Source organism: Battus philenor, unplaced genomic scaffold, assembly GCF_028537555.1.
Source record: "Battus philenor isolate CCGP_79_NKW_IND1 unplaced genomic scaffold, ilBatPhil1.0.hap1 SCAF_8, whole genome shotgun sequence".
NCBI classification, from domain to species: domain Eukaryota; kingdom Metazoa; phylum Arthropoda; class Insecta; order Lepidoptera; family Papilionidae; genus Battus; species Battus philenor.
Window position 1 is genome coordinate 10,658,853 of NW_027181748.1, and position 67,196 is coordinate 10,726,048.

Sequence of the window (67,196 nt, forward strand, 5' to 3'; positions counted from 1 at the left end):
ATGGGTACCTATATCCAATTTTCTAGTGAATCCTAATAGATGTGCTTATTTAATACTAGCTGTGCACCGCCCGCTTCGCGAACATAATTAATGTCTCTTACACCTCTTTGCGGGATATCGTAAAATCTCTCAACTCTACATAGCGAAACGAATATTTCTAAATGTTAAATTCACAGACCATCGTAGAAGAGGCTTCAAGAAGCATTGGAAACGTGACATTTAATTTGAAAAATCTTAGTGAATGTTTATGAATGGCAAAGTAGCTTTGCGATTTTTTTACAAACATAGATCCGTCTATGGAACGAAATCTTGTTTTTAAGAGGCAAATTGCTAATAAGGCTAATCTAAATTGAAGAAGCTTTTAAAAACAAAAAAGAGAATATTACAAAATTCGTCAAACCATTGTTTAAGCTTTATATATTTGTGTTTTTATTTTGTAACCTAGGGACGTATTCCATATACATTACCATTCCGTATTCATGGTTTCTATATTGGCGGTATATTTATGGAACATGTATCCCGCGAATAAAGAGCTTTAGTTATGTATAGATTTACAACTTCTAATATTTTACATTTTTGAAATTAAAACGTATTATTGTAAAAAAATATTTTTTATAAAGTAGGATGCAAATAGGAAGATATTTATTACTTATAAATGCCCTTTTTTGTAGTTAAAACATGATTAATTTAAAGAATCAGTTACGTTTAGTTTGTTCACTAAGTATCAAACGTGCTGTTATTGTCATACACTTGGGGACTTTTTGTGAGTCATTTATTTTGGTGTAGTCAGTACTTCCCCGACAGTCTTGCGTCATCTTGTTAAACTGGGATAACAACAGAAAACTGAGAATTTTGCCGAATATTTGGGAAACTATACAAAAAAAATCTATCGGGTATTTAAAATGTTCTCGTCAAATCATCTACCTATGTTTTTGACAATCGCACGAGAAAATTGTAAAGATAATATTTCAAATTAAAAAAAAACTTTTATAGAGTGAATAGCAACAAGATATAGAACTTACGTTTCCAACTATAACTAGCTCGATTCTATAAGTCAAGAGTGGATAGATTCTTTATAAGCAAGCACGTAATATCGTAGACTTGGTCATCATTACTTATATATATATATATATATATATATATATATATATATATAGAGAGAGAGAGAGAGATCTTAGCGTATAATCGACAAAAACATTTAGCACGTACAGTATATTTTAATTGATATAAAATTGTGTTGTATATTATTTGATTGGTGAGAACCTAATTGCTATTTTGCTGTATACAAGAGGCTTGTCTTCTATTGAGACATCTTTTTTGTGTATAGTTTTGTATAAAGTACTTATAAATAGTTAAGTGGTAATCGCTGGTTTGTGAAGGATTTATTTTCTGTTTTTAAAATGTTATCTAAGTGTAGTACTTTTGACCAACTTACATTGTTAATCACGGGTACTTCCACACAAAAATGTAATAAGTATCGGTCTTGATTAAAATTTTTATACGTACGTCAGAATTCTGCGGAATTTCTACGTGATGCAGATATTTAGGAAATAAGTTTATACTGTGGCAACACTTGAAACATATTTGTAAGACATTTGTGAAAAAATGTCCACATTCATAACATTCAATTTTAAAGATTAACCACAATTAACCGTTGTATTATTTTTGTATTTCACAAGATTATATTTATGTTTCTTGAGTGTAATTAACCTTTTGTAAATAAATATCTTCGAGAAATATTTAGTTGTGCTAAATTCTGTTGTGATCCAGGAAAATTGTGTTAAATATTTATAGTGCATTTATTATATTGACAAAATGTCCGCAAGTGATCCTGACACCAGTGAATCTTCCAATCTAGAACCACCTTTTTCGCAATCAGATTCGCCATATAGTTCACCATCTCAACAAGTTCCGCAGTTGGCTAACTTCTTAACTGTGCTATCGTGTGCTGATACTTTATCTATTAACAATGGCGGTAAGTTTATTATTGTTTAACAGAAATTCTGCAGTATAAACTTAATTTCGTCTTAAAATTAAAAATCATATGCTACGCATTTACAAGTTTTTGGAAGTTATATCAGAATTTAGGAAATAATGCGAAAGTTCTATATCTTGAAGTATAATGAATACTGCGTATTCAGTATATATTTTTATCTAGCTTGTCACCTCTTAGGCATAAGGTGATAAGTTGTTTTCCCAACTTTTGTTATTCGTAATATTACTATAAATTCGCATCAGAGATACTTCACAAACCTACAGTGTTTTGTATTTTTTAACTTTTAATCACTTGTTTAATTCTCTAGTTGTGTCCCATTAAGTATATATACACAAACTGCTGTGCACTTCGTTTCCCTTCAACCTGCAAATTTCAAAGTCATATATATAAGAATTTTTTTTACAAGTTTTATTACAGCACAAAATGGACAAATAAAAAAATCGCCACTCGTGAACATGATTTGGTGTTTCAAATTTAAAATTCTTAAGATGTTTTAGGTATAATCGTTTTGTTTTATTTACTACATAATGGTATTGATTGTCTGGAACTGATGAACTAAACCCAACAGATGATCATCATCATCTTGTAAGCTGGTAGATGCCCATGCAAGGTGTAGGCCTATTCCAAAAATTACCACAAACACAAGTCTTGCACTGTCTGCATCCAATAACTTTTCTTACTATGTTGCTGGTCTACTTAGTAGAGCAAATAATTTATACCTCACAGACAATATTGACATATTTAAAAAGAATAGTAAAGTTTTTTTTTTAAATCTCTTTATGCTTTATCAGATACTGGTGGTATTAGTTCTGGTAGTTGAAAGATAAGGCAATTCTTTGTGGATTTTAAATAGTGGTATAACTAGCACAAGATAAAATGTTCAATAATTGTACCGTAAATGAATATTATCATCATTTCTGTCATAGCACATCCACTGCTGGATATAGGCTTTTGCCATAGATTTCCAATAAGTCCAGGTGGAAGCAGTTTGGGAATAGTATATTTTATCTTTAGTAGTAAAAGTAAATTAAGAACTTTGAGTTTTAACTTTAGTAATTTTGATTGTAGGAAAACAACCTTATCTACGAATAGTTGAACAACCACAGAATCATTTTAGATTTCGATACAGAAGTGAAATGCTTGGAACTCATGGTTGTTTATTGGGGAAGAATTCTGGTTCAAACAAAACAAAAACCCATCCAGCTGTTGAGGTGATTAATTACAATACTTAATTTGGTGTTAGATATTCATTTAACTGTATTATAAAATTATCATATATCCTATATATCACTTGTGTAAGTCAGGAAAAATATGCCAGATGAGTCTAATTTGGTAAAACCTAGAAAATAATTGCACTCCTCCATTGCATCCTTCAATGTAAAATGTGTGTCTAAAAGGTTTCCAACTCCACCCTGACTCAAGAACTCAAAGACCCCTTTTTATTTTTAATGTTAAATTATGTTTCAAAATATTGTTTATATATTTACATACTTTATTTTTTATTTTTAGCAATACTTATAATTAGTGATTTTTACCTAATATTAATTTATTTGACAATGAACAAAATTGATGGCAAAAGTATGTCCATATATACATATATAAAGTACATACTTTAAAACAAAAAAACTTTACAAAATGGACTGTTGTCACAGTTCCACAGCAAATCCCATCTCCAGATTTTTTTTTACCTTGACAATTTAGCCCATGTTAAATCATATATATGCATTAAATATAAAGATAAGTTGAACTAAGCCCAAAAGACTTGTAAACTCAACCATTATTCTTTTTTTTATATATCATTTTCAATGCTTATTTATTGTCTTAAATCATCATCAGTCAAAACTTGTGCATGCTAATTGTCTTATTGTATTTTTAGAAAGTGTAATAATGATTATTCCTGCTTAACATTAGTCATTTGTGCTAGTGGTTTTTTTCTAAACCACACCAAAAACACATTTAGTGTAGGTTGTTCATGGGAAAACTAATTTCATATCCAAGTGTTTGAAATTGACCACTTTGGGAATCCCAGATATTTATCATATAGAGTGTTAGTATGCTTTGGTGATATACTTAGTCTGGCCCTAAATAGTGTTATAATTAAAAATTAACAAAATATCATTTTTGAATTTGGAATCTATCATTTTTATAAATGTTCATTGCACTTTCTTGTTTTTGAAATATTAAAATGGAGTGGAGTGATAAAGAGAACCAAATCGCTGATTCATGATTGCATTACATGTAACATAAGGTATGTCATACAATTTTAAAAAATCCTCCATATGCATGGTATTAGTCAAATGTTTGTGTACTGAACTGTTGAAAGGTACTATAAAACCTCTATTTGTGACAAAAAAAGATTTGGCCGTCTACAAAGTGTATGTATAAAGTGACTAAAGCAGTAAGAGAAAGAATATGAAGAACCATGTCTCATATATTAAAAGATGACTCAGGACTTGCATGCTCCTTTTTATAAAAAAAGAGCCATTTTGTCACTAATTGAGACTTGACTCATTTGGAACTTAAATTTGTTTGAGATGACAATGACAAACACATGTTTGACAAATGTTATAGACAGTTGTGCCTTCCTAATGCCCAGGAGTTTTAAATAACTATTTCACCTTACTTTTTTTATCACAGTAGTATTATATATGTTATGCAATGAATAGACTGAAAAATGTCAGAGCTTATGTTTTGATTCTAAGAAACTTAAGTAGTGGATCAACTGTTAACTTTTTTGCATATAGCAACAAGGAAGTTGTTCCATTTACATTGTATATTATATCAATGAACAAGAAAAGGGATATTGAATGATTAGCATGCAAAATATAGGATGTTATCAATGTAAAGATAGCAATGTTATAAAAACAAACAAATGTATATTAACACAAGTAGTAATATTTTCTCTTTTCACTTTCCATTTTTGATGTTCAGCAGAAATAATTGTATAAATGTAAAATATGTTTTTCTTGCCAGAAAATAATTTTATGATAATTTGTAGTTAGTGAATTATTCCGGGCAAGCACGAATTAGATGCAGATTAGCACAGCATAACAATTCAGATGAACATCCACACAAGTTGCTGGAAGATGACCAAGACAGAGATGTCAGTGCAAAGGTTCCAGAGCATGGCAGCTATAAAGTTGGGTTGGTAAATTTTAAACTGATTTAAAACTACATGCATGCCTTTCAGGGCACAGACCTATTTGAAAGTGATATACCATCATCACAGTAAAGTTAATCGGAGATCCACTGCTGAATGTAGCTGTACTCTGTAGATTTCCAATAAGAGTGGCATGAAGTTGCCAGCATCCAGCATCTTCCGATGAACTTAAGATTGTTTGTCCACTTTGTAAGTAGACATCAAAAGCTACACTCGACGGTCCATTGTCACTATTTCAAAATTTAAGGTCCCAGTGGACATGTGTTATGCATGCTATGTGATCTGGCCACTGCCACTTAAACTAGCTACTCCACTGGGATATTTAGGTTATTTCATTTGTTTATGGATCGTTTCATTTCTGATTCGATGTCATAGAGACATCCAGAACATAGCCTATTCCATGGCCCGGTGAGCAATCGTGAGATTGCCAATGAGACCTGAAGTGAGAAATCAGTCACTTATAACAAGTCGGTTGTAGATTTTTTTTTAAATCATTCAGGGATTTTAGATAGTGAAAATGGATCGGTGCATAGCTGAAATTCAAAATCATGCTCAGTCTCTAGTAATCATAACATATTAATGGCTTAAAAATTGTTACTATTCCTAGTATTGTTATAGTTAAATTGTTGTGAAAATTAGGTGTTTTTGCAATACATTAATTATATTACACAATTATTGATGCATATTGCGGCTTATCAAACCCTTATCCTCATAGAATAGTTTTTGTTGGCTTTACTTGTTATATATTAATATTCTTTATATTTTTATTACGTTAGATTCCCAGGAATGGGTATCATACACACGGCGAAGAAGGATGTCCCGCAACTATTGTTTAAAAAGTATGAAAGTAAAATGAAAAATGCTTCGGACTACGAGAGAGCGGTAAGACCAGTATCAGTAAAATTGCTCAACATTTAACAAATGTTGCAAATATTTTAATAAAAAACAATGAACTGACTTTGGAGTGTAAGAATTTTTACATTTATCATTTTAACAACTTTAGTCCGATATCATTATCAGACTTGGTATTTGATAAACAATCTTATTTGATAGTCCTTTAACACCTTTTCACTCATTAGTTATTAGTTATAACTTATTTCTGTTTTAATATTATTGTAGAAATATGCTTAAACATATTTTAAAATAGTTCATAAATAACGCTAGATTAGGTTAAGGTCACTTGTATAATTTTTACAATTCAATTACATGTGAGATTGTGCATCAATATTAAAAGTTATAAAAATTATAGACTGGTTAACACAACATCCTGAGTTTTATCGTCCGCACGCAAAAACGGATGTGACAGCTATTAAACATGCATTATTATAAGTTTGAATGATATAATCCTGTACTTCATATTTTATGTTTTATTTGATTAGCATGCGAATAGGGAGTAAGATTTAAAAAAGTTATAACAATTTTAATAGGGCAAACCAAACCTAATTAAATGTACTATTAAATTACGAAAAAATTAAATCATCCAACTGATAGTGAAAGCCCTAACCTTTTAGTCCATCGATAACGCAGGTTTTTCCAATCCTAATTTTTACAAAGTTTTTATGCTCACCGCCATGACACGTTAGATATTGTCTTCTATAATAGTCATGTCATCCGATGGACGCCCACTGCAAGGCATTGGCCTCTCAAGTGGCTTCCCAGGATCTTAACTATATCGTCGGTCCACTTTAAGGGACCTACCTTTACCATTCAATTTGGAATACATACTACTAACTCGTCTCTGCAATGGTAGGAATCTAAATGTTTTCTAATAAGACTACCTAAGGATTGTCGTATGCCTGTCTATGACATAATGATACACGTTTTTCATGTTACATTTTTACACAATACAGCCTTTTTAAAATATGGTGCCTAGTTTCAGCCTATGCACATGCTGACTGTTGTTAAAGAAATATTTTTTTTAATAAAAATATAGCTTGTATTTACTTGTTGCCATTCTCCTTGAGATATACGATACTGAGACCTGCATACGGTTTTATTGTAAAACATTCATGTTTGAGTATTACACTTTACCAGTACGATTTTAGCACCTTTTTTGTGTCTAATATTAAATGTAAATAGTTTTTACCTTGAATTGGTATTTAAGAAGTTAAGCGTTATATATAGTTATTAGTTATATAGTTAAAACTAAACCTTGGGTGTTAACGAGACAAATTATAATACGTTGTAATATTTTTATATCCAGACCATTGTATGCCACTACATATCATCTTCATGACAATTAAAATACGAATATATATTTACGTTTTTTTTACAAATAATTCTGAAAATAAAAGGCCAATAACATAGGTTGTTGAAATAGTAGTATATAGCGGCCCGAGCCTAGGTTCGCCTGGGAGTCCTTGAGCTTCGTTTCCTTAAAAGAGGCTGGCCCTCCGTTTACTGCCTGCGAATACATCTGCGGATCCTACAAATGCAATTTGGGCAGCTTTCTTACTTGACATCAAGATAATCGCTTCATAGATTTCGTCATTTGTTCAAATTTTGTTTTACATAAGGTTATTAAATTGCAAAAATAATTCGAAAATTTAAACCTCTACAATTTATTACAAATAGGTAGAGTCTAATAGCTGGAACATGAGGAATGGCGGCGTCTTGTTATCGCAAGTTGGTTGAAACCACTACTGTTTTGATTAGTTTGCATTAGTTGGCTTTAGGTTGTGCACATGGCCAGTGGTCTGGGAGCGTTCGTGTACCACACTCCGTTCGACACTTTGATCCTGTTAACAAAATAATATTTCAATAGTGTTGCATTAAGCGATGTTCTTCTGTGGCGAATGCGGTATGTTGTTAATTACTTCTTTATGCTTTTAGCTTCGATCGCACTGCGAAAATATTGCAAAAAACATTAATCTGAACATTGTCCGGCTTAGATTCAGTGCACACGATATTTTGACAGACAAGGAGATTTGCCCACCGATTTTCTCCGAACCCATACACAATATGAGTGAGTATTTTGGAAGGAATTCTGTTTTTTTTATGGAAATTATGCTTACGCAAGTGGAATCGTTATGGATTGTTGTAGAATACAGACACTCATTGTAATATAAAGGTTCCATCCCAAATCGCTACAATGACCGGTCTTGCACTGTATCCAGCGACTTGTATGGGCCCAACGCCTGTGGATACACCGCAACGCCTCATAGTAATGTAAACAAATCGACAGGAATTCAAACGTATATAGTATATACTTTTTGTAGTCTTATAAGTACTTGTAGTTGTAAACAAGATTGGGCGTGGTTTTGTGTCACAAATAAAAGTAAATTAGCCGCAAATTTTTAGAGAGTATTCGTTAATAAAAATTCTAAACTTATAACCCATGTCTTCAATCGCCATAGATAAAAAGTGATCACTCTGAAGAATGTTATAAGAATTTAATTTTTCTATTCAAAGTCTGCAGAGGCAAATAGTGATTAATTTTAATATTAAAAACCCAACTTTTGAAAATCCTCTTCCTATATTAGCACTATTTCGTTTATTATATTTGAAGCCATTGATTTTTGTTTAGGGTGTACCCTACATTAACTGGCAGAAAATGACCTGCAGATTCACCCGTTAAAAGATTTTATAGATGATACATAATCAACCAAATGTATAGATATGTAGGAGCTTATGATTTTATTACTTCCTTTAAGTCGCCCACTCAAACGTATGTATCATGTACAAATGTAAACAATGCTTAACTTAATGGGCAAAAAACAAATTAGTGTTCATAGAAAAAAATGTTTCTGTTTTTAATAGTATACATTGTAATAAACAATAATAATAGTTTAACAATATTAATAGTTCTGTAATCTTAATTTACTTGAGTTATATAAATAGTTTACTTTTAATTAGTGTTTTTAATACTTGTTATTATAATTTCAGAAAGCGCTGCGACTAATGATTTAAAAATTTGTCGAATGAGCAAATGCATCGGTCGACCGAAAGGAGGCGACGATGTGTTCATATTCGTCGAGAAAGTTAATAAAAGTATGTATTTTTTATATTTGCTTATTTGCAGTTTTATACAAAACTGTTTATTTACGACTAAAAAGCTCTCTGAAAGATGTTATATCAAAGAAATTGGTATTCTAAAGATTGTTTATCGATACGTGCTTAATAAATTTGACTTTAAAATGTTTTAAATGAAATTTAATTTAATCAAATTATCAACGTCATTTAAGATGTAGGGGACGTCCATTGCTAGACACTGGCTTCTGAAACGTCGGTCGTCATCCGGTGTCGATTTTTTCTTTCACAATTCGATTGTTGATATTATATATATATGTTTTTTTATGGCCCCCGCTATTGGGGGCCTCTCCTACCCCTAACTTTTTGGGATTAGAGACTTTATTGTTCAATAATTTTTTTTTCAGCCTTTTCTTTATTTATCGCTCTTTTTCACGAGTCACAATATCTTTCATTCTTTACTTTTGTCCTTCACAATATCTTTCGTTTTGCTCTTTTATACCTTCTTTCTTTCCTCGCCTTTTTTCCATCATCTTCTTACTCTTAGGTGGCTAGGTACATTTTATTTATTTTTATTCTTTAATTTAACTTTCATGTAATTTATCTTTATTTACACTTTTTTTTTACTTTCTTAATATATATATGTGTGTTGGTGTTACTGATATACATGGTTCAATGTGTACCTCTTTATATTTAAATGTCACACTTGTTTATACCTCTACCATTGATCGGCAAAGACCTTTCAACTCGCCTATAGTTTGATTGACGATAATTTTTATGGTTACTTAATGTTTCGCTTTTTATTTTTATTTACATGTTTGTTTACTTATGTATTATTTACGGCATTTTACATCAGGCTAAATTCCTATCCTCACTTTTACTCATTATTCTTATTACCTCGTAGTCAGCCTGCAGCCCACTGTAAGACATAGTCCTCCTTCAAAGATATATATGGCGGGATATACCGTAATCGCCACGCTCGGCAGGCGGGGTGGCGATCGCTATTCGATGTTACGGATCGCAATATATCCTATATAATTAATGCACAGTGTTATTATATAAGATTGAATCCCGGGAACGGAACCTACGATCGAAGTCAGCTCTCTACCGCTGAGCTACCCCTTTTTATTATCCATCTTAACTTAATTACATTTTTGAATTGTAACTTATTTACTAAACTTACGTTATTTAGTCCTCGTTATGTATGCGTGTCTTGTATAGGTGACGAAAGACGTCCGCGTAACGTCTACTTGAAATGTTTGAAAGTACCCATTTTTTGTGTCGGATGAATTCCGCCACTAAGGGGTTATAGTTAGTCGAAAAACAAACTTAACGATTGCCAGGAACTGTCCTAAAGCGTACTTCCAAACCACTTGTCACAAGAGCTCTTGTTAAGGTTATAAAAAAATTGTTTGTTATATTGCAGTCCCTATTTTTGAATTGTGTTGATGCATCTACCAGCTTATGGCCGTCATTCGAGAACCTTTTGGCCCATGATTAATTTCTGATACCGGAGGGTAGAATAAATTGTTTTTTTTTTTTTTTTCAGAAAATATTCAAGTTCGTTTTTATGAGCTTTCGGAGAGTGGGGAAGAATGTTGGTCGGCAAACGCCCGCTTCGATCATACCGATGTTCATCATCAATATGGTATCGTGTTCAGGTATGTATATCTTTAAAACTTAAAGTACAATCTTGATTTATATTACATTTATTAATAGAATGATCGGTAAGATAACTAAGTTAGTAAATTTTTAAATTTTCAGAACTCCTCCTTATCCAAATCAACAAATAGCATCGGACGTTAAAGTGCTCGTTGAGCTTCTTCGACCGTCAGACGGACGCACCAGCGAGCCTAGGGAATTTACGTACAAAGCAGAGTACGTCAACTCTATGGCAAAGAAACGAAAGGCCAATTCTTCTTATTCATCTCTCAACAGCAATTCTGGAGGTAACTTTCATAAAGTTCATTTTTTTAATTACTAAACTGCTGTCTAAATTTACGTATTTTTTAAGAATTTACACAAAAAGTACATAAGAGGATTTTTTTATAAATTTTATTCATAAAAAATTTCTGCAAGTGTAATTTATTGTATGTTTTCTTATTTTAGGTTCAATAAATAGCCTAAGCGATTTGCCAGTACCTTTACAAATCATGCATGTAAGTATTACATTATATAAATTGCTTCACCCACAGACTTCCGCCAATATAAATATATAATACACAATGATTTCTCACAGTAATTAATTTTGTATTAGGTTCATTGTAAGGCTTAATCCCAGCACGCCTTATGGTTTATATTGATGTATAATGTTTCATAGTGATAGGTGTTTCAATTTACTTTGTAGTTTGTGTGGCATATGTTGTTTTAACTATTTATTATTTTTCCTTACGTAAGAAAGAACCTCTTGCGTTAACGAAAATATTAAATAAAATACTGCCTCACTGCTTGTGCTTAGCAATTCACTTTCTATTTATTTTTAAATAATTTATATGATATAAAAAAAAAACATAAATTAGGGCCACAGAAGTATACTATATATATTCGATAATGTGAATAGATTACATTCTAAACCGAATTTAAACTATATTATTTACGCATGTTGCATAAATAATACAGTTTAACAATAACCTATTTTTGAATAATTTTTCAGCATAAAAACGAACTCTTATCAGACGACGAAGTCATGAAGGACCTCAGTTCATTCAGTATACCTGTAAGTATTTGATAAATAAATTAGTTAAAAAGCTATTTTTATTGTGTACAGAATTATAAACACAGCAGATGGCTTACTGGAGATCAAAACGCAAGCTAAGCAGGATGACATGCATTTCTTAAACCTCTGTTTATCAGTCTGGAAGATCGTGTAAATATCCGACTACCTGTTCGAGAACAAGTTAACAATAGGGATCGGATAATGATTTGTTTTAGTTCTAATTTAGACTCGGGAGGAATCACCTCGCAATAATAGTTCTAACTTAGACTCTGAAGGAATCACTCCCCCACTAATAGAATTCTAATTTAGGCTCGGAGGAAATCGCTCCTCACTAATAGAGTTTTAACTTGAAATCGGGGGAATTGCTTCTCATTATTAATAAAGTTTTCACATAAACTCGGAAGGAATTTTTTTTTTAATAGATTTCTTACTTATATTCGGGGGGAACCGCTCGCGAAGACTCCGCTTCCTGAAGACATTGGAAGGTTCCGTAGCTCTCTGACCGTGAGAAGAATACATCCAGAAGCTGGCCTAGGGCTCAAATCTTGTATCTGCTGCAAGGCCGATTTTTTCCTTTTGTTGTTTTTCTATTGGAAAGCGACCGATCAATAACTTCTTTATAGTAAACAATAATTAATTTTAATGTTAAGTATGTCTATTTTATCGTTCTTGAAAGCTCTAATTTTCCGAAGAATTTCCCGAAGGGGTTTTCCATACAATAAATGACGGACTATAAACTTTATACATTCACCATTTTAAAACTCTTACATGTATAACCAAACACCTTTTCTATAATAATGCTTATAGGTACCTCAGCCTGTAGCGCCTGCATCGAATGATTTACTGATGGCGGAAGCTATACTTTACAATGAGTCTGCATGCACGCCCAACCAAAATATTGGCCAGCATTTCAATATGAATCTAATGCTGGGGCAGCCGAGTATTCCGGAACCTCCGGTGTTGCATTTCAACTCATCGGAAATCGAACGCTTGCTCAAACATAATTCCAATATTTCTATAGAGGAGAAAAAGCAGTTCTGTGAAGCCGATTGGACAGGTAAGCAGGTCTTTTTGTAATTTTGATTTAGAATTTATAGTAGTGTCAGGCGCGATAAAATAGATTGGGGAATTCAGAACGTGAATAGAAATTCGCCGCAGATCGTTGGTCTTTTTAACGTTAATTCATCATCATATCAGCCGATGGACGCCCACTGCAAGGCTACTATGACCGGCCTTACGCTGCCCGCGTCCAGCGATTTATTTCTATCGTGACTATGTCGTCGGTCCACCTAGTGGACGGCCTAACTAATTGGCGTCTACCGGCTTGTGGTCGCCAGTTGAGGAGTTCGACGCCCACGGCCGTCAGTTGCACGAGCGATGCGCCCCGCCTACCGCCACCAACGAGTTATTCTTAGCTATGTCGGTGATCGTGGTTCGTCTGGGTTATTTTAATTTCTGTCTCAACCATTACTCTCTCGGTGACCTTGAGCCTGCTTTTAACGCCCGGCACAAAATTAATTAAAATCGATTCATGTGTGAACATTTTCTTTTAACCCTTGGTTTGGTGCCCGTCTGTCGTGAACGATTTTAAAAATGATAAATGTAATATTATTTTTTATGATCCTATGGCGTGCAGTACACCCGGAGCAAACGATTTTGAACTGTATTTAAGGTGATTCGACATTATGTAGCCTATTTTATTTCGGGCAGATGTAGCCCGCACGCACCCGGGGAGTTACAGATATGTCCATAGATTGCTGATAAATTAATAAGTCGTAGCTACCAATGGTGAAGAGTTTAAAGATTTGTTACCAATAAATAGCTTAAAGTCGTTACTTCGAGATATAAGATCCTCCGGTTTTTTCGTTAGTTAATTTCAATAACTAACAAAATTTAGAGCTGCTTTAATTATATTATTATTATTTTACTAAAAAATATTTAATCAATATAATAAAGCATTATTTTCTTACTCCAATGTTTCAAATGTTAAATACAATATATACTGTCATGTATCAAACTTATAAAGCACTTATTACCAGAAACATGAGCAACGAAAAATTAGTGTTGAATATTTTTTATTTTATTTTCAGAATACTTCAAATCATATGGAGACAGCGTAACAGATGGGGTAATATTATGATTAATATGTCACTAACATTACTCATTATTCAGATCTCACTATGATAAGTACAGTAAAGTAATGAATATATTATATCCATTTAGTTGCCATATTAAAAGTTTATTAGTAAATAAAGTAGTATTTCATGTAGTGTTTAAGTTTTTAACCTCGAGTCATTCCATTAAGTGATGTTAAACATACTATGGCTGCGTTTCTAGTGGAAATGGAAAAAATTGAATAGAGTATAAAAATAGCTTTGTTATGTCCTAAAGAATGTTTTGTAGTACAATCAGCGATGAAAATAACATTTATTTGATTATTTGTATTTGATTTAATGAAACAATTGTATTTCACTCAATTGATAACATTTCTTTTTTAAAAAAAGTTAATGTTCAAAATACTTCTATTAGACACAACATTTATTTTGAAGGTAATTTTGTTTTAATTTGTGATTACATTTTGTTATATGTGTACATTTATTTTAGTGAGTGTTGTGTTTTTACAAATGTAAATAATTTATTTAGTTGTTTTCCAAATTGTTTATCAAAACTATAACTAAATTATAATCGTCGAATAGTGTTAATGACGAATTTTTAAACGCACTTTTATAGAAAAATTGTAAGAAATAGAAATGTCCAAGTAATAATTTTTATATTTTTTTATTATTGTTTCCTTATGATAAATAGCATCTCAGTACCCGTGTTGCTAGGTTTTTCGATTTAATTGAAACACTGGTTACATTTAACAAGATCATTGTAACAAAGCACCAAATCATCATGTTGCCCTTGTGTAAGTCTGTACTTAACACTTTCGTGCAATTACAGTTTAACTAGGAAGTGTTGTTAAAACCAAAATCTTAAATTCTTCATTCTTTTGTTCAAGTCAACAGTGTCTGATGAATGGAATTGAATATTAAAGTATTTTGTATGTTTAGGTATAAAATTAAGGTTAACTAGATTTGTAGTAGTTCCGTATCTTTATCTTTTAAATATTGTTTTTGTTGATATTTATGATCAAAAAATCAGAAAAGTAGGTTTATTGGTTTGATCTTTTAATTTGTTATGATGTTCCTTTATACATATATAAATAAAGAGAAGATAATTTTAGTTCCTTAGCCATTTAGGCATATCTGCTTTAAAATCTAATAATATGTGATATTTGAAAGTACCTTAGTTTATAAAGAATCTTAAGGCAGGGTTTTGATATATTTTCATTGTTTTTAAGGCAGTAAATTTTGTTTTAATTTTATATTTCTTTGTGTATTGTTTGAGTAATAATGTTTCTTTAAACAATTTATTAACATAATCATGATAAATCTGACGATCTCTATTTTCATTCTTAAAAGGTTTTCTTTAAAGAAATTTTTACTATATTTTAATAAACATCCGTATAATCGAATCTTTTTCTTTTATTAAATACCTTTTGTTAATATTTTTATTTTATTCTTTGCTTTGTTATGATTTTTTTTTTAAATTCTGTATATGCCAATTCAGAATAGTTAGCCTGGTAAAGGTTGCAGAAATGTAAAACTTGAAGAAAAAAATTATGTGGTAAACTGGTTTCTACATAAAAGAAACATGTTAAACAAATTTTAAACAGTAAGGATATTTTCTACACGTATATTTTGTAGTTATTGTATAAATGGTATTTTATATTTATTATTTACTTGGCTTTATTACGATTTTGTAGATTATATTAATTTCGTCAAAAATTTAGTTTAGTGTTAAGTGCTTTTTTTAAAAAAGTATTAATAAGCTAAAGCAGAGACAGGCTTTTCTACCTGTTTATGTTAAACTCAATTAAATTACTTTTCAATGAATTTTTTAAATTAATTTTGGCTGTCAAAAAATCGCATGCGGCCCACAATAGTTTGCCGGTCCCCTGATTGGTACCCCTTGGGATTATGTCAGCTTTCCAATTATTAAAGTTATAGCATTGTTATTAAATGCTTTGAAATAATGTAGTATTAGTTTAGTTTCAAATTAATATTCATCATGAAATTTCCAACAATAAAATATACGAAGTATTCATAAGACTAATTATAGTTTTATATTAAGTTAGATTTTGTTTTTTCTAGATGTCCGGTATGGAATTTATAAGATTGGTGCCTGACTCCGCCCGCCCACGCGTAAGTCATTTTTAACCTTCAAACATATAGCGTATTACATTTATTGCAAGGGACACGTCACTTTGGTGTTTTTGAAAAAAAAAACGACCAGTACATGAATTGTGCGTTAATTTTTTTATTCTACCAGTCTCTCATGAACTTGATGAAGTTCGACCTTTTTGATGTAGGTGTTTTTTTCGTTGTTGCTGAAGAGTAAACCTCGGTGAAACGTTCCAGTCTCTCTCTCTCTCTCTCTTCAGCTCTTTATAAATTCTTCTCGTTCTTACTCTGCTTTCTTGTGATTTTTCTTTCGAGCGGCGCTCTTTTTTGGGCATCTAGTCCCATGTATTAATAACTAATTTTGGTGGCCTCTCTAATTTTGAGAAGCGTCTTTAGGGATTAATGTATCGCGATCGGATAAAGCGTAGTTTAGGTCAAGGGAAATTGCTGGATGCGTTCAGCACAAGAGCAGCGATCTTTGGAGGAGGTCTGTGCCATGCAGTGGGCGTCTATTGACTGATATGATGATGATGATTCTTTGATGCTGTTTGCGTTAAGAGTTTATATGAACCTTAATTAAACTAATTTTTGTAATGTTTCGTTTTAATTTTTTTTTTGTATAAAGTTTCTAAATATCTATGTTTAGTTCATAAAATATAATAATGGTCACAAGTGTTCTTAATTTGCAGACTAAAGAAAACGTGCACGAGCCGAAACCAAGTCCCATCTCCAGCGAAGAGGACCACGTTAAAACGAACATTATCAATAAAAAGAACCACGAGTATACCGCTTTCTATTCGACAAAAGACGGTATTGAAGTCAAACAGGTATCCATAAATAAAATATTACAAAGGTTTTTTTTTCGAAATGCATAAAAAATAATGCAATTTTTACATTGTATATTTGTTACACCGACCATGATACCGTTCAATCAGCTTAATATCTATAAATTTGTACGATAATTAAATTAATGTTATATTTTTACAAACAGATCGTGAAGGAGTTATGTGAAATGATTAAAAATAAAACTGTTCACAAAAAGCAAGTTGTTAAGAGTAAACTGGAGCGTCTCTTCGAAATGCGACTTTCTAATGGAGATACGTAAGTTTATTTTACCTTGTGTAAAAAAAAAGTTAAAATTATACACGGTTTAGAGATTTTAGACTAGTAATCACAGATCGGCAAGTTTAAGACACCCATCCACATAGTGGAGAGATGAAGAAGGTCGTCGGAAGACGCTGGATGCAGGCCACTTCCAACCGGTCTTGTTAGAAATCTATGGAGAAGGCTGACATCCAGCAGTGGGCGTCTAGTTATAAATGATGATAAAGCTATAATTCGAAAGTATTGCTGAAATAATTTCCACTTTACCAACTAACAATAATGGACGAGTTCTTTTATAGATTATGATAATATAGGTGACCGGACGTCCGCACTGTATGAGAAGTAACAAAAACACATTCACATAGTTTGTAATGGATCATAGCTAATATTATTTTTAATTATTCATAATAAGGTAACAATTGTAAGCAATTATAAATTCTAGGTCTAATTTATTCTCTAGGTCTAATTTATTCTCAGAATAATAATTTCCCAAATACAGTGTGTGAGATATATTTAACAACATAAACAGGACTTTAGGTGAACGTCCTACATTGTGTTTGCTGGTTCGTGTTCTACACTCTAAAATCTTAAACCCCCGCGGACATATTCTGCGCGCTAAATAGCCAGCTCACTGCTATTTCAACTCATCAATTTGCGGGACTATCATGTTACTTGCGTTCGCTTTAATCACCTCATCCTTCATTTGATCTCTGTAATGAAATTCCTCTCCATGGCTCGTAGAACGACTGTGAAATTGTTAATTAAGCCCATAATGAGATACTGCGTTTCTGCGCCTTTGGTAGCTTCGTTACTAAGGAACTAAGAAATGCTTTTGACTCCTATAGTACAACCATTTTAGATAATAATAAATTGACAATGAGTATGCCATACTCGATTATCTACTGGATAAACGAAACCATTGTACCTACCTTCAAAGTATTTAATGTATTTTGACAGATTCTTGCACATGGTGTTGACTTGCAACCAAACCAGTTTGGAGTACATTGTGAAGCTAATCCATAGTATGAAACTTACGCACTTACTGAACAAGACTAACAACCAGGCGCAATCGATACTGCACCTCGCTGTTATTCACGACCAGCCCAAGCTCGTCACTTTCCTCGTTTCTAAAGGTAATTAATAAATAATTTTCTTTTCATTACATTTTTAATATTTGAAAAAAAAAAAATTAATGAATTAATTTAATTTAAAATAAAAAATTGGAATTTCAAAGCGAAATACAATTGTGTAGAGATACGTAAGTATTGTTTAATATTTAAATTAAAACGTAGCACCAAAAATAAGGCTTATAAATGCCATTGAATTACACAATTACTAACTACATCTCATATCAACATTTCAAAAATAAATAGGGGTATAGATAGTGTAATACCCCATGTATTAAGTTCTTTTATCGCACTGACCACGTTTCTAAATTTAAAAATTTTAGCAAACTGCAATCAAATATATATTTGAAATATCTGCAAAAAAAAACAATAAAGAAATTATATCTCAATGAAATTATCTATTGAAAACGTCTAAATGAAAGTGGAAAACATTTGTATTTGTTACAACGTTTTAATAATTCGTTCCTATTTGTTGTCAGCAGTCTAAAAGACGTTTTGAAAGAAATATGAAACAATAATATTTTTAAAGTGTAAACGAAAATAAAAAGATAACTGCCGTGAACTTATCTAGAGTCACAAATAATCCTTTGAGAGTCTCATATCGTTCGCTTGCTGTAAGTTTCTATAATACCTACTGTGACAAGTGTACTTTTATTCCTGATTTTCAACATGTAATTCCACTAATTTAAAGTTTTCGTAATTTGACTATTTGTGATTATGAAATTAAATTATGTTTATTAAGTTTAAAATGTAAGTTAATGTTGCAGCACCAAGAGTTTTTAATTGTGATAATTAAGTAAAAAATATCCAGTTCCGCTGCTTCCTTTTTACTATTTTTAGACACAGCACTCGCATCCATCTATTTGTTGTGTATATTTCTATCTGAATGTTGCTATGTAGCATTTTTAGCATTGATAAATACAACTAATATAAAGTAGTTGTTTCCTAGAGAAGAGTAAAATAGATAGTGTATTATTAAGCTTTAGTGCCACTTAACATTGTCAGGGATGGTAATAAAGAACATTAAAAAGATGTGGAACATGATATTTTTCTATTGGAACTATTTTGAAATACAAGAGAGAAGTACATAAAAAAGTCTATAACATTCTAACAGAATTAAACTATTTTATTTATGTGTCAAAATATAGCAAACTTGTTGTCCCTCACCTAATTTGTGAACTTAATGAATGTCCCCTCAATCATCCTTGTATGTGAAATTTTATGTTTCATTCTTAACTGACCTCTACGGCGCGAAATGATGAGATGATAATGATAATGGTTTTATAAATATCTATCAAGAGATATAAGAGGGGAAAATGATACTAAGTTAAATCATTTTTATATTGTTAAAAAATTGCAAAATCTTTAAAAAAATATTTATGAAGAATATATTAATTCATTGTTTAAAAGGCATAGAATAATAAAAAAGTGTTTTTGCTATATCAATACAGACAAGATGTATAGAATAATATTGATATATATTTTATATTCGTTTTCAGGCTGTAATCCAATGATTGAAGACAATGAAGGCAATAATGCAATACATTATGCTGTTATCTGCCAGATATGTTTGGTCCCGTTGCTAGAAGCTATCAAAACCTATGATGTCAACTTCGATATTAACGCTTATAATAATGGTATGTCTTAAATTATGAAACATGTAAAGGTACATATAGCATGTATATACATCAATATATTCCGCCTGGTTTGAAGTTATAAAAATTTTCTGAACCACTCTTTATTTTTGACGATGTTCGGAAACGATGTCGTCGTTGTTTTAGCCCGTGGACGCCCACTGCAAGGCATAGGTCTCTTCCAAGGTTGGCAAGTTGATTGGCGATCGCATTACGTTGTATTACAGTACGCAGAGTATGCTGCTACCAATCCTTTAGAAACTTGCTAGCGTTGGCAATCCTATATAATTAATGTGAAAATAATGAATTTAAGACTATATCTCATGGAAAGATGGATATTATAAACTTTGGGGGAAGAGATGTTGTTCCCAACAAATCAATAGAAGTAAGGAATTAACAATAACACGCGGTTACATGGAAGTTCTAAAACAAACTATATAGTTTGCTTAAAAATAGGACTTTATCTCCAAATTGTTTGGAAGTAAACCAACATTTAAGACTACTTTTTATGTGTGGGAGCATATAGAATAGCATGATGAGCGATTTTTATAAATAAGTTAAGCTATAGGTTATTATATAATTTTATTGTTAAGTATTCAATATTTTTGTTATGATATTTACGTCAAAAATTTAATATTATTTTTTGAATACTAAGGAAATATATATCCCACTTAAGTTATAAAATTTAATATGCCACAAATCGTAACATCTACAACTAAATAGACTTTATTAAATATCGTTATAATTTGGTTAGAAACTCAAATCTTTTTTACACGATTTTCAAATAACGCGGTTCATTAATAAGAATAAATACACGATTTTTTCATTCTAGCACTAATTTCTAATTTGACAAAGCTTAGAGAAACACATCTATTCAACAAAAAAAAAAATATCTGGAGAATTACGAAGTTCTTTAAACCAACTGTTATGATATACTCTTACATATGTAGATAGCATTTTTGCTCCAGTCCAAAACAAACTCGTATTTTTATTTACACCATTTCTTTTTGTAAACAACAATTAATCGTTTTTGTGTCACAAATTACTTATGTAATATGGATTTGTTTATTTCTTCTTTGGTACGGTTTTTTAGGAAAATATTTAGTTTTTTTCATTCTTCGCGATTTTTTGGAAATTATGAATTTATCCCCAAATGTATAAGGAATGCAATGTGTCATTTTTATTTTTTTTTCTAAGGAACGTAAATACCGTGTATAAAAATAGTTGGGCGTGTTAACAAAATCGTCCCTTAAAATACGCACTTCGGGCAGCCACACAGCTTGCCCGCCTCTTTATCCGGCGCTGTTAAGGAAAACAAGCGCATGATTAAAGACGGTAGTACATGTGTAAAATTGTAAACAGACAAACATACGGCGCTGCACTTGGCCGCTATATACGGATCGGAAGAGAGCACGCGCATACTGTTGTCAAACGGCGCGTCGCTGCAGGCACGGGATAGCGAGGGCCGCACCGCGTTGCATCTCGCTGCCTACGACGACTGCGCTCCCGTCGTGCGTGCCATCGTCGATGTTGCGGAACTGGTAACCGTCACTCTCGTAATCTTACAATAACAGATATTGCCCTGACGACTGGCAAATTCGAAGTGGTAGTGGACAGGCTATACCCGGAGAATAGATTCTCACTGAGGTTTTCTGGAATGGAGACTATGGTTTATTGTGCTATTTTTATATGTATGTTTAAAAAAAACTTTGTTTAAAAATTTGTATTGTTGTTGATTTCTAGAGCGATATCGATGCTGTAGATGGTCGCGGCAACACTGCACTACAGATCGTTTGCGGCCGGGCCATGGAACAAAACTCTGTTGAAATTGTAAAATTGCTTTTAGACAAAAATGTAAGTTACTGTAGTTTTTCATTAATTTAATAAAATATATTTTATTTATTCGGTAGGAATATTTCTTAGTGTAGTAGATAAGATAAGGCGTATTTTTTAGTCGCTCCCGCTATCCACTATCTATTGCAAATTTTTGGGACGTTTTATCAACCTTTTATTAATTATTTACATATATTTTTTTATTTTTAGGCTCTTATATCATTAATTTAAGATCTATCATTGCTCTTCTTTCATTCTACAATTTTCTATCATTCCTTTCCATACTAATTTCCCTTCATTCGTCACCTCACTTCCTTCGCCTCGTTCCTCAAATATCAAAGCTCTGGTTTATCACATTTGTTTACTTAGTTTATACTTATTTACTATTTTACATTATTATTATTTTGTTTTTCTAACATTTGATTCTATTACTTGTAAGCTAAGCTAAGGTGTTGGTGTAGAGCGGGCGTTCATTACGTTTGGGAAACGGGCGGGAGACAGTTACTACTCACACAGGCTTGTCTATGAAGAGCAATGATAAATTAGAAGAAACAACGTACAACATTTAGCAAAAGAAATAAACACTTGCTCATTATACTTTTCTGTGGGCTCCATAACACCTGGGTATGCTTTTACAATAAACACCAAAATAAATTATTATTAGAGTACATCAGAATTATCATGCGATAAATTTAACATTTTCAGTAAATTAATAACACCATCTCTTGCGTTGTGACAGTTTAGGGATGACTTGCTCTAGCCACTGTATTAGAGATATTTGTAAGTGATTATAATGAAACAAGACTGTGTTTGTCTGCTCGGTAAGGACGCTTCTGGTATCCTCGAAGCATTATTGACTTGAAGCATTTCATTAGAATACATAGTCTTTTTAGAATAATATATTACCTAAAATGAAAAAGATAAATTGAAAACATGTTCCATCTTTCTAGTGGTACAATCCTTTTATATCATTACTTTATAGACGAGGTTTCTTTTATTAATATCATAATATCAAAGGAGAAGAGCGTCTCCCCCACACACACACACTCACTTTCTCTTGCACTCGCTTTGTAACTCTCTCTTGCTGTCGCTCGCTCTCCCTCTGTATCACTTGCATTTCGTATAATATATAATAAACGTTGACCATAGTGTTCAGCATAAATAATGTTATTATTAATCATATCAGGCAAGTCCCTACAAGCATGAGGGCAACAATCAACCATCTTGGAGGTTGGCACGTGATAAACCGGAACTATACCAAATTATTCAGAAATACTTGACACCACAAATGCTATGCGAGGATGAAATAAAATCAGAGCCTGAAGACGAAATGGAATCCGCAGATGAGGGCGAAGGAGTAAGTACATTTTCAATTATTATTGATTGTTATGATGATTACAAGTCAGATAATCATTACAAGTGCGTTCTCCTTTCGTTATGTAACAAGATAATAAATATGTTATCAACATTGATACAACATATTTGTACATGTACACAACTAAAAAAAATAGGGTATGTCCATATTGACTTCCAACGCTCTATGAGAAACTGGTTAAACCAAAATTTCTAAAATTAAATCTCTTAATTCCTCATTGATAAATAATATATTTCTTTAATGAGTATATACAAACATAATTCAAAACATAATAAAAATAAAACGTAAAAGGGCATATTATCAATAAACGAATATTTAAATGATATAAATCCTTGGCAATGATATCGCTTGCTTATTTTGTTTTCATTTAAGAAATATCTGAATATTAGAAAACATTTATACACCAATATTGTTAAAGTTTTGGTTTAAAGATGTGATATTATGAACTTTTGTTACTGCTTCTTCTACACAACAATAACACCTTGCGAAGCAAAATCAAAAATAAAATAGATTTAAATAAACTGGTGATAAGTCCCGTTAAAAATTCTATTTTTTTTTATCTTCAATAATTATGTCATTCATCAACGTTGAGACACCCAATGCGATGCCCCTATTAACGATTATCTTACGTTAAAAGCGCTACGCAATTCACTACTAGCAACACCTATAGGAGCCCTTCCAATTAACAGTGTTTTGATTTATAGAAATTGCTTTTGTTCGATGGATAGGGATTGTTTAACAAAACACAATTATTTGCGAAAGTTTACATTTAAGCTATATAAAATAGTTTGGACAAATAAAAAGTATATGCTATGAATAATACTAAATCAGAGTTATAAAAGAATTGCTTGCTCCCTTAGCTAAAAACAAAATAAAGATATATTTGACTAACTTTAGGAAGTGTGCAACTATCTCTTTTGAATAAAATAAACTAACGGAATACGCGTATTCAATATGATAGATATACATATCAAAGATCGAAAAAACTTACTGGCGAATTATACTTAATTCTTTATTTAATACATTCGTCGATTATGTTCCTTTAAGATTGAAATTTACATATAACGCACATTATAAGACAACACACGCTTCCCCAGAGTAGATTTTACTCTTTTTTAATTTGTTATACAGGGTAGAGGGTCGTGTAAAAGTTTAGTCAAGAGTGAATGTACATCTTATTTTTCAGTAAAAAGCTTTTAAACTTTCACATCTATTTTTAATCACCATGAGTGATCACTCTGAAATTAGTTTATAAAGTCTGCAGAGACAGTAAACAACAATTAATTTTAATATGTAGGTATCTGTATTTTGAAAATGATTTTTCTTACTTTATTTATCATTATTATTTCTGAACCCATTCTTTTTGAGGTATAGTGAGTGCCATACTTTAATAGAAAACGAGCTATATACTTATAAAACTTTACACCTTATATCTAATTAGCCTTTGGAAGTAGGGCTTTGTACATAAACTGAACGAATTGTATGAATGATATATTTGTTATATATATTAATTTAATTATTATACATTATATATTATCATAAATGTTATTTTGTTTCAGGAAGCACACGATAGGTCTTTGGAGCAGTTAAGTTTATTTTTGGAGGAGGTGTCAAAAGTGTTGGATAACACGGGCGCCTGGCGAGAATTGGCGGAGCGGTTGAACCGAGACTCGCTTCTTTCCTGGTATTCCGCGTCCAAGAGTCCCACACGAACTCTACTTACACACTTAAAGGTGAACTTATTTGTGGTTACAACATATTTATTAATTTTTAAGTAATTCAGTCATTTTAATAAAAAAAATAATATCAATTGTTAAAAGATGCTCCTCATAAGAAGGCCCATGGTCACACAGAGCTCAATGGAGAAGGCTCTGCTAGGTATTAAAGTCACTGATGTAACTACGATATATTCGTCTGAAGTGGCAGTGGTCGATGTGACGTGTGTACGACCGGGCCGTTATGTTCAAAAAGCCTAGCCACGCCGCGCCCCGTGGTGGACCGACGACATGGTTAAGGTAGCAGGAAGTCGTTGAAAGCGCAAGACCGGTTATCGTGACGGTCTTTAGGAGAGTGCTATGCCTAGCATAGGGCTTCTATCAGCTGACAACAACAATTTCAATATTAACTTATATGTGCTATTTATCGGGCTTCTATACTTAAATTTATACAAATAAAACATGCTTACAAATATTAGCCATCACAGAGTTTGGGCTGAGTTATATTGGACTAAAACAAACTAAAATCTTCTCACATGATTTAGCAATCGCTTTTATGCTAATCTCCAGTTTCATAAGCATGGGGCGCTCACAGTAGACGGGGAAATAAATCATTATACTGTTTGTTTAATATAATTCCTAGAAGAAGTTAGCTTAAATTATACTTAGATGCAACCTCACATTCCTTTAAAAAGCCATAGAGGAAGCTATGTTGAGGGTTTTTCTATGAGATCGTATCTGGAAAGAGATCCATAGATAAACAAAAGTAACTGACATAGCTCGGTGGATTGGCACTTCAACTAATGGCAGCGGGCAGGCCACAAAGCGCGAAGAACAGGTGGTAGATGGGAAGTTTACATTCTAGAGTGGAGATCAAATATGTTTGGCAAGTGCAGCGTAATACATCCACCAACCTTGTTAAGGCATTCAGAAGTTGCTGGATGCAGACTGCATCCAACTAGTCTTGTTGGCAATCTATAGGGGAGACCTATGTCCAATGCAATCGATGTACCATGGCTGAAATAATGATGATGAAGGCACTGCCTACATGAAACTTGAATCATGATAATTGAAAGACGTCTAGAAACAGAGTAAAAGGCGTCAAATGGATGCACGAATCATCATAGGATGTCTGGATTCCATTCATAATTCTCTGTTTGATTGGTCAATTATCCAGAGTTCAGTTGGAGATAGAGAAACAGAAGGTCTAAGGTATTCAGCAAACATAGTAATAAAGTAGAAGCAGAAAAAAAGGTGTTGTTTTTATTCCTTAAAGGTTTACTTACTGCAATAATTTAAAAAATAAAACACAAAAACTAGTCTAACAGCAATTCCAATCGAGACCTCGATATTAGTTTTAGTATCACTTTTTAATCAAAGTATTTTTTTCAGGAGTGTGATGATGACATAACTCCAAAATCGCTAGCTCTCCTACTGGAAGATATGGGACAGAAAGAGGCTGCAAATATAATTAGACGCTATATTAGTTGATGAACTGGCCTGACCAAATATTGTATATTTACATTCATTTTATACGTTTTGACGTGCTATAATGCTATTAGCGTTTCATTTGTAAGTTTTTATATTAATGGTTATAAGATGTAATTGTTGTTGGGTCATTTTAGTTAATAACCTCTTTATTACAGTTTTAAGTATTGAAACTTGTCCATATATATATATATATATATATACATATATTTATATATATATATATATGTATGTATAAATATGTATATGTATATATATATATATATATATATATGAAAGCAATAAGCTTATTCTTAAGTACATTCTGAGAACAACGCTCTACTTGCATCATAATAAAAAAAAAGAAACAAATTCTATAATTTAGAATGTATGAAAAAAATAAAAATTTTGATTATATTGATAAGTCTAAAAGATCGAGTTTCAGAAGTCACCTGTTTTCTCTTCTAATTAAAAAATAACTTTTTCTTCACTCTTGAAATTGCCCATATTTTATTTGTTGTAATATAATATATAATACAACAATGATATATGCCGCGGGTACTTTGACATAGGCAATACGGCAATGCTGATCAAGAATAAAAAATAAAACCATTTAATGCCTTATTAGATGTAATGCAAAATGCAAAATGCTTAACAAAGGGGATGTTGAGTTGTAGTAGTTTGTAGTTAAGGTCTTATACAGAGTTTGCAGCGCTAAGTTAAGAGAGGGTGTGAGGGAATTTAACTCGAAGCACAGGATTTATTTGAAATAAATATATTAGCGCTACTGTGAATATACGCAATGTAAGAAAAACATAATATATTTAAGATAAAATTCTACGTAATATTAACTAATGTTCACTATGGCCTTACTTTTATTTTTGGCAAATATTTGTGCCAACTGTGAAAAACAAGATTGTAGTAATGAAAAACCATATCAAATTACCGTGTAACTTTGCGAATGTGAATTTATGTACAGTATCTTACATCCTATTTCTCAAAATATGTTGACGCAATATTAAAAAATAAGAATATTTGATTTTGGAATGTCCAGATGATTTGATTTGTGCAAATGCTTTTTTTAGTTATTTAACAATCTACATTTTCCAAGTTTACGTTTTTGTTTATTTGATGTTTTAATTAATTTAAAATTTCTACAATGATTTGGTACTATAATAGTACAATAATATGGGTATTTATATTTACAATATCACTATAATTATCTGTTGAAATATTTGCATGCATTTACTGACTTTATATACAAATGAGATCATATAATGTATTTTTATTTCAATTTTTAATTTGGTACAATGTAAAATTGTATATTACATTAGCTATAAAGTAAAATCGTTTACCTTCAATTAAATTTTCCAAGTATATGTAGAAGATTTATGAACTAAAACATTAAAATTTGTTGGGTGATAATGAAAGAATCAAAAAATTTGTATTTACACATGTACTTTAAGAATTAAAGTATATTATTTGTTTACCATATTAGTGGATATGATATAGAATGTTTGCGTAAAATTATCTTTTTTATTGTATAGACTTTATCGATGACTAGGTGGTATAACAGTGTTTCCCAATGTGGGGCAATTTGATTGTTAATGCGGGTAGTTCGGACAGTGGTCAATGGACTTGATAAGAGTTTAACCCACATGAAGTGTTAGTGAAACACTGATTTATAAAATCATGAACATGATCTCATATGTTAACTAATAACAACATTGTTCAAAATTTTATGTATAACCTCTTGTTAAATAGAACAGACTTTATAAACAAAAACATAAACATTTTCTCCATAAATATTAATAATTATTTAATTTGCGACAAGCTTTTTACGGTCTTCAGTTTAGTTAAATAATTATTATTTATTGAATAATCAATTACATTTAGATTTAATAATTAAGTCATATCTTAAGTTTTTTTCTTGATTGAAATGACTACTACCTTGATGGTTTCCAATTGTAATTTTATGTTAAAAGTACACATAGAGTAAGAAATAATAAAATGATACGTTTTTAAAGTGGTTTTTCTTTTCATTATAAAGTTCATTTCATGTGAATATGAAAAGCCGAATGGCAATAGCCAAAAATGATGCACATTTGCAAGCATTAAAAGTTTAATATTTTATAATAATATTCGTTAATAACCCCAAAGCATTAATTAATTAGTTTTGAGAAAAAAAATAAACATTTGAATTTTTAGAATTAAAATAATGCCGGGTGTTATAAGATAAAATTTGTTAGAAACGAGTAAAAAAACGTGATTCGAAAACTTACAATACAATAAATAAAATAAGCTACTTAATTATCCACACTATACGGAAACCTTTATCAGAAGTAAGAAACAAAAATAATAATTTTCTATATTGCGCAAATTTCAACAAATACAGGAAACTTGTAAGGTGTTAATTAAATTTGTACCAATATGACACAGTTGCTATTAACCTTTTGGGATGGTAAAGCCAAAAGTGTACAACTGCATACTGTAGGTGTCATTATAACCTAAATCATGTAACATTCGTTACTAATAATCTTTGCTATTATAGCTATTAAAAATAAACTTTATTTGCAACTATAATCTTCTGGACTTTTAAGATTACACGTGTGTTATTAATGGCAGTACACGATGGTAGTCCAATATCTAAAGGCCACGAAATCTCTAACTACTCTGTGTTTAAAATTAAATGTGGATCTTATTTCATTATGTACATATTTGTAGAGACATATGATGAGTAACGTAATTTCTGATCATTTAACCTTACTTTAATAATATTACGTGTTTTACGTGAAAAAGTTAGACCCGTATTTTGAGATCTGTAATAAATATGATATATTAATTGTATGATAATTCGTAAAGCGCTCATTATCCTCTTGTGAATTTGATTAATACGTAAACCAGCCAGTTAAAAATTTTTAGAGGCTAGTTTTTAGTTCACCGAATTTCTAACTTTAAGTATTTAAAATAGTAACGTTTATTTTACGCAAATTGCATTTTATATCAAGGGTTAACAATTATTAACGTAAAAAAATACTGCCTACGGGTTATTGTCATAATTACAAATTATATCGAAAAAGAACAAACGTTTGTGTGGAACGTGGAAATATTGTTCCAACATGTTTTTGTACCTTATTTTAAACGACTAAAATAAATAGATCATTAAAATAACTAAAATTCGATATTTACAGGTAGATAATAAACTACAGTATTAATGGGCATATTTCAAGTCCATTTGTATCACCGATATCTCAAAAAATGATTGATTTGTTATGATACACGTCATTTTTTTACTCCAAAAATAGTCCCTTTCTCAAGCTAACATGAGCATCTAATATATTTTTTCTCTTCATTTTAATGTATTGACAGTCATACATTATTTTTGTTAAACAAATTACTTTTTAAAAGTTATTAATGTAATATTAGTACAAAATGAATTAATAATTAATTGTAAAATAGATTTTTATGATATCTTTCTTAAACATAACTGCTTTATATGGCCCTTGGCCTTATGTCAAGGCATTTTTCAAATGAAATTTTTGACAATTGATTGATAATAGACATTTTTAGGTTATGTTGATTATGATTTTGCTAATTTGAACTCTATGAGAATATAAATATTATTTGCGTTAATGTAATAGTAGCCAAGTTTTATAGTGTCTAAAATTATAGCAAGTGCGTATGTTAGCAGTCATATTGTTAGCTTTAACTATAAGAATATGTAGTATTTGACAAATGATATTAACTGAAAAGAGATAATTTAGAATTTTAACAATGTTTTTGGGGACTGTAATACTATCTAACATACCTAAAAGAAATATAATATCAATTGCACATTTGTCTTCGAAGCCTACTGCGTCTGAAGTTCTTACCGCCTATCTCACCCATTGTAAAGAACCGCCGTGGACGTCTTATTTTGTGAAGGTATTAACGTAAAGAAAAAAATATGTGTAATCAGATTTATTACAGTATTTATGACAGTAAAATATAATTTCTTTTCAGTATAGTAGTGTAAAAGATGACCAATTTGGCATGTCTAATTTTAATTGGAAAGTTGGTAAATCTAACTATCAGATTTTACGAACAGGATGTTTTCCATATATAAAGTACCATTGTTCTCGAAAAGAAGCAGAGGACTTAAAATCTTCTGACAGCTTTATGAGGATCATTAAAATTGCAAATTTTGGTAAAATATGCTTTTTACAAGTTTGTTCATTTCATATAAAGTGATACAGCAATCATATCATTAAATTTTCTACATAACCAGTATAAAAATTCTTCGTTTAGCCCACAGACGCCCTCCGCAAGGCCTATGCCTTGTCTTATAAATATATGTGGTAATTATTGTATATTTATGGGGAAATATACAATAATCGCCACATGTGGCATTGGCATTCTCAGTGTGGTATTATGGTACATAGATGATTCTGTGGAAACTTGTGAGCAGTGCAATCACAATGATGCATATACTGTGAACTATATATATATATATATATATATATATATTTATAAACTATTCTGGAAATCAAACCCACAACCTATAATTTCATGTCTCACTCTTTACTGCTGGGCTACCATTGTTTACTGAAATATTTAGCAGTTATTATTTTTGTCCTTAAGTGATTTATAATTTTTCCAGGGTATGTATACAAATTTGCAGGTCTTAATTCCATTCTATCCCACTGTTCCTCTGTCAACTTATGTGTTAACAAGTAATATCTTATGTCTTGTTTTGTCACAACATGCTGGTTTCCACAACCATGCAACATTGGATCATTTTGTATGAAATATAAAAATATCTCAATATTTTTATTTGCAACTGATGAAGAAACCATTTTCATAAAAAAAACTGTATAGAATTATTTTAAATTCATATATATTTCAGCTAACTTTTATAGACAATGTTTTTTTTAAATTTGAATATACCATCATAAAGTTTTCACTTTATGATTGAAAAAAATAAAATAGAGTATTTCACAGCTCAATGAATAAAACCGATTTTTTCTATAAACCGTGTAGATAATAAATGGCGCAGGTGGTAACAAAATGTAAATAATACGATAATATCCAGTGAAGAAACTGAAATCACACCTACAATGCATTGCTGTTGGGCAACTTAAAAAAATTAACCAATGAAAGTAACCTAATGTAATTCAGATGAGACTTGATGTAATGTTTAATAAAGTAAAGCATAAAGCCCATATGCTTGATTCCATTTCATCAGTATTACAAATTATATATGTATTAATAAGAACCCTATTGTAATTTATCTTTAAGGCTAAATATTTTTTAGGTGTTCCTTGTCTTCTCTATGGCATTGCAGCTAAAATGTTAATAAGACATTCTGAGGTGGTTCACACTAGTAAAGGGCCTGTCACAATATATTTCTTGCTTCCAGAACATAAAGGTTCACACCATTGATGTAATAAACGACATGTATATAAGATAGTAGTATATTTGAAACTTGAATAATGTAATTAAAATTAATTCTCATTTCTTGTTGTTCTTTTTTCAAAACTTAACACTAACAAGTTATAAGATCTCTTTGTTGTCTATTTATGTGGCTAGCAGTATTATGTACAGATTATAATAATGATGATATATTAACAACGCCCACATCTATATATGAACATAGCTATAAAATGTACATGAATATATATAAAAAAGTTATTAAAAGTAAAACACCTAATGAAAAATAAAAAAATGTTTTTAAATTAACGTGACTATGAACGTGTCCGCGAGCATGAGGTTGCGTGTGTGCGCATGTGTGTGCAAAACAAGAAATGTGTAATGGTGTTGAAACCGTTGTACCACACCTTAGGAAAGCGCGACGCGGAGGGAGGAGGGGGTCAAAGAAAAAAAAATCACGAGCGCCGTCGCTGCGAGCGTTGACGGCGGACTGTTGGAACGGAGCGCCGATACTTCCCCATCGCCGATTTTATTTACGTTATTTATTACGTTACAGTTTAATAAAGTAATAATGTTTACAATATAGAAAGGGATTCTTTCTACTTCTCGAACCTTGTCCATGACCTTTCTCGAAAGCAACCTTCCGCAAAGGTTTTCGCTTCCGTACAAGTATTGTCGTGGGCAAATATTTCATCTCATGTTATCACAACTTAAAAAAAGAGTTACACAATTCGTTGGCATAAATAGAACCCTTTGCACTAGAGCGGTGAAATCAATGTAAGCACGTTGTCTAAAGCGCTAAAATCAAATTCGTTCGAACTCGAGCTAATGCGATCTTCCTTCATATTTTTAGGGCTCAAATACTTCCGATTGCTAGGGTTGCTGTGAAGACTGTTTCAACCGAATTCTACACTTAATTGAAGTGAATGAAAGTATTTCGGAGAAAGTTATGGCACATGATAAATAATAAGATCGAATTATAAAAGGCCATAGCGTCGTAGCAGTGCTAATCAGCCGAGCCCTGTATCGGCGCCGCTCGAGTTGAGACTTCAAATCGGCCAGAAACCGAATCGGCGCCGCTCGACTGCAAAGGGTTAAAAGGCAGGACTGAGCACAGTGCCTTGCGAATCACCACATAGGATGACTTATCTTCACTTCTAAAGCAACTTTCGACGAACACGTTGAGTGCGAACATATAGATATTCTTTGTAGGCACCTCAAACATCAGCTTGGCTTAATTTGCTGAAGTGAAAAAGTAGGGAACAAAAACAAAGGTTTTCCTTAAATCTAGTGAGATAAATGATTTAAGAGATACATCAATATTCTTTGTGATGATTTCGGTATCATTAAGTATCCTTAGTAGATTTATTACTTCTAAAACCCCATTGTTGTTAGTAATAAATGTTACAATTATTAGAAAATAAAAAATACTTTTTATAATAAATTTTCATTATTTTATTGAACTATACACGAACTTAGCAAAAAATCAGGTGTTTTTGGAACTAACTGATTAAAATTCGACGTCACATACGCAAGTGCGTTTTTGTTTTACTAAAGATTGCTGCGGTGTATATTTAACGGTAATCCATTATTCATATTGTCGCAAAATATTGAAATAAGAATACGAAGTGCTTAATATCTGAAATGAAATGTTACTAATTTTGAAATAATTGTAGAAAAACGGTTTTTATTAGGTTTTATGAATTATGTAAATATGGTGATAAGTGAACACACAAGGCACTGAAATCATAACTACGATCTTAGGACGTAATCATTTGTGTAAGACTACATCTAGTTTTATTATAATCGTGATGAGGAATAAACCTAGTCTTTATGGACGTCATCCTTTAATTATACCCTTAAAAGTACTGCAAGCAAGAACCTTTATTAGCTTAAAAAAGCAATGTAGTAACATATTGCTGCTGAGTAACATTGTCTTTGTTTAAAATACTTATTTTTAATGGTATAGTATCAAATTTAAAAAATTAAAATGGTCTGTAAAAACAGAAACAGTGAATTGTATTTTTAATTCTGGACCTTTGAATTTTTTTACTCGAACCATCAAGGAACTACCATAAAAATCTCAATTACATCTCAGTTAAATTCAACGTATAGTATATTTCATACATTAATTACAATATAACAACAAGTTTTAACACTTTGTTTTTAGAATAAATTTCTAGGATAACTGTAGGAGGCATGTTATTACCTAGTCTACTAAATGTGGAGTAATGTAGGTACGTTCTACATTAGGAACAGATGTCGGTGTCATTATGGCCGAAAAGTACTGCAGTCCCCGTACCTGGCTGCACTCGATTGCTAGTTCGACGCAGGCTAGCGTAACGCGAACATTACCTTATCATAATTGCCGCGTAACTCTTTGTGTTATTTGTAAAATAGTTATCTTATTATAAATGTTTATTTACAATGTCGACCTGGTGTTTTATTTATTTAAATTGTCGTGAGAAGATTACACAATCCATTTACCGAAGAAAATGTTTCCAACTCCAATTTGGGTAGACCCGTGAATTGAATGTTGACAGGCTGCTGCGCTCTTAAGATCAGTATTATGATATCTGATCTTAACAATCGCCCCAAAGGTTTCTCATGCCATCCACAGCTCCAACAAGCCTCACCTACTGCAAAAGCCTACAGAACATTTTATAATATCAATTGTCTATCTATTTATCGTATTCCATTTAAAAATTAGTTTTACATGTATGAATTCTACTTTACATTAATACATATTTAAATTATACAAATATGCAAAAAATTAAAAAAAAAAAAAAACAATGTTTTTTTTAACGTTTCGAAGAATGATGTGGCCATAATAACACATGTGCACATAACGATTGCGGAAAGAAAAGAGTATCATTCAAAGGCCCACGGCAGTCTCGTTTGTCTATTGTAAAACCGCTAATTGCTTACACATTTCCTCCATTTTGTTGTCATGTTGTATTATAATTTTAATTTAATAATGTGAGACTATAAATGTAAATATTTTTCTCAAAAACCATTTACCTGATTCCTTAATAAAGTACCCAAAAAGCATGGTATCCAAAGTTGTATACAAGTAGCAAGTAATAGTAATATAAAGAGAAAATGAATTTTTCCACGGTCCAAATACTGTAAAATTTAAAAACAAATTCTTTTTTAACCGAAATATTTGATTTTAATGTGTCGTAATTATAACATATACATTAAATTTTTTAAAATATCATCGATCATAGAGTTTTCTTTTACTTACTTCGGCTATTTGGTAAGCCATTAAACAAATTGCAACCGAACTTAGCGAAACTTGAAAAACTAGCGGCGGACCGTAAACAGATGAAATATTTTTTACAGATCTGCAATAAAATGTAAAGTTTACTTTGATTCATCAATAGGAATGATAAAATATTAGTTTGACAAAAAATAAATGCAGCTACATGATTTGATTGTTTGTCTGATTTTTTACTACTTACTGCAATTTTTTTAAGGTTATTTGATTTCATACGTAACTTGTGATATTTTATTTTTGCTTACCTAAACAAAGAGATATGCCAAGTAACGATTCTCTTCATTCTTTGATTAAGCGTGTGTTGAACTGCGATACGTCTTATGTTATTTCGAGAAAGCTGTATAACTGTTTCGTCGAGTCCATCGAATATCACTTCAAAGTCCAGGATAGTCATACTCATCAGATAATAGTAATGAAGCAAAGTGTGAAACATAACGTATACGTACACTGAAAACAAAAAAAATGCTTTTATTTTCTTACGTTTAGTCCAAATAGTTTACATCAGAGACGTTGAATTGAAGTATATTCAAACTGAAAAATCGGCGTGCAAATCGAAATATACATTTTTCAATCTTTTCAGGAAGCGATTTCATTTTATTGAATGTCTCTTTGAAATGAAGGGAATGTGATCAAAAGTACGAGATGCGTAATGTATTAAGATTATTTAAATTAAATGTAAACCAACGTGCTTTTAAATTAAATTATACAAACATTAAGTTCACTCCATTATGTTAATATTATGCCTCACCGCAAAAGGTCTGAATGAAATTATAAACAATAATGCTCTCAAATATTAAAAATATTTCATAAATGGGAGTCCTGTAGGGGTCATCGTTCGGGAGCCATACAGGAAACGGGAGCGGACGGATGGTGTTCTCGTCTTGTCTTCCAAACAAACTTTGGTAAATGAGGGCCAGCAAGCAAGTCACAATGAATAGACTTGCGACGATCGATGTAAATATGAACCATACATTGCATAATTGCCAAATCAACAACTGACCTTGCAGAAATTGATTTCTGAAAAAGAGAGTAAGGTAAATTCTTTTTTAATTATTGCTACATTTAGAGAAAATAATAACTGTTTGTTGGTTTTTTTACATGTTTTACGCATCAATGTCGGTATTCTAACAGTATTAAACCGAGCAGCAGAAAATTATTTTATAACATGATGTTATATGATTATTTATGAGGAATAAACACTTTTAATGTCATCAAGAAGAAACAGCCATTGTTAAATAGAATGTAAAATCCCTGTCCATTGCAATGCGTTGGTATTTACGCTTTTGACAAACAAAATCTCAGGCGTCTGTACTAACCTCCTTGGTAACTTCGAAATATTTCGGTACCTCATTAATACCGTTTGACACAGCAATTCTTACAATAGTACTGAGCACAGTAATGTTTGCAGACTATTATTTTACCGCAGTAATGTACAATGGGACTATTATTTGAGTATAGCAATAATTGCGTTCTAATATTTGGCGACAGTATTAAACTCCGCTTTAGTACCCCACTAGATCACCTCTTTTCTAATAGATCCACAAGCGTTTACAATATTGAATTAATGAATATAAAAATAAGTATACTACTTCACAAAACCAACTTTTAAAAATAAGATCCATTGGCAATATTTTATAAATATAAGGATAATATTCCAAAATTAGTATGAAGAAGGCTTATGTGTTGTATGACTTATGTGTCGACGGCCTCCTTATAACAAACAAAAAAATTAATAATAAAATAATAGAAAGATGGAACCAACTAATTAATCATTAAAAATGCATTATAAATTTTTCTTCCAGCCATTTCTAGATAATGCATGTAATTATTAAGTTAATACATTTTTATCATCATATTGAAATTTATTACAAATGTAAAAACTATACGTAAAATTAGTGATTTGACATAAAAGTAGAAATAATGTAGAAAAACATTAACTTACTTATATTTCATGTCCAAGCCGCAGATGTACACGAAATCTCTGTTCATGTGCTCCAAAAGATTGAGGAGCTTTTTTTTGTTCATCAAAACGCTTATATTCACGATAGGTATGGAGGTAATTATTATAAAGTAACAAAACGACTCCGTTGCGAACGAGTAATCCTTTACAGATATCCCATGTTCAATAAAAATTATTTCGAGTACCATTGCCATAATACTAAAGGAGTTATATATAAAAGGCCATACGAATCTGCGAAGGGATAGATTAAAAGGTTAAGTTTTTAATGAGAAAATAATTACGAGGTTTTATTAATCGATAAAAATTGACCTGAGCTTTGATTCGATGTTATTAAAAAATATACCATTCGAAGCAAGCAAAATTCTTAATTGTGGGTGAAATATATGAAGATTCATATGGGGATTGTCGAAATCAAAATCACGTCTTTTAAAGAAGTCCATAAGAGACTGCAGGGACCACATGGTTAAAGACTTTAGATGCTTTTTTGTTTTTGGGACCTCAATACAACACGTAAAGTAAGGCAAGTTAAATTTAGAGGTCTAAGAATAGTCTTTCCATTTATTCAATATTCTTTTTAATTTGAATTATTAGATTTGTATGACAGTTTTAATATACAGTGACAGTATGACGTTAAGACCGACATGAATATGAATATCCGCACGTAACGAGGGATAATTGAAGCAGTAATAATAAGAATAAAAAAATTATTGCTTATTAAAATAATTGCCAATGATTACTTGTAATATATTCTCAATGATCGCTGGTGTAACATATGGTTAAAAAAGAATTGTATTAAACTATATCGAATTACGCTCATTAAAGGTAATAAAAAAAAATAATCTCCGGTTACAAATATAATGATACAAAATTATTGTGCAGTTTAATTATTATAATGGTATTTAGTAATAAGGCACGAAATATAATAGTTGAATAAATTTAAGCGGATGGATGCAATCAGCGTTTAGAATTTCGGTTTTATGTAATATCTCTAGAAATCGAGGATTTTTTTAACAAAATCCGTATTACTGCAAGAGCAACATTTATCTTTAGTAGAGATATTCTTACAGTCTATATGTAGCCACAGATATCACACACCTAAAAAGAATTCGATTTCTTACAACGGTGAAAGTTTTATAAATACCAAAATGTATCGAATACGAACGAAGAGAGGCACCGATCTATGAAGTAATTGTTTTTTTTTTAAATCATCCTATTTACAATTTATGCATTGATGATTGATAGTGTTAATCCATTGTGGGAACCAGTGCGCCCTTTTTGAGGTTTATTTCCACGGTGTATTTGAACGCAGCCACTTCTTTGGCATCTTGAAAATATGGTTTAAATATGGTTTCCACGAAGTATTTATTATATTTTTGTGAATAAATAAAAGTCACATGGTGCAAGGTTGGGACTGTAAGCACGACAATTAATTGTCGTCTTTTTAAATATACTCTTTTTTGAGACCGGACTTTCTCTGCTGCCCAAATTAGCATATTCCGCGGGTTTGAGGTGGCAGGGCGCAGAGTGCACCTAGCCTAAGACGTCTTTTAAATTAGCGAAGCTCGAGGGTTCCCGGGAGAGCTACAGAAAAATAAGAACTAGTGAAAGATATTGAGAAAGATACAAGAGGAGCGAGAAAATAAAAATTATTATGTAAAAAAATGATTAAATATTGTCAGTTTCTACCCATGACAGAGCAGGTACGAAAGTCCTCAAAGCGGGTCATAAAAACCTGTTCTGTACTACCTCGAGTCTGTGAATGTCCTGAGGATTAGCATGCGCGAAACACGAGTTTGCGTATATGAGGAGGAGTCTTATTACAGCTTTATAAGTCGTCATTTTATTCGAAAGTGACATTTTACCACTTCTGTTTAGTAATGGATGGATGGAGTTGCTAAGTACGAATGCCGCCTTCTTTTGCGCGCTTTCAACGTGCGCTCTGAAATTGAGTTTGTCATCCAGGACGACATCTAGAAAACGAGATTGAGTCACCCATGGCATTGACCTGTCCATGAGTGTGAACAAAGCTGGCAATCGATGCAAATGTATTATGCTAATAATGTTGTCTTGTTTTAGAGAAACATTGTTGCATACAGTTTTTCTTCTTTTAACTTTTGTAAATATGGTTTCCACGAAGTATTTATTATATTTTTGTAAATAAATAAAAGTCACATGGTGCAAGGTTGGGACTGTAAGCACGACAATTAATTGTCGTCTTTTTAAATATACTCTTTTGAGACCGGATTTTCTCTGCTGCCCAAATTAGCATATTCCGCGGGTTTGAGGTGGCAGGGCGCAGAGTGCACCTAGCCTAAGACGTCTTTCCCTTACGACGGGTTCCCGGGAGAGCAACGGAAAAATAAGAACTAGTGAAAAATATTGAGAAAGATACAAGAGGAGCGAGAAAATAAAAATTATTATGTAAAAAAATTATAGATAGCCTTGTGGGGCTCTTACAACTTGGTCTATCTCAGGGCGAGCTAATAAAAAAATCCTTCCTTCTACTGTATATTAGTCGCCGCCTCCCGGCGCTTCGGCGCGCTGCGAGAGAATTGCTGTGTTGCTGCTGCTGCTTTTCTCCTTCGAAGGTGGAGTTGGAGTCCGCGTCGGCGTCGGTGTTCTTGATGATGTTCTTCTTGCAACTACTCTGATTTTCAGAGAGCGGTGTTGAATGACTTCCCTCACGCGGACCATCGCTGTGATTAGTACGACCACGTTTCAAAGTTTTATGTGATGGATCTTCATCACCAAAAGCTAATCGAAGTCTATGGTGTAATGTCCGAGAATGATCATAAGAAGTCGTATAGCAAAACATTCACGCTGTCAATGTTAAAATGCGGATAGGAACAGAATACGTGAAATTTAAAAACAAAAAATTCAGCTAATCTGTGAAAATAAAAGACAAAACAAAACAATGAACAAAACAATGTTATGATGTCGTATCTGAAAATATTGGTAAAAAGGTCAATTTCTATTAATTTTTTTTCAAGTTAATTTTTTAGGTTTTATTGCTGATTTTAATCTATTTATTTTTAAGTATTAATTTTACATAGGAATATATTCACTAATATAAATAATTTTTTTTTTAAATCTGCTGATGCTTTTCGACGAACCGAAACGTTGTTTTTTTGTAAAAAAAATTTCAATAATTATTGAAATTATTTCGAAGTTGCTCCAATTATAATAATACTTAAAATTATAATACTAATTAAAGTTGATTTCAAAGGAAATAAAATTTCCGTCCGTTCCGTTTAAATCTTATTAACCCTTTCAGGACCATAAGGTTACGGTACCTTATTTAATCAATTTAGCTAGATGTAATGAATTAATAGGCATCCTAAAAACATAATTTATACTAAAAATTCAAAAAAGTTTTACATTTTTTTTGGAAATTTATGGGACAAATATGTCCCTATGGTCGCTAAGGGTTACTTTCTACTTAAACATCTAAATTTTGGTTTACTTGTTGGTAAGTCTGTTTTATTGTAATTAATGTACATTTGTTACTTAGTGTACTTTTTTTACTTGTTTATGAATAATAAAAATATAATAGGGCAAGTTATTTGTGGTACTCCTTTTGTTAGATGATTGGTTAATGATTAGATGGATGGTTTTTTTGAGATGTTGAAGGTTCAGGTGATTCTTGCCGTTAAAGAACCGTCGTTTCTTCAACCTCGACATCAAATACCCCTTGGTCATCATCCTGTACTAGAAGTCTTTGATCTTCGTCATCAAGCACTAAGTCATCTTCCTCATCGCTATTGTCACCCAAAAAAATTTGAAGAATTTTATTTTTTGAAGTTCAAAAACTCCACGTCCCTTACGAAACATATTCTGCGAAAAATATGAATAAGAAAATGCTATATTTTGGTATATCACCAAGCCAAAAGTTAAGAAATTCCGTATAAAAAGTATCCCTTTACGCCGACAGGGACATCCGTGTCCCATAATCTTTGTAACGATTTATCACAGAAAACAACATAAATACATTACTACTGAATATTTAGAACAACAATTTAGTTACCAGGTAATGATAATTTGACACTGTAAAAACTTGAAAAGCACTTTTACAATATCAATTATTTATTCCAAACAGCAGATCATTCGCGCCAAAAGAACTCTAACGTTCCGGTGACGATAGACAATAAACGGTGTTAGTTATCATGTACTGCCAGTAAAAAATAATAAAAAGGTACTTTCCGAAATATTAAAACAAAAAATCAATTTACAATGGTTGCGTAAATATTTAATTAATCCATGATTTTTGCTTGGGACACCGGCGTCCCCGTGGTCGTGAAAGGGTTAAAATATTTCTTAACCAGATAATTGCATGTATCTGTTTTTGTGGTAGGTGTTTAAACATTTTTACTTGGTTTTTTAAAAAAAAAACAATAGGCAATCTTTACATTTGAATAACTTCTGGAGTATTTCAAATTCAGATAAAAACATCACAAGTAAATTTGAACACTACGTATTACACTACTTTATAATATCAATTAAAGTAACGGCATCACAGTATAACTACTTAAGAAAATCTATTTTAAATTATTTAAATGTTTATTTATTTTTTGCGTAATGTCTTCATAGTCACCCAAATTTTTAAACATCAACAACAACAAACGAACTTAACTCTAAAAGATTTCTGCTCTCGCCAACCCAATATACTGACATCAATCTTACATATATTTACAATCAAATTATAACATAAATTGTATACGACAAATACAAAACCAAAAGTAACTCTATGCATAGCAACATCTTTAGTATGTTATGATTTAAGATTAAAACAAAGCGCTGATAGCAATGAGTATTTAAAATGTTAAGAGTACATTGTTATTGACTATTCCTGTTATCATATTATTTTGTTAGTTTGTGGTAAGCATTTACCAGTGCCACACATAATTTAATATGATTGGAGCTATCGTTATTGTTTTCATATTTATTTTTACCGTTGTACAGCTTTATAAGAATGCTTATAAACGACCTCATAAGTTTCCACCCGGTAAGATCTATGATTTTTTAAAATTTTATTACATATAAAAAACCTGAAATTTAACGTAAAAATTATAATAAACGTTATTATTTTAAGTTCTTTTGTTAATGATTAAGAAAGAAGAATATATAACGTAAATTTATTCATAAATTATTTGTAACATAGAATTTTAATTTTCCATTAAGTACCAAACAATTCTATAGTTAATAATAAGAATAATACAGAATGATCCTTTAATTTCTCAACAAAATTATAATGTTACTATTATATTTTAGTTATATAATAAATATTAAACATATTATTATTATTGATTAATAAATATCGCCACTCTATTGTGCAAATCTAGAACTAGAGCCAAGAGATTATCAATTTACACCGCTTTTATTTATTGTCCGCAACATTTTTTTTGTCTGGGTCAATATTCTAGGCCGCCGCTTGATAAATAAGTACAAGTAAAATTAATAACGAAATAAATATAAATAATACTATATAATTTTTATTCTAATTGTTCATTATGAATGAAGTTACCTATGTATGAATTAATAATTACGCCTCTATGTATGAATGAATAAAATATGATATGTGGTAATCTATATGGATTACTACTAAATTAATATATATTAAATAAGTATAAAATATTATCTTGATAATTGTCTATACGTATATTAAAGTTTAAAATTAAAATATCTTCATCGTAGATCATTACAATATTTACAGTCTACAGCTTAAAATAATGTGTCCGTAGGTAATAGTGTGAACAATTTTTTCTCTTAAAAATAGTAAAATTTAATTTGATATATCTTTATCGTGAATATGTTCTGAAATAAAATAAGAAGTCTTTTAACACAGTTCGTACTTAATAAATTTCTTGAATTTACAAAGAAATTTTACACTTAGGTAATAGTTTTAAGAAACTATTAAAAAAAAGACAAATTCCTGGGAGTCTTATTTTTCCAAATTATGTTAATGGTTGTTTTTTATCAATTCAATACTTTTTTTCTGGTTTTAATCTAATTAAATGTATTAAATATATAATGTATTAGATATACATATCAAAGCAATAACAATACTTACACAATAAATGCAACATATTTCGCAAATGTGATGTAACAGAACATTTTCCATCATATTATTGAGACGCTTGTAAGATACAGAAAACATTTGTCGTACATTAAGGATAAATCATTTAGATCCTTTAAATTATATACTCAATGCAACAGACTAAATTTCAATTATGTGTGCTTCATTTCTTGTTTGTTGGACCAGAATTATAAATATTAAAAAATTCAATCAATTATAATACATTCGTAATGTGTTTGATGAAAAGTCTGGACTTTAGAGCTGAAAACAAAACTCATTAAAGAAAATAATATACAGAAGACATTACCTAATATGTATACAAAAAACATATACTCACATACACAACCTGGATCTTTATAACGTGGTGTTTGGACCTAGTGTAAAGATCGCTGGTAACAATAATAAGAAATATAAAAAGTAATAAATATTTGATTATTAAAGTGCTAATCCAAACAATATGATTTGTAGGGAGACACCATAAAGTGCTAATTTACTGGCTTATTAAAAGCCAATGATAATTTAAGTTAAGAATAATATTACAACATATATGTATACTTAATAAGGTACCAGTAAGTATACCTAAGTTTATCGTATTATTGTTTCTTTATGGTGTCCCATAAAGTTTTAATCGTGTGATAAAATAGCCATGCGGCGTGTACCAAAATCTGAATTTTATACGTTCCTAGTTATTCTTCAGTAGTCCCTTATTTGTATTTCTAAATGTAAAACGAGCACGTACCGTAATAGTATTTTGATATTATCATCCAAGAACACGATTCCATGTAAGACCTAATTTAGTCGTAAAGAAAAATTATTCCATAGCGTCAAATCTGCCCTTTTGTATGTGTTTAAACGTATACCAAAGATACAATAGTTTTATATATTTCAGGTCCACCAAGCCTTCCAGTCTATGGAGCATATTGGTTACTCTTGGCAAAATCTTACAACAATCTAGCAGACGCGTGCATCAAGTATTCAAAAGAATACAAGTCTAAAGTCATCGGAATGTTCTTAGGAGATATACCGGCTGTTGTTGTGAATGATCCAAAATTGCTGAGGGAAGTACTCACACGTGAGGAATTTGATGGCCGGACAGACACCATTACTAGTCGCTTGCGATCTTACTGGAAAAAGCTTGGTAAGTCGATCATATCAGCTTGGCTACATTTTTCTATGAAAAGACGAGAGACGAGTCGAGAGTACTTTCTTTTCATAATCTTTTATTTAGGTTAGGGTTTAATCCATGTTTGGTTATGTCGGCGCCATTGAGATCGACATAAATATTCGCCTTTATGACATTTAATAAACGTTATAGAGGCAAGACGCCCATATGCCTAACCTTTTAGTCACTTCCGACTTAGGTACCGAAAAAATAGATTGCGCGGTGCTAACATCGTACGGACTAAATTTCAGTTACCTCGACATTAAGAATTTCCTTCGATTCTTGACATATTCCATAATCACATGATCCGATTTTTGCATCAAATTAGAAAATTTGTTTGTTGGAAAGTGGCCAAATCTCAGGCCTTAAAATAAGTTAAATGCGTTACTATGTATATGTTTTCCGATAAACTAAATGTGTCGAAACTAGCATAAAGATATCCCAAGATAATATCGAGATGTTAAGGGTTTGGAAATAATTAATCTAAAATTATATTTGATTTAACGTAGATTAAAAAGAAATGTCTGACATCGCATTTCATTTATAATTTTGGAAAACTAGTGTGACCATAATTTTAATTTACGATAGTATGTTTGCAACAGGAATATTCTTTACGGACGGGTATTTCTGGCATGTTCAAAGAAGATTCACCTTGAGATACATGCGAGATTATGGCTTTGGTAGACGCGATCAGACCTTGGAATCCACAATTGCACATGAGACCAAAGAAATGATCGATATGGCTGTTAATGGACCCAAATACCCGGCGGAAAAAGTAAGGTTTCATTTGGTATTTAACTTACCCTAATACGTAATTTAACAGAAACACAATAATCACTTTGTAAATAAAACAAACCGATTGAGAACTTGTGTATAAAATTTTAAATTACCATCTTTTAATAATAGTGTCAACAATATTTCTCTCATTGACTAAGTCCGCAATATGTAATATAACAGTAACAGTTTTTTTGTCAATTTTTTATAGTCAATATTATATAATCCTGGTATTATTATATCGGTCAAATAAGAAAACATAATTTGTAAACGTTAATGTAACAACTTATCAAGATATTCATCGCTCGTGCAAACAACTGTCATTGGGGTCGAAAGATTCTTGAGTGGCGGTCGTTAGCTCGTAGACGAGTAGTGAAATGGCCTCCCAGTAGGTAGAACGACAAAATAGTCAAGGTCGCGGGAAGTCGCTGGATGCGGGCAGAGCAAGAACTGCCTTCGTAGCGATCTTGCGGTGATGCCTATGCCTTTGCAATGGGAGAGTCTGTTGGCATACACGGTAATAATGACATTCATGCGAAGATAGAAAAAATTACAAGGGTTGGCAGATATTTTAATTCAATTATGCCTACCTAAAAAGTTGATTAATGCACTAATTTTAACTTTAAAGAAAAGTGAATTATGAAACTTATTTCGATAGCCAGAATATACCATAATATACGTGCCACGTACGGTTTTGATGAAAAACTGAGCATCATTCCTTTTGCCATCTTGTGACCTAAGGGCTCAAGATAATACGCCTCAACAATATTTACACAATAATATTTACGCACTACAGAATAATATTGATTCCTGATAAAAGTGACGGTACCTACCTAGACCTTTTGCAAAGTGGAGTATAGAGATTAATATAGTATACTATAACCTTTAGATTCACCCTTGCAATGTAATAAGAAACGACAATTATTTCTTGTCGTTTCTACCATGCATGTGTACATATTTTAACTGTTAGGTGTTTGACAGGACTTGGTAAAAGAGGATCTGATACACCTGCCCCATTTCTTCGCGGCGCCGTTTATGAATGGAATAATACACGTCTTCACTCGCAGCACAGTGCCGAGAGCAGATTACCACGTCCTTTGGAGCACGGCTCGTGGAGCCTTGACGTTTCAACGTAGTTCTAATGACTTAGGTGCTGCACTTGCATATACACCTTGGCTAAAAGATGTATTGCCGGTGTATAGTGGATACAAAGGCCTTAAAGAAGGCAATCAATGTGTTTTGGACTTAGTTACGGTATGTTTATAAATTATGCCTGCATGAAATTTATTTACTGTACTGTATGTAGACCAATGTTTTCAATTTTTTTTGATCCATGGACCCAGTTTATTATTAGTCAACAGTTGTTGGACCACCCAAATGTAAAAGCCAATATAAAGCTTTTAAAAATACTTAAAGAAGTATTTATTGAAATGAAAACGTTTGTTTAAAATGAAATGTACGAAATTAATGTCTTGGATGTACGTGGTGAGATCTTATGAGTATTTCTATTTACGTCTCGTTCGATGTTCGTGACTAGCAACTGCAAATACTCATGACGACTAAATCTTAAACGGTTCCTTTTTTGTGATGAAATTCCCAACGGTACTGCATTCACATTCTAACAACTAGACATGGTTTATTTTTTTTACAGCAACACTGAAGATATTTTAAATGCTTCAAGAAAAAAAAAAACAAACGCTTCCTTTTTACTCTGGATCATTAAATAATTGAAACCTTACTTTTTATCGCATATATACCAAAACTATAACAAAAATTAAAATATACAATATACAAAAATTCTCTGTAAAAAAAATTATGTTACCTATTTTACATTAAATTAAAAATAAAAAGTATTAACTCTTTGTTTTTTTTTTTGTAGAAAGTAATAGACGAGGCGTTACACAGCCACGACCAGTCCTACGAACGTCACTTCCTCGATGTTTATATAAAAAAAATGAAGGAGGAAAGGAAACTCATGAAAAAGACAACATACTCTGGTAATAATTAATTATTTAAAAAGATTAGTCTTATAATTATTTCTTCATAAGCTATATAACTTGCAGAGAGAGATAGTTATGAGAAGTTTTAAATAAAACTGCTCAAAATATTTTATATGCAATCGTAATGTTATTTCTAGTTGACCAGCTAGCACTTATTTGTACGGATTACATGTTCCCCACGGCGACTGCCTTGGGGATGGTGATTTGCTTTCTCATCGAACAAATGTTGCTACATCCCGAAGTGCAGGAAAAGATCCATGAAGAAATAGACCGCGTTGTTGGTCGTGATAGATCCCCAACTCTTGACGATCGAAGCAAGTAAGAATATTTTTTTTAACAATTTTTATATATTGTCAATATTATTGTTACGTGTTTTCCATTTCATTTCATGGGCAAGAGAAATAAAAATAATGAGTTTTATCGTACGGAATGATTGGTAATAGGTTAAAATCCTTAAAACGGTAAATGTTCAGCTTTTTTGGTGTTAATTAATGTATGGTGCACCCTATCCAAAAATGAATGGTTTCAGAACTGATAAATAACGTAAATATAAATACAGTAAAAAAAGTGTTTTTTTTTTAATTTCGATCACTGAGTATTAAAATTAATTATTCTTAACTATTCTTAATTTATTAATTATCAGAAGTTATCAGCCCGTCGCGTTACAAAAGAAAAAATAAATAAATGTGACATATTTCAGTGTGATCACTCTCGCGTTTGAAATTAGGTGTAAAAGTGTTAAAATTTTAAAGCACTTATGCCAATAACTAATCACTGCTATACATAGATACATTAAATTTAATGTAACTCATACAGCTGCGTGACTAATCTAATGATGAAATTGTAACCTATATCTGTCTAAGTAATTAATAATTTATTTACAAACAATAGTTTCTAATTGTTTTGCGAAACAGCCTGATATGATAGAAACTATATTCTCATTGCCGTAGCCTCGGCTGGCAAACACTTAATTAGATCATATATCTATTATGGATCGACGATTTCAAATCTGCCTTTAAACAGCTCTATAATTATTTAAAGACCTCGAAATAAAACGTTATAGCATATCTAAGTCTAAGAACATCTTAAGTCTAATATTTAACGGCTAATATCATCATTATCATCAAGAGATTCGTAAATGTAGATCACAATTTATTATTAAAACATCAATAGTGATCTGTTATAAAAGTTAAATTAGCTGTTTATACAGATACATTTAAAAATATAATGTATTGTTTCAATACCACAGGGGTTTATATTTGTACAAATAAAAAACTAAGATATATGTATATAGAAATTTACGAGTTGTGTTTTGTAAATTTTTTTAGCAGTTATATTGGCAATGATACATCGGCAATTAATTACTAGTATATTTTTAAAAGGCAGAGAACCTCGTTTCTTAGCTACGTTTTTAAATAAAAAATTGTTGAAAGACATTTGAGTTTTATTATACATAATATTTATATTTAAAGCGACTAGATGAAAAGAATATTATTATCATCAATTTTTACTATTTATAATCATCATCATGATTATTTCAGCCGATAGGCTCTCACTGCTAGGCATTTTCTTCTTTTCAGCCGATTTTTGCCGATTATTCCGCCATTAAAAAATCGCCACGATGATCGGTCTTTCGTTACCCCTATCCAGCGACTTCGTGACCTTAAGTATGTTGTCAGTCCAGCTAGTGGAGGGCCTACCCACGTCGCGTCTATTGGCACGTGGTCTCCACTCAAACCCACTTTCCCCGAAGGTCAAGCCAATGCCACTTTAGACAAGCAATTCTTCGATCTACATTGGTGACCTTGGTTCTTAGGCTGATCTCTTCATTTCTGTCTCGATCTCGAAACTACGACCATCGCTCTTGTCATTGCTCTCTGGGTGAATTTCAGCTTTCTTATGAGACATATCGTAAGCGACCTCGTCAAGGATCCATACGTTTTCACTGGCAATACACATTGGTCAAAGACCTCCATTTTCAGCCATTGAGGTATTTCGGACAATACGATGTTTCGGAGCTTCCCGAGCGCTGCCCATCCGAGTTGAATTCGGCAAGTGATTTCTTTTTCTGAGTTGGACTTACCAGGACGGTTTGTCCCAAGTATATATAATCGTTTAAAAATTCGAACATAGAACCACCGGCAACTACTTGAGTAGACACTACGTGGATATTAGATATTGTCTTCGTCTTGTCCATATTCTTTATTTGAAAGCTCCTACTGGCATATAATTAACGTCATATAACGTTTTACTTCTGTTTTATTATTTATTTATAGGAAATATATATGATATAATAATTGGGGTCTTGGGTAGAGGGGAACAAACTCCAATATGTAATAAACAATGTAATCTGCCTTCCGCGCAAACAATTTATCGGTTAACGAGTACAGTCAATAAACAAATATAACGTTAACTTTGATAAATAATGCGTCAACGTAAAAATATTTTAATTTCTACTCTTATTTATTATTATCTATATTTTCGTGCTAGTCGCAATTTTGTAATATTTTATGGAAAAAATTATCAAAAAATCACTCAATGTCTCAATTTTATTTAATGTTAAGAATTATTAAAACTGATTCATTGTTTTTATTTATGACTTTAATTAACAAAATTCGCTATTTTTTTTTGCATTTTTTCTTCTCAATTCCATTCGTGTGTATCGGTTATTGTATTAGTGGGACGGTTCCAAATCCATACAAGTAATTGACCAAATTACATCGTAATTGAGTAAACTGTCGAGTTCCTGCAACTCAAATTTAACGTCTCCTAGTTCAATGATGTCCGAATCTTCAAAGTTTTTGACAAATTGTTAATTATTTTTTTGTTATTAGAATGTTATAAACATACTACTATCATCATAATTGTGTCGAACGATAGACGCTTTCTGTAAGGCATAGACCTCTCTCAGAGATCGTTTCGGTGACCGGTATTGCGCTGTCCGTATCCGGGGCCTACCCACGCCACAACTACTAGCTCTTGGTTGCCACTCTAAAACCTTTTGGCTCCAGCAGCAGTCGGTTGCACGGGCGATTTGCTCTACCTAATGTCACTTCAATCGGGCAATTCTTCGAGCTATATCGATGAACTTAGTTCTTCTGCAGATCTCCTTATTTTTTACCATATCCGATCGTTATTCGATCGTGCAACGAAGCTCCGGGCATAGCCTTTACCACTATTCTACGTTATTTTGTAGAAAGAGATTATATAATCTAAAAGGAGACACAAATTGAGACGTGATTGAATTGGACATCCAGCTTTTGCTACGACCTTAACTAAATCGTCTATCCACCATCCTCCCTGGAAGTCCAAACGCTGCGCTGGTCGGATCATGGTTACCACTTCAAAACTTAAGGCCCCACTGCCGCTATAATTTACCAATCCACTGGGTTACGTCGATTAGTTTCGTTTATCTACGGATATCCTTATTGAAGAAGAGGAAATTCTATCTACTATGTACCAATATAACCCTTAATTCGATTTGACAATAGGCAATTTTCATGTTTTATTACAAATTATCCTTTAAATGTTGTTTTAGAGATTGGAACGTATGTTCCTATGTTACTTGATTATGATAACATAATACGGGCTTATAATAAATAACTACACCCAAAATTTTACTATTTTTAAGTCTTCGTTGTTACACTATTTTCTAATAGCATTACAGAAATATTACTCCTCTAAAGCTAATTTTATGAAAATAATGGTAAATAATATAAACTTTTGGATTTTCCGAGCGCAACGAAATTTAAATAAAGTAACATATTTCTAAAATAAATTAGTTATTTATTGTTCAGATGTCAAAAGGTTTTCTAAATATTCTAAGATATTTATAATCGTCATTAAAGTATATTAACAGTAAATAAAAAAAATAAGTATATTAACATCACGATTCCTCTCGTCCAAACACCACCACTCTTCGAAGGGAACGTATGTTACAAACTCTTTTTAGCGTTAAGAAAACCGCCAAGAGAATCAGTGTAAATATATTAATTACTTTTTGTTCTACAGAATGCCTTACACAGAAGCTTGCTTGAGAGAGATGATGAGGTTTGAAACAATTGTGCCGCTGGGTGTGGCGCACCGCAGTATGTCAGAAACAAATCTTGACGGCTACGTCATTCCCGAGGTAATTAATAACTTACAATAAACAAGTTTTGTGATATCGACTTTTAGATAATGAGAGGCATTTATAACATTCTTCTCTACCATGAAGAGTAGGTACTTTCAAAACTGTTAATTTTTCACATCTAAATTAAGTTTACGAAAATATTTTTGTTTCTTCCGAACATTTAGCAATTTGCAAAAATGGAGTCAAAAAGCCACGCTTACATGCCACGGATTTTATTACTTGATTCCTGTATTATCGAGTATCCTTGACCCTAAGGTATGACAAGACTTAATGCACGTCTCGTCATACACAGAGGTCATACCTTATGATCAAGTGATAAGGATACGCGCTTTGCATTATAAAGTGCAGTTGAAAACCTCTATTTATAAATCTTATGCAGGTTTTATAAATCCTTCGCAACATCGCATTTATTTTCTACATTGAAAAATAAATAAATCGCATAACCCGAATACGGTGTCGTTTAAATAAAAATATGTCCTCCTGTTTAGTGGCAGATGATAAAATTATATAGACGCTTAAAAACCATCATTAAAAGTCAATTTTTTCGTTACATATTTTCTTAATTGAAATAATTAAATCTCAAATCAAAATGTAGAATGTTGTTCATGTAATAATTAGAATAGAAATAGAACAGCGATAAAAGATGACCTAATGTATCTAATTCTTATCATTAATATAGAGAAGTGTCTGTTTTGTGTTGACCCTTATCTGCTAATGATTTTGCAACTGACGACCGGATAATGTAAACATGAATCATTCCTTTGTTCACGAGTAAAAAGGAACAACTAAATAATAGTTGTTTCTTTGTTTTAAAATTAAGGTATTGTAATTATAAGATTGTAGACTCTTTGTCTTATTTACCTTCCTTTCCTCTATTCATCTCCTTGCGTGAAAAGAATGCGTGGGATAACGGGCGAGGAACTGTTATGTACTACGGTTAATATTATACTATTATTAATAATTGCTTTGTAACGTAGAATCAAGAATCAGGAGGTTCGTAGACGAAGGCAATTAGTCCATATGTAGCAGACAAGTTAACATGGCAGTATCTAGTTCACGGACCCTTCCGCTCCGTGAACTCAGTACCGATGAAGCTGTAAAAGCCTTAGGGCTAACAGCATTAACATCTTTAGAAACAATGCATAATACATGGCAGCGGGAAGGGCATAAGGCACGTAGATTAGTATAAGTTAGGGTTGACAGCCTTCCTAATCTATATCTTATTGAAAATCCGTATTGAATACCTATGTCTAGTAATGGACGTCTTACAACCAAAAAGATGACGACGATGTTGATGATGAACATATAATCATTACATTTTATTCCAATTTAAATCACTTCAAATTTTCAGATATAACTTTAACTATAATTGTACTACTTATTTTAATAATGGTCTTATTTTTTGCATATTTTAACGAAACGTTGCTACCGCTGTCAGATGAACACTGTACCCATTAGCCTTCGATAACATTAGAAATAGCTTATCATTCGTCGCCATGTTTATAAAATTTTCACAAGTACCTTCATATAGTTAAGAAAGTACCAAGCTTGTCAATATCATATTTTTAACTTCTAAGTTCGCGATTTAATAATTATAACCAAACAAAATATTTATACTGTTCATATATTAATAACTATGCATAGTTCAAAATTAAGCGCAACCACAAAATTAATATCCGAGTATAATTTTAATATAATAATTATTTTAATTTTCGTAATCCCAATACCTTTGTATATTATACCTATGGTTTAATTAAGACTTGTAATGCGATTGTATTAGTAATGCATAATGATACGTAATGTAAACGCTGTTGCAATTTCTTCCTTCGTCGCAATTATTCACGTATTTTAATTTCGATAGTGTTAAGTAGTATAAAAATTAAAAAAACAAAACAGTGAAATATTCTCTGAAGAGGTTATTATAACAATTTCTGTTTTATCGCGTATTTAATTTCATTTAATTAAATAGTTCAAATGCTCAGATTAGATCAATGAACTTTGTACATTTGGTGATAATTTAGTTGAAAAAAAGTATGGCGAATTAATCTACACTCTCACTATATTATTCGACTGACAGAATACTGAATAATACTTAGTCTGGCCATAAATACTGTTACTATTCAAAAAAAGAAAATATTACGTTTGAATTTGGAATCTGTCATTTTTATATGATTGCTTGATGTGTTTTCTTATTTTCGCGCCATTATATTGTTAAATATTTTGTTATATTAAAATGGAGTGGGGTGATAAAGAGAACCGAATCGCTGTGATTGCCTTACATAAAGTAGGTATGGAGAAAAGTGCAATTTTTAAAACCCTCCACCCGCTTGGTATTAGTCAAATGTTTGTTTACCGGGCTATTGATAGGTACAATGATACCTCCTCTGTTTGTGACAGAAAAAGATCTGGCCGTCCACGTACCGTTCGTGTGAAAAAGGTGATTAAAGCAGTTAGGGAAAGAATTCGAAGAAATCCTGTCCGTAAGCAAAAGATTTTATCTCGGGAGATGAAGATAGCTCCTAGAACCATGTCGCGTATATTAAAAGATGACTTAGGACTTGCAGCCTATAAGAGACGTACTGGTCACTTCTTAACTGATAATTTAAAGAAGAATAGGGTGGTAAAATCCAAACAACTACTTAAGCGGTACGCAAAGGGAGGTCACAAAAAAATTTTGTTTACGGATGAGAAAATTTTTACAATTGAGCAGTATTTTAATAAACAAAATGACCGTATTTATGCTGGAAGCGCTAAAGAAGCTTCGCAATTAGTAAACAGAGTACAACGTGGGCATTATCCCACTTCAGTGATGGTTTGGTGGGGTGTTAGCTATGAAGGGGTGACTGAGCCATATTTTTGTGAAAAAGGTATTAAAACGTCGGCACAAGTTTATCAAAATACCATTCTTGAGACGGTAGTTAAGCCTTTAACTAACACCATGTTCAATAACAAAGAATGGTGCTTTCAACAAGACTCGGCACCGGGTCATAGAGCTCGATCCACCCAATCTTGGTTGAAAACTAACGTTCCGGACTTTATCAGCACTGAAAACTGGCCGTCGTCAAGTCCTGACCTAAATCCATTGGATTATGATTTATGGTCAGTTTTAGAGAGTAAGGCTTGCTCTAAACGCCATGATAATTTGGAGTCCCTAAAACGATCCATTCGGTTGGCAGTGAAGAATTTTCCTCTAGAAAGAGTTCGTGCTGCTATTGATAACTGGCCTCAACGTTTAAAAGACTGTATTGCAGCCAATGGAGACCACTTCGAATAAACATTGTATATTTTTAATAGTTATATATTGATGTATTAAACTAACTCACTATGAAAGGAATAAATGTTACGTATAAAAAAAAAATCGTGCTTTTCTTTATAACAATATTTATGGCAAGACTAAGTATATAGCGCTCTTTATACAGCACTCCTAGATGATGATGAAATTCTTTTGGCGAATACAGCTTTACGAATTAAGACTGAAGCATATATAATGTTACTTTTTTAACAGGATACCATGGTGAATGTTAACTACGTATCACTGCACATGGATAAGGAAATATGGGGCGACCCGGAGAATTTTCGACCAGAACGATTCATCGTTGACGGTCATCTGCAAGTTAGTAGAGATAAGTCTCTGCCTTTCGGAGCAGGTAATTCCAAAAAAAATAAATAAAATAAAATGCATATAAATTTATATTATAATAAAATTATCATCATGTTAACTGACAAACCCGTACTGCAAGGCCGTCGTTAAAGATCGCCACTATGACTGACCTTGCGTTGTCCTGTATCTAGGGACTTCCCGCGATTTTGATAATGTCTTCGATTCATGTGTGCGGCCAATCCGTGCCGCGTCTGACGGCTCATGGTCGCTGCTCGACAATATTTTAGGCCCAACTGCCGTCGGTTAGACAAGAGATGTGCACTGCTAACTGCCACATCAGATGGCAATTCTTCAAACTATATCCGTGACTTTGGTTCTTCTGCGAAACTATTTATTTATGATCTCGCAGTGAAATTTTCATTGGCCATTGCTCTTTCTTTATCTCTCCCTCTCTCATCCATGCATGTAAAAGTATATGAATATTCGTAGTGTTGTAGCAGTAAAAATTATGCTTCATAAACACCAAGACCTTATTAAAATCGCGTCGTTAAAATTTGCAAACTTACTCAGCTTGATATCTGCGATGTACGGGCAGACTATCTCATACTGTTGTGAAGTCAACACTCAGTGTTCATGAACTTTAACATTGCGATCTTTATAAGTTCGAACTTGTGACACCGCTTTTATATACAAAATGTGCTTCGATTTGAAATTTCTAATGAAGACCAAAATAACATAAATATCATTAAAAAAAACTTATGCAATAATTTAAATAAAAATAATGACTACGTGGCCCAATGGTTTTGTCAAGGTTGAGTAGAGTGAAGTCTCTGGATGCGAGCAGCAATCCAATATGATGACGATCTTTGGAGAAGGCCTATGTCTTGCATTTTATTGGCTGACAAGATGATGATGGTGATGAAACAATTTAGTAAAAACTTGTTAGAAATTAATATTTTTTTTATTAACTTTGCGTAAGGTGTTTTTAAATGTATTTTTATGACGTATTTAGTTTGGGAGGTCGGAACAATTAACGTATTAGATACGGCACAGTGATGAGATCATTTGAACATTAACGGAGAATTAAAAACTTCAAAGATTACATAAATATGCTAATCCTGAGTTTTGAACGTAATTATATATAACACACGTACAATGTTAAATCGATTTTCTAATATTAACATCGTTTCTGGACTTGGTTTATATTAATTGTCTTTTTTATTTTAAAGAATTTGTATTCTTTACGATCCGGCAGTAGCATACTAATTCATTCAGGTCAAGCTTAAAGAAATCAGTTGTTTGTATTTGAGGTTTACATTTTAAAGTACATAAAATGCGGTTATTTATACATGAAATAAAAATTAGTGCCTTACCGTCTAATTTTAGTGATAGCAAAAGGACTAACACCTAAATGTTTTTATTGGATTTTAAAGTCATCTTGTCCAGGTGAGCAACAGAGCCACGCGGCTCATTTCGCACATTCGTATTGTTTGATAGTTGCTGTTGGCGAGCGTGTGGACTGTATAAACGGATTAAACAAAAGCACATGAAGGATGCTTAGCGGCACGGACTGTCAAACATAAAAAGTATTAAAAAAAACATAAAAATATTAGAAGGTTTTAAGCGGCCCAGTCAGTCGTTAACAATCGCAATACGTGGCTTGTGGGAAATGTTTTCTAATACGCGGCCCAGGAGTGACCCTATGGCTTAAAAGGTTCTGTAATTGTTTACCGGTAAGCTTGTGGCCTATGTGAAAATACTCAATTTTTCACAAGAATCACAAGATAAATTCAACCCTGATGTCTCTTTTACGTGTACGCCAATAAAAATAATACGTTCTATACGCTTGTAATAGACGGCGATTTTAATTTGAACGCGTAATGGACAGATAATTCTATAGAAGGATTTAAAATGTTATTATGGAAACATTTAATTAGAATAATAATTGTCGGTGTAATTGTTCAAACATTTTGCGTATTTGCTTGTTTATCCGTTTCAGACATTTATTTAAGTAATCACTGTTCTCAAATATGTTTAAAGAATCAACCACTCGGACTTTTTTTTAAAAAAAAATTACCTTTAAAAAGATTTCTTTTCTGCTCACAAAAGTGGTCTGAATTGAAAAGCCCAGCTCATGTGGTCACGTTCTGGTATATTAAATATGGAATAATGAGTTTTTCACTAATTTTATTAAATACTTTATTTTACAGGCAGGAGACTATGCGCTGGAGAAACCTATGCCCGTCAGGGTTTATTCCTAGTATTCACAACATTCATGCAAACATTCCAAGTATCCACCGCTGATGGAAAGCCTTTGAAAAAGTCTGCCCCAAGAATACAAGGAATTATTACGACTATCCCAAATTTTTGGATCCGCGCAACTCCTAGAACATAAATGATATCAATATTAAAATGTAAAACACACTAAAATGTCATAATATTTTTGAATTAAAACGAAAACCAAACATTAGAATCATTATAATTTAATTCTCTAAGGCAATAGGATTTTTGTACCAAATCTATTACTTGAACTTTATGAATAGGTTTTATTTATGTAGAAACACTGGTGTGTTGTGTGGGTTTCGTATATACAAGAATAATAATAATTATAAAAAATTGGACAATATTACTAAGTGTATAAAACAATGTTTCTAAACCATACGCAATATGATACATTAAAAATATTTTCGAATGCCTTAATTTAGGGGTATTTTTTGCTCTATGTTTAACCGCGGATTCACGCATCATAAAAATCATAATCCACTTTATTATATGAAGACTTATATTCACGTAATGCCGCTTTTATAGGCAAGAATATTATTTTGTTTTTCGTCCAACAAGTTGTTTTTTTTCATGGAAATAAATTTATAACAAATTGTTTTAAATAGCATTTTTATGGATTGGAAAAATTTTAATTTAATATATTTTTTAACATTTAAATTTTAAATTTAATAGTATTTTTACATAGCCTGGAAACAATTGTGAATGTAACTATTATGAAAAATTATTAAAACATGAAAATTAATCGGATATCTTTGTTCAATACGTAATTGTGGCCTTCTAGAGTCTAGTAGTAGCGACCTGGTCATTCAGCGTGCAGTGAATAGCAATTTAAATAGTCAGCACGAGTCTTTGAGATGACCGAACTTTGTTGAACAGTTGTATGTGCTGATAGACTACGGGGCAAGGATCTTAGGAGGTCAGGAGTTACATGGAGAGATATATTATTCCATCACAAAACGCCATACTTCTATGATATTAGTAAGAGGAATATAGGAGAGGTATGAAGCTGTTCAAAACAAGGCTTCTTCAGCTTTAAATGCGTGAATGCGAAGCACATTTGCAGTTAATTAATGTACATCCTATCCAAAAATAAATAGTTTACGAAATAATACATAAAGTAATGATAACATATTTAGAAAGAACGTTTCCAAAATTCGGATTATAACATATTCAAATTCATTATTGTTTGACAGACTTTTTACAGTACAGTTACTAGAATGTAGCATCCCAATAGAAAAAATAATCAATGTTACTAAAAATTTTAATATTACAGAGTTATCACTTTGTACGGAATGTTTGTAAACAGGTTTATAAACTTTAAAGCCTATTTATTGGTGATAAATGATTAGAAATTATACCAATTGTTTTTTTTTTGATACCCGTGATTGAAATCTTTGTTTGTTACTGCAGATTGAAATATTCTTCATTTATAATTAAACTATAAAATCATAACATCTATTTCCTTATTTCTATAACAAAGATATCACATTTTTTGTTTCCTGTACCTTTTTATCCAACCTTATAGTTCAATGTTTTATGTCTACTTATTACCTCCTTAATTACTTTTCGTATTTTAGGAAGGTGCGGCGGACATTTACCTCTTTAAAACTTTTTCACCTGTAACCTGCTACTGAATATCAGTATTTTATAGGCTTGCTTTTATGAGTCTATTAATCAAGGCCAAGAACAGCCTTGGAGAGGTTTCTTATCGTTACGTGATTCGAAAGAAATAAAGGTCGATGCCAGTCAGTTTAAAATTATAGTCTTAACGAAGTGAAAGGATTTTTACAACTAAATGTTTTAATATCGAATAAGCTAGTATAGAAATGCTCTTACAGTGTCTAAACTTAAAATTAGATAATATAACAGAAATTCGTTTGTAATTATGTATAAGTGTTATAACTGCATACTGCGAAATTTGTCAACATCATACATAAGTGGCATCTTTATATCAATAAATTGATCACAAATCTGTACAGGATGATGGATTCCAGGTTTAAAGGTTTAAAGAGGCGTATATAACTTTTTTCAGGGAAAAGCTTTAAAACTTTTACACCTATTTCCAATCACCCGTGTAAAGTTATCATTTCAAAATATTTCTTTCTTACTATAGGAATACGGCCGACCACAGTCGGTAGAGCTGAACAGGAAATAACATTTTTAAAATTACTAATCCAAATTTTGAGGACGCTTTTTGTTTCCATATTATCATAATTTTTTTTATTATTTTTAAATCATAGATTTTTGGATATGATATACCGTAATTTATTTCGCATTTGATGTGTATGAAGTTATGCTGCTAGCAATGACAGCAAATGAGTTATATCTCTATCCCTTTAAAGGTTTTATAGCTCTAATCAACACCATTTATGAATAAAATTTGGTGGTCAAATGTGCTTTAATTATAAACCCGAGAACGACTCGATTTTTTTCCTTACTATATGAAAAAAAAGATCGAGTCGTTTCCGAGGAAGGTTCTGGAGTCAATGATATATTCATGGCGATATTTATTTCTGTAATATCACTGCAGTGTTAGACCTAGTTTTGCAATGAAGCGGTTTATCAATTATATAAATGATAATTGTCACTGCGAAATAATAACTCGTATCCTGTTTCAAAGCTGTTATTTCTACATAGCTTATTTTTTATCATGTTATTAAAATATTATTATAATATTGCTGGTAATTGGTACTATTTCATGTTAATATTATTGTTATACAGAGTGTTTACATTACTCTATGATTGGCATATTGAGCTGCTGATAACGTGGTTTTGGTTAATGCTTCATTTCATCTAATTCAGTTCCTTCACTATCTTCTTCCGACCATCTTTTCAGCCATACGTGGTCCACTGCTGGACGAAGGCCTCTTCTATAGATTTCCAACAGGAACGGTAAGCAGAAGCCTTCATCCAGAATCTTCCGGCGATTTTAACAAAGTGTCTGTCCACCTTGTGGGCTGAAGGTGGACATCCTGCGCTGCGTTTGTTGGTGGTTTCCAATCCAGAATCTTAAAGCCCCGGCGTCAATCTGTTCAGCGCACTATGTCACCTGCCTACTGCAACTCAGCTTGTCAATTCGTTAGGCTATATTAGTTACTTTCGTTAATGTACATACTACCTAATTTCAGATTCCATACAGGCAATGATCAAGACAGATAAATCGAGTTAATGTCTAGTGATATTGGACGGTCTTTGTTCACTGTTGTTCACAGTGAATGCTTTCATAAAACGCAGTTACACTTTATTTAGAGCTCTTGAGGGGATCGAAATTGGTTTAACAATGTATCATAAAAATTAAACACGTCTACAAACTAAGCTACTGCAGCTGTCTATGTTTATCGGATTAAATGTCTTACGACTGTAGTTGCCTCGCGGCGTTGCGTATGTACGTTGTCCTGGTTCGCAGCGCTATGGCTGCTATCCAATTTATCATATTAACAGGGGTCAGCAAACTTTCTGTAAAATTAGTTCAAAATAAAAAAAATAAAGTTTAAACCAGCTTAAGCTATTAAAACTTAAACATTGGTTTTGTAAAGACATTTATATGTAAATAATTAGAGTTATAAATACTATTTGCTACTTTTCTACAATGATAAATTGAATAAAACTCATTTCACTTAGATGTGATATAAAAATAAACCCATTAAAAAATATCCAAAGGGCGATCTTTATATAAAAATTAATCTTAATCTGATGTGGAAGAAAAAAAGCATAACTGGAACAAGAATCGCTAACTCTGTTGCTATAAACAAAGATAATAAAATAGAAAAAACATGTTCAAATCTTATAACGAAATAATTTCAATGTATGTGGCATGTATATATATTCACACACAGGCCATTGAATAAAGGTCTCAAGGGACACCTACATTTGGAGAAGCGTTGACGGTGCATCCACGCAGTGCCAAATGTTCTTCCGAGGTTCATCTTAGTATAAAAAGACTTCTCATCTTTAAGGTTTACTTTTTTTTAATAAGGAGTGAATAAGAGGAGTAGTAAGAGAGAATTACATGGCTGGTTATATACTCGCGGCTATAATATCACGTGTTCCCATAGTCACAGCGACTCTTTGTGTTGACAATCCGTTCAATCCGTGTCCAGTTGCACTTTACGCATTCTTTGCTTAAAATGTGGCGTTAGATGAAGCTCACGGCTAGCAAATGGACTATAACATAGGTCAGCTCAGGTGCGGCATCCACATAAATTTTTTATAATTTAGGTGTTGTTAACTTATTATTTTTTGTTTACTCGCAAGTGTACCTCAATTGCTATCTAATCATACTACATTTTCTTTATATTTTCCACAAATTTTGGATTTATTTGTGGTTCAAAATTTTGTACTTGTCGCGTGATTCTTTCTGCATCGTTTTCTTAAGGGACTGTTGAAGATGTCTTTTAAATTTTGTATATCTTTCTTGTTTTATCATAAGTGCAACTTGATGCTATAAAGAAAAATTTCTTAACATGTCCAATGTATTAAAAACAGAGCGAACATGAGTATAGGTTAATGACCCGATCACCTCGTTAATATATGTTACAAGAATAACAAGTTAACTTCTTATTTGTAAACTGTTATCAAACGCCTTTGTCACAATAAACACGTGTAATGACACAGTTATAAGATTAATACTACGCGTGATTTATTTACCAACAATGTTATTGATGACGCAGTAACTCGCCTATATTGTGCGCGCAAATGGTAGTCACCTAATGAGGCATATTGATATAACGGGGGAGATAGACAAAGGGCATGCGTATGACGGACGATTACGAGATATTTAAGAAATGATTTTTAAATATTGTGTGCATCTTGACTATTGCACTCTGCCCGTCACCTTGCTCAGATATGAGCACTGAGACGGGGAACTGTATTATAGATAACGGTTACTTTTGCCTTATATTATTTATTTATTTAATAACTGTTGTAGGCTACAACTACAACTCTTGGAGTACATAAGTAGGCGATAAACGTTTAAATAAACGCAACAATCTTTCACAAGTTAGTTCCATATCTATAAATTATGATATGAGATAAAATTGATATTTGTTGGCCTTTATAAACCCTTCTTTAAATAAACTGGACTGTTTTGATATCAAGGTCATACATAAAGTGAAAAAAGTGTTGCTCCGTAAACAAAGAAACTGCAATTAAATTTTATATTTTTCAATGTTATTTCAAAGTTTTTTAACCTAAAATCTAATCAATATTTAATTATTTTCGTTGACATTGATTGTACTTACATACATTAAACTGTAAGTATTTATGCTTTAATAAATATTTATGTTCTTAACTTAAGAAAATACTTGACAATAATGAAAAAGATAACTTACATCACGTAACTTTAAAGCAAAAAAAAAAAAATTGACTGCATTATGGATTTTATACGTCATATTGTATCTTCAGGATCATTGATAAATGTACATAAATATACTAAAAGATTTTAATTTCTACTAAGATGTGTTTGTATTATAATAAATATTGCCGGTATCGTTAATCGGCCAACGACGGTGAAAGGAAAATGTTCATAATGCTTGTTTTATTTTGGGATTTGAACTTTAGTAGGGACAAGTCTAATTATAGAAAGATATCATTTAAAACATTTATATAGTACATTATACACTAGAACAGTGGTAACCATAGGTTGCGGAATCAATTCTCGAAAACCTGTACTCATAGGATGTACAGGATGATTGTATATATGGTTAAAGGCGCTAAATGGGGTGAATACATAGCCCATTTGTCAGAAACATTAATGACACTCACTTATGATCAATCACTGTATAAATCACAAATGTGACCACTAAGGTAAAAGTAGAAAGAAAAATAAATTAATGTAAATTTATTTTTCTATTTCAATGCGACAGGCCAATAACCTCTGGGAATGCTAAGTCTGTAGAAACAGATAATAATCAAAAATTCATTATAATATGTATGAAGCCGAATTTTGAAAATGCTGTATATCTTATTACGGATAACATTTCATTTTGTATAAAATGTACATTAATTAACAGCCGATGAGTTGTATACTGTACACTTTTAAAACCTTTACACCTATAATCAATCACGCTATATAAAATATCAATAATTTATAAATAAATAACATGCAAATTGAGTCAGCGTACTGATGTTTTCAATCTATATGCTACTGATATTAAATGTTACTAGTTTACTCTTTATTATTACTGCAACGTTATCAATAAAAGTCAAGGGTAAAATTCTTAATTTATACTCGGTTTTATGCTTTGAGAGCCTTCGGTTAGGAAAAGACTATATATATACATAAATTACCGACCCGATTTTGAAACAATGAGACAAAACTCATCTTAAAAAAACTAAAATGTCAAAACTTTATAACATAAAAGTATTCATTGGACGCCGAATTATAAATAATTATTACATATTTTGGACGCCACTTTAATTTTAGTTTAATGAATTGATAAGTATATAATGATAGAGTTAGATAATAAATAACGTATCCTGATTCTGTGGATTTAATAGGTGGGGATTAAAATTATTTATTAAACAAAGTTGATAACGTTATATTTTAGATTCTACTATATCTTGCTTCAATAAGATATAACCTGTATATATGTATATGTTTAAACCGTTTTATATTAAAATATATTCACTATGTAATTTAAGTTCACGTACTGTTTTAATTCGTAACTCCGTACAAAGTTATTTTAACGAGACCATTATTGAGCTTGATTGACTAAATTGATATTAATTTTCTTTTACAAATTATGAAAAATGCTGCCTTGTTTTTTTTGTAATGTAAAGATAGTTAAAGGTAAAGATATGATAATCGTGCTTAGAACTTAACAATAATCGAAATGAGGAATCGATATATACAGGAGATGGGGATGTAAAGTTAAGTATTTCACAGATTATGTAACGGAGTGTATGTTATAATATTTGACTTTTTCTTTGGGAAAAAACATTTTTAAAAAAATGTTAGTTAATATAAAAAAGGATTATTTTTGTCTCCGAGGGGCAAGGATAAACTAGAACATATTTTAATAAAGAATAGAGTCACACATCTTCAAGTTAAAGCTTACCTAGTTTTAAAACTTTAAAACCACATACGTATGAGAATTGTCGTGGCCCCAACGTTTTATTAAAAGCTATCAAAGTTGTTAACAAATTGGTTAATGAACTTCGAGTAATAAAGGTCCTTAACTCTTTCGGTTTCTTGCATAAATTGGATAAGTAAAACAAAGTTGTAATCGACGCTTAATGCGACCAAACCGGTTTATTTTATTTCCGAAATAGTGGAGTCATTGACTTTGTCATCATCCAAAGATGACAGAATGATGCATAATTTAAAAGCAAATCAATAAAAAAGAGAATATTATATGAGTCATCAAAAAACGTAAACAACTAGAAAATTGTACGTATGAATGACATATACACGTATGAATCACACAAAAACAATAAACAGTAGAATATAGAAATTGCTGTGAGCATTTAATTTAAATAACTGATTTATCGTAGCTGCTTGTACAAACAATTGAAATTCTATTAGCGCACATGACTAAGGATGCTGTACAGACTAACTAGCAGACAAGAGCTAAGTGTTCATATTATTACATTCAATAGTAAATTTTTTACACGTATTTTTTCTGCCTTGGGGACATTTATATAAAGAGTACATTTTTACTATAGCTACGGCCAACGTTTTATCATATCCGTAATGTTGAAAAGTTAAGAAATTTTTTTATTAACAATACGTCGGTGATATCTTCGTTGGGCAGTTTGGTTATAACAAAAAAAATTGTAAATTTGAAAACCGAACTCTTTATTAATCAGGCTCTTAAGCAACAATTGTTCTCAAATACAAGATATCATTAACAGCAGAGTAGTACGTCTATTGTTTTGGAAAGAATTCAGCAGTCTTTCGCCAGGACAACGCGTAGCGTTCTCGAATCTGCACTGTAGCCGTTGTGGACCTGTTGAGTCATCCTCCTTACAGTTCCGACCTTCCACCACGCAACTTTCTTATATTTGTGTTCCCATAATTAAAAAAATTACTTCTTGGAACATTGCTGTGGCTGCGTTCTGTTGTGAATCTCCGTTCGAAGCATTTTTTCTGAATTTTAAAAAAAGGTTTTAATTAGGGCTTGGAAAAGACGTCTAAAGTCACAGAGTCACTCACAATGACTTCACAGGATGCAACGATGGTCATTCATAAGTTAATACTCTGTTTAATGTTTGATATTTTAGGATTTCATCACATCCAGTGTCACCTATTCCATCTGTCACAAAAAACCGTAATCAATTAAGATTTGTCATTTTGAGAGTATTACTATAAAGACTTTATCATATGTAGTATTTGATATAAAGTGGTAATCAAATTTAATTAATTTTGTAGTTTGTTATAAAACGTTTTGGCTCAATACAAGAGTTTATAATAAAAGATAATAGGTATTCAAATTAAAAATTTGATTAAAAAAATTTTGAAATATTCCCGCGTTTCTTTCTTAATTCTACAGAATAAATTATTATTTCAATCGACACACAAACAAAAAATTAGATTATTTAAACTTTCAAAGTAGTATCTGACTATAAATATAAATACCTCAATAATTAAAAAAATGATGTAAAGAATTATTAGTATTCCGACTCATTTTGAACATAATCGATATATTGACGATCTAAAATAGCCTAAACAAAGTAGTGTATAACAATTACGCATAAGCAAAAAATTGTTTGATTTATTCATTACACGGTATTTCACCAAATAATATTATTAATACTTTTTTTATTTGCCTAGCTTTACCTTTCGTATACAAAAAAAAATAATAAAAAAAGTTATATAATCGAAGTAATCAACATTCGTTTACTAATAATTTTTAATTCGATGAACACTTTGGAGGCAGTTTGACTGCTTCCTTTTTTTCAATTCAACAATTTCATAGGTCCGCATAACAATATTCGTATATTATTTAAAATGCCCAAAGTAAAACTGTGGAATTTAAAATAATTCAATATCAATTATTATTACGTTTATGATGTTTTGAAAACAGTGTTCGATATCTCCGTATAATGCTTTCATTACAACGGGAGCGAAGTGGCGAACAACAACCTGTATTATTATCATTAATTTGAGGGTGAACATGCGACCGTCATGTGGACATTTAATAATCTCCGTGAAAAGTAAAAATTGATAAATAATCTTTACGTGAGCCGATAACAATTAAAATTACTCTTTTTCTGAATTATTTTCCCTCGCTCTCTTTGTGTATATATTTATATATGAGTTATTGTACAGGATGACCGATTATGGATGTAAAGGTTATGAAGGGGCGAATGTATAACTCATTTGGTGTTAATATATATAATATCTTATTAAAAAATCAATAATTTTAGAGATAATAAATAATGTAATCGTAATGAGTATATAAACACGTTTTTAAAATTCGGATACTATATATTAAAATTCATTATTGTTTCACAGGTTAACCGGAAAAAGATGTAAAAGTTTTAAAGCTTTTTATCGACAAGTTAGCTGTACATTAACTCCTTTAAAGCTTTTATACCTATAAGCAATCATCCTCTTTCTTGATTATATAGCTTCATTTAATCTACGTGTTAATGCGTGACATTGCAATCAATCTAAATTACAATTTATCAATTATCTTATCTTATGTTACATTGTAATATGAAACATAAGATAAAATGATCGAAATGCTACGAATAAAATTATAATTATGTATTACTGTCGTCAATTATTATTCCTTCCCCGTTTGTTTAAAGATATGAATATGACTTTTTTTAACAAAAGGTGTTTTATGGCGGACCATTACGCGATACAGCAGTTAAAAGTTGTAATCATTATAAAAGATGTTTTGTAATTGATTACAATGTATTGATTGACCATTATTACTTTAGTCGCATTTTATAACTGAGTCATCCGCCATCACATGATACGCAAAGTGCAAGAGTTTAAATGTAGGTTATAACTTCACATTTATTATTCTTTTTTAAAGCAAAAGAAATGAACAGTTATGCGAACTTGTAACTGAATAAATTTCAATTTGGAATTTTAAACCAGAATGCCAGATTTTAGTTCAAAGTTGCCAGTATTGTGCTTAATATTATTTATAAACAAATTATTATAATCGTAATAGTACAGTGTGTATACATAAACAGTTCTCAAGGTTTACATTTAATAATACCGCCCTGTACAGACTGTAGACA

General features: G+C 31.6%; 4 protein-coding genes across 5 annotated transcripts; 3 read left to right on the plus strand and 1 right to left on the minus strand.

Annotated features, from left to right (window-relative positions):
- Positions 1-1,606: 1,606 nt before the first annotated feature.
- Positions 1,607-26,532, plus strand: LOC137931894 (nuclear factor NF-kappa-B p110 subunit-like). Its single transcript, XM_068775419.1, has 22 exons — positions 1,607-1,975; positions 3,065-3,207; positions 4,995-5,140; positions 5,933-6,038; positions 7,989-8,121; positions 9,042-9,146; positions 10,675-10,786; positions 10,890-11,074; positions 11,235-11,284; positions 11,779-11,841; positions 12,649-12,898; positions 13,932-13,969; positions 16,038-16,088; positions 16,757-16,894; positions 17,059-17,168; positions 18,129-18,304; positions 19,798-19,935; positions 21,295-21,473; positions 21,676-21,786; positions 22,952-23,122; positions 24,700-24,873; positions 26,248-26,532. Exons 1-22 carry the CDS (start codon positions 1,816-1,818, stop codon positions 26,344-26,346), a joined length of 2,838 nt encoding a protein of 945 aa, XP_068631520.1. The 5' UTR covers positions 1,607-1,815; the 3' UTR covers positions 26,347-26,532.
- Positions 26,533-29,935: 3,403 nt separating this feature from the next.
- Positions 29,936-31,784, plus strand: LOC137931896 (uncharacterized protein C15orf61). Its single transcript, XM_068775420.1, has 3 exons — positions 29,936-30,246; positions 30,325-30,508; positions 31,616-31,784. Exons 1-3 carry the CDS (start codon positions 30,097-30,099, stop codon positions 31,741-31,743), a joined length of 462 nt encoding a protein of 153 aa, XP_068631521.1. The 5' UTR covers positions 29,936-30,096; the 3' UTR covers positions 31,744-31,784.
- Positions 31,785-33,259: 1,475 nt separating this feature from the next.
- Positions 33,260-37,432, minus strand: LOC137931493 (odorant receptor 13a-like). Its single transcript, XM_068774895.1, has 8 exons — positions 37,281-37,432; positions 36,954-37,202; positions 35,760-36,028; positions 35,257-35,458; positions 34,979-35,078; positions 34,753-34,857; positions 34,219-34,380; positions 33,260-33,370 (listed from the first exon to the last, which is right to left on the minus strand). Exons 1-8 carry the CDS (start codon positions 37,430-37,432, stop codon positions 33,320-33,322), a joined length of 1,290 nt encoding a protein of 429 aa, XP_068630996.1. The 3' UTR covers positions 33,260-33,319.
- Positions 37,433-41,853: 4,421 nt separating this feature from the next.
- Positions 41,854-58,310, plus strand: LOC137931885 (probable cytochrome P450 304a1). 2 transcript variants are annotated; one of them, XM_068775404.1, is made up of 9 exons: positions 41,854-41,973; positions 43,934-44,182; positions 44,809-44,981; positions 45,962-46,234; positions 46,860-46,977; positions 47,118-47,298; positions 50,992-51,109; positions 54,618-54,759; positions 56,924-58,310. In XM_068775404.1, the coding sequence occupies exons 1-9, from the start codon at positions 41,880-41,882 to the stop codon at positions 57,106-57,108; spliced, it is 1,533 nt and encodes a 510-aa protein (XP_068631505.1). In that variant the 5' UTR covers positions 41,854-41,879; the 3' UTR covers positions 57,109-58,310. The 2 variants fall into 2 exon arrangements, with proteins under 2 accessions (XP_068631505.1, XP_068631506.1); XM_068775405.1 differs by lacking the exon at positions 54,618-54,759 and having other exon boundaries at positions 56,924-57,066.
- Positions 58,311-67,196: the final 8,886 nt, after the last annotated feature.

Coding starts and splice junctions, on each gene's coding strand:
- LOC137931894 (XM_068775419.1), top strand. CDS start 1,816: ATGTCCGCAAGTGATCCTGACACCAGTGAATCTTCCAATCTAGAACCA. Junction 8,122..9,041: donor CGAACCCATACACAATATGA/GTGAGTATTTTG, acceptor TTATAATTTCAG/AAAGCGCTGCGACTAATGAT. Junction 18,305..19,797: donor CACTTTCCTCGTTTCTAAAG/GTAATTAATAAA, acceptor ATTCGTTTTCAG/GCTGTAATCCAATGATTGAA.
- LOC137931896 (XM_068775420.1), top strand. CDS start 30,097: ATGTTTTTGGGGACTGTAATACTATCTAACATACCTAAAAGAAATATA. Junction 30,247..30,324: donor GGACGTCTTATTTTGTGAAG/GTATTAACGTAA, acceptor ATTTCTTTTCAG/TATAGTAGTGTAAAAGATGA. Junction 30,509..31,615: donor CATTAAAATTGCAAATTTTG/GTAAAATATGCT, acceptor AATATTTTTTAG/GTGTTCCTTGTCTTCTCTAT.
- LOC137931493 (XM_068774895.1), bottom strand. CDS start 37,432: ATGTGGTCCCTGCAGTCTCTTATGGACTTCTTTAAAAGACGTGATTTT. Junction 37,203..37,280: donor AACATCGAATCAAAGCTCAG/GTCAATTTTTAT, acceptor ATCCCTTCGCAG/ATTCGTATGGCCTTTTATAT. Junction 36,029..36,953: donor GGCTTGGACATGAAATATAA/GTAAGTTAATGT, acceptor TCTCTTTTTCAG/AAATCAATTTCTGCAAGGTC.
- LOC137931885 (XM_068775404.1), top strand. CDS start 41,880: ATGATTGGAGCTATCGTTATTGTTTTCATATTTATTTTTACCGTTGTA. Junction 44,982..45,961: donor CCAAATACCCGGCGGAAAAA/GTAAGGTTTCAT, acceptor GGTGTTTGACAG/GACTTGGTAAAAGAGGATCT. Junction 46,978..47,117: donor GAAAAAGACAACATACTCTG/GTAATAATTAAT, acceptor TGTTATTTCTAG/TTGACCAGCTAGCACTTATT.